The following is a 72,089-nucleotide window of genomic DNA, read 5'->3' as shown; positions in this document are numbered from 1 at the left end:
ATAGTCAGACATTTTCCTCTGAATGGTTAAGCATTATGCTGGCTCTTAATGGTTCAAACCTCTTACCGGTTCAACACTTAATGGTTTAGACCTCTTACTGGTTTAGCACTTAACCATTCAGATGTTGCTAAACAACCCCTAACTCACACATTCTCTAAACTTACTTTTAAATCTATATATTTTGTTCATTAAAGACGGAACACACACCATTTGAGGAGAGACACAATTTTCCAACACTTTGGTACCACTAGGACAAAAGCCTTTAGGTTTTTATTTTTATGTTGAAGAAAAGGTGTCCCTCGGAATTAGAGGGGGTGTGTAAGCCATTTAAAAAATAGACAAGATTGCTCAAAACAACCTTTATGTATCCTCAAAACTGCATAATATGTCTTTTAGTTTAAAATTCCCGAAAAAACCTTTAACTTGATATTTTGCTACAGGGATCAACCTTTTACACTAACATTGTTTTTATTTTTATTTTTTGTTAACCCCCCTCACGCGCAACGAAAATGAGGGTTTTTGGCCATATTATTATCCTTTTAATGGTCATCTTCATCCCCTTCTTTCCCATTTGGTCATATTAGTTATCCTTTTAATGGTCATCTTCATCCCCTTTTTTCCCTTTCTTCTCTGTTCACCATCTTCAACAAGCTTTCATCTATGGCGACTCACTACTTCAACCCCTTCGACAATATCCTTATCAAACACACCAATACCTCCCTTAGAGCTAACCGCTTTATCCACCCAAACACTTCATCCCCCCCCCCCAAATTCAGGTAGCCTAATCCCCTATTTTTCTCCGGTCGCCGCCCCAGTTTCTCATCTTCTACAATGTCTTCGACATCCTTATCTAATTGCAGAACCATTATCCTTAACGCCAATGTCACCAACAAACCCAAACCCTCCTCCAATGAGGAGCAACCCATCTCCGGCGTCACTCAAGAAAACATGCCTCTTGAAGGCATCATTCAATTCGAAAAACCAAATACCGCTTCCCGTTTCAGTAAATGGGGGTAATACTTGTCTTTTTTATATTTCTACGTATTTGTTGCATATCCCCCAAATCATTTTTATACCCTTCTCATTATTCTCACTTAACAAGTCCAAAATCACCCATCAATTATCCTCTGTTTTAAACACGCACGCCTGTTCAAATGCCTAAACCATTAAACCCACCACCAAATCGATCCAGGGTAAGAAACTACAAGTGGGTAAGCGTTCTGACATTAAAAAGATTATGATTCTTGGTGTTAGGCTCGATTGTTATTGGGCAAACTTTTGAATTTGATTATTTTGGTATTCAAGCTTGTAAGACTTTGATTTGTAGTTTATTAAGAAAACTAATATTAAAAGGATAACTAAAATAACTAAAATCCCTCACATGCAAAGCATGTGATTTGACTTAACCAAGAAACTTAACGGTGTTAATCTAAAAGGTTGATCCCCGTAACAAAATATCAAGTTAAAGGTTGATTTTAACGATTTTTAAACTGAAAGGTATAACATGCTATTTAGAAATACATAAAGGTTGTTTTTTACAATTTTTTCTAAAAATATATATATATATATAAACCAAATTTAATACAACAAATTGTCATTTACTATAAGGAAATAAGCAACTAGATTATTAAAAAACTATTTTACTTAATTTTAATAGTTCTTAATTACGTAGTGTGATCTTACAAGGGTTCATCCAATAGATTCTTTGTTTAATTGCCAATAAATGCTATAAAAAATGTTTTTTGTGGTCATATATTTGTCAAGTGGTTTAACTTTTAATTTAACATGTTATTCATATTTTGGTTGAAAGAAAGAGATCGATGGCAACAGCTGAGTTATTATGAAAAGTTAAACTTAGATCTTTTGGGCTTAATATAAGTTATTGGAATGTATTAAATGCAATATATATATAGAGAAGCCTACAATGGCCTTTATCATACAATATGTACATGATTTCCACAACCGTATGATCTTCCATCATTTAAACGCGGGTGAAACTAATTTATAATTAAATAATCAAATTAGTATATGTAAATCATAGCGCGAAGGTTGAAATCGTCATTGCGAAATCATAATCCCTGTAAATCAGCGAAGATACTTCAAAATCATACCCTAAATCAAAATAAAAAACCTTACATTCTTCTTCTCCAACCTCCGTTGGACTCTTCCGGTGCGATTTCATCGAACGTTAATGAGGACTACTGATTTGGGAGTTGTAAAGGAGAAACGAAGCAAGACTAACAACGATCGACCACAATCGAAGAAGATGAATCCAAGTTAATGATTATACATTTGATTTGATAATGTGTTTTGATAAGGGTTTTGTACGATACATGCGATTTTGTATTATTAGTTGTGTTTGGTAAGGGTTTTGTCTGATACATGCGATTTTATATGATTAGGGGGTTTTGATGATGGTATAGTGTGATACATGTGATTTGGTATGATTAGGGGGTTTTGAGTAGGTTGTCTTGGTTATAATTTTTATAATCTGCGAAATACATGTAAAAATTATGTTTGGATTATTGTAATATGCGAATTCTGATTTTACGTTTGTGTTCTGAAAACATGGTTTTACACTATATGCGAAATATATGTGAAACTATTAGGTTATGTCTTGGTTATGATTCTTATAATATGCGAAATAGATGTAAGAATTATGTTTGGATTATTCTAATATGCGAATTCTGACTATACATTGCATATATTTGTGTTCTGAAAACAAGGTTTTACACTATATGCGAAATACATGTGAAACTATTTGGTTATATCTTGGTTATGATTCTTATAATATGCGAAATAGATGTAAGAATTATGTTTGGATTATTCTAATATGCGAATTCTGATTATACATATCATATATATGTGCTTTCAAAAGATGGTTTTACAAAACATGCGAAATACAGGTGAAACTATTAGTGTGGTTTCTTATAACATGCGAAATACATGTGTAAATATTAGTGTGCTTCTTATAATATGCGAAGTCTTTTTAGAGTAACATGTGATTTTGTAGAAATTGATAATGATGACTTTGAGATGCCTATATCCACATTGAGGAAAGTGAACAACAACAAGAAAAAAAAAAGGTTGTAGAAGAAAATAGTGAAGATGATGACTTCGTTGAGCCTATACCAAAAAAGAAGAAACTGAAAGAGGGTGAGAAAAGGAAAAAAATAAAAACGTTTTACTTCACAGAATGATGATGGTGATGATTATCAACAACAGGCTAAGTAATCTAAAATACAAAAAAATAATCCTTCCAAAAAAAGTTGAAAAGGAAAAAAAAAACGACCCAGCCTGAACCACCTAGAACACAACCTAGGCCTTTCTTTGAATATCACAACGAAGCGTTCCTGTTGAGATGGCAACCTACACCGTACATGGAAACTGTAAGAAATTTTTCAAAGCATAAGTTGCTGACGTGAAAAGTATGGGCGTTGGGTATATTCTAGATATGAATCTTAACCATATTTCGACACATTTAGGATTTGGGCTAGTTAGAAACTTTGATGAGGAGTTCGATGAGCTTAACATAGGTAATCATCAAATCAAAATTACTTCGGATTCAGTTTATGAGGTCTTTAGAATACCGAAAGGATCTAAGCCAGTTATTACAGTTGTTGATAAAAGAAGAGTTAACAAAGTTGAAAAAAATTGAAAAGAGTAAGGAACCCAAAGGTGGAGATAGTATTATAGATAAGTTCATCAGTCAATGGGCAGACAACGAGAGTTACTCATGGCTTGGTTGCATCAACAATTAACAATCAAAGAGAGGGAGGAAGCTTATTTAAAATCAATTTCCTAGTATACTAGATGACATTTTTTATGGAGATTACAAAAGCTACATGTTGGTGCACTACATCTGTCGACTTCGTCTTGGATCGAGTCATACATTGTATTGTATAGATTAGGGCGCGTTTTACGAGAAAACATGAGATTGTATGTGTTTATAGTGTTAGTTTCGCTTATATGGACATAGGGTGAAGGTTCCGCTTATTTGTACTCATGTAGTTTCGCTTATATGGACATGTCCATATAAGCGAACCCCTATGGCCTATAAATAGAGTCATTTGAGCGAAACCACATAGAGAAGGGAATGTCTTGTATTCCACGCCGAGGTGCTGCCGGTGTGAAGAACTACGTGTAATCGAGTGATAATCAATACAATTAGCAGTTTTATTGAAGATTCAGCTGTTTCTACCTACATTTCTTGTAATTCCGCACCTGAAACGTAGTTGAACGCCTCTGAACGACTCAATCGGGTCAGAAGACGATCCTACAAGTGGTATCAGAGCTTGGGAGGAGGAGTTCTGCAGAGATTAGCTGGATTTTATCATCAATTCTTGCTTCTATACCTTCTTTATTCAATTCAGAAAATTTTCACGGTCGAAATCTACTCAAAATTTCACAGACTGTGCGCAACTGAACATAGACAAACCCTGGAAAGTTTTGGATCAAAATACGGACTAAAAATGGATAAAATCACCTTCGGACTAGGTTTCGCTTATTCGGACAGTGTGTAGTTTCGCTCTTGTGACACATAATTGAGTGGTTTCGCTCCAAAGTTCCTGATAGTTTTGCTCATTTGAACATATACTTTCGCTTGTGTGACCAAAGATCAGAGGTTTTGCTCCAAATTGTATATTGTAGTTCCGCTCTTGTGTACATCATCAAGGTTTCGTTCCAAATTGTTTGACAGGTTTTGCTCCTAGTGCACATTTGAGGTTCTACTTCTAAGGACATCAGTAGTTTCGCTTGTGTAAACATCAGAAGTTTCGCTCTTGTGTCACCAGTTACTGAGGTTTCGCTCATTAGGACATCTGAGTTTCGCTTTTAGTGCACAACTCTTAGTTTCGCTTATTTGTCACTGTTCTTGGAAAACGTGCTAAGTCGTCATGGATACCGAGTTCTATAACGCGTTCGCAACACCGTCTGGTCCAGCCGATGTTGTTCAAGCCATAAATATAGAAAACGAAACGGGAACCACCCAAAAGCCCCCGAAATTGATGAATATCGAAGAATATTACGGGTGGAAAGATAGATTCGAGAACTGGGTTCAGGCTAACCATCTTAGGTCTTGGGAATGCATATTAAAGAAATACGTGTTGCCTCGAACAGACTTACAGGTTCTTAAAGAGTTATCAGAGTTCACGGATCAGGAACGGACTATGTACAAAGCTGAGAAAATGATGATAAGTTTGTTGCAATAAGCTATCAAAGAGGACATACTCATTTTGTTTCAGCATGACAAAACTGCAAAGTCGATCTGGGATGCACTTAAAGTCAAATTTGAGGGTAGCGAGAACATGATAAAAAGCAAAAAGGCACTGCTTAAGAAAGAGTTTGATTTGTTCAGCAGCTTACCGGGTGAAGACACAAAGAAGTTGATTGAGAGATACTGCCACCTAGTGCGATCAATGTCAATGTTGAGTATTACAAAAGATCGTGAAGAGTGGGTGGACAAGCTAGCCGATGCACTACCACAGAAAGAATGGGGAACGTATTTGATGATTCTGAAAACACGGGTGTTTATGAAGACTTAACTATCTCTCAGTTTATCAAAAAGATTGAAAGTCAGGATCTGGAACAGCAGAAGATTGCTAGGATGAACAGTCCGAGTGGTCAACAGGATGTAAAGATGTATTACAAAGCCAGTGTTCCGGTTCCAGAATCTGAGAGAAGTCCGAAAATCCAAACTGCATTCAGTGCTGGAGATTCATAAGAAAAAGCTGATCAGGGTTCTAGCAAAATCAGCAGTGGATTCTCAACATTTCCAAGTGTCAATCCTAAAGAGTCAAATTCAAGTTTTCAGTCTCAAAGCACTAAAACAGGAAATGGTTACGTGATTCAGTGCAACATCGCTCTAAATCTTCCAGTAGGTCAAAGTTTTTCTGAGGATACTGCGAAAGACCACATGGCTCTACTTGGTTCTGTGTTGCTTCATATGAAGGTCTTGTTGCTGGTCGGATCGGAAATCCTATGCTTACAAAGGAGGATTACGATCAAATAGACGCCGAAGAGATGGAATTAATGGATATCAAATGGTGTCTTGCAAGTGTACTCAGACGTGCTGAAAAGTTCAAAACAATTACCGGGAGAAATGACTTTCTTGATGCTCATGTATCTACTTTAGGTTTTGATAAATCTAAAGTTTCTTGTTTTCGATGCTGGGAGAAAGGTCATTTCAAACGGGAGTGCAAGGGTAGAGAAGCTAATGGTGCTCAGAATCCGTTTGGAAAAGACGATTATTATCGGAAAGCCATTTATCAGCAGGTTGGTCAATCACAAGACTCACAGACGGCTCATGGTAGGAAGATTGAGGATTCTAAGAGAGCATGTTTGGTGGACTTCAATTGGAGCAACTACATATCTCCTGATAGCAAAGTCTGTTTAGTTGATCAACATGATGAACAACTACCTGAAGGCTTCAGCTGGGATATGTTTGTTGATGAAAAGGGAGAGTTCAAAGCTTTCATTGCCAAGATTGTCAGAGAACCAGACATGTTTACCACCTGGATGAGATCTATTGGTGTGACTGTAGAAAGTATGGAGGAACAGTCTGTTACGTCTGATGAAAGCTCAGAAAGTGTTGATGAAAGTTCTCAGAATGCTGATGAGAGTGTACAAAATGATGTTAGTTCAGAAAAGGAAGTTGTATTTGATCAAACACCGTCTGATTCTGGTGTATCAGATGCTGATTCTGAAAAATCTGTACAGTTTGATCAATCACCAGTTGATAGTAGCAGTGATGATGAGGAAGAAAAACATATCAATATTGCTAAAACTCATCTTTCTCCTGAAAGTTTTCATTTCTATTTTGCAGATTGCATGGAGAAACTGAAGGAAAAACGAGCTGCTAAAGAACAACAACAAATGAAATCTGAAGATGTTGTTCAGAATGTGAATGTTGAAAGTGTTGCTGAGAAGAATGTTGAGAGTGAACAAGTGAAAGAAGAAGAAAAGATATCTGAAGCTGAGAAGGTGATAGAGACAGAAAAGGTGGTTGAAGTAGTGAAAACAATCGAAGTTGAAAAGATTGTTGAAGTTGTAAAGCCTTGTGAGAAGTGTTTGGAAGCTTGCAAGGGATGTGCAGCAAAAGATGAGATAATTGCTGAGTATGAGAAGAAGAAGGAGCAGTTACTGTTCAACCTCAACTATGTGAAAGAATCTTATGATGTCTTGAACAAAACAGTAACTGGTCTACAAAAGACAAACTCAGAAAGAGAACAAGCACTAACAATGATGAATGTTGTGATAACGACAAAGCAAAAAGCCATCAATTTTTACATTGAAGAGAGTGCTAAATGGAAGCAAGAGTTGGAAACAGAAAAGATCGAGAATGAGAGAATTAGACGTTTATTGCAAAGTTATTCTAGTTCTGATTATCTCATTGATCGTATTTATCCAACTGTTGCAGGAATGGAAGCTTTTCAAGATGAGAAGCCGAAGAAAAAGAAAGACAGTGGTAAGAAATCGACTGTTAGCTATAACAAGTGTCCGCCTCCGATTTGGGAAGGATACTCTCCTAGAAAACCAAACGAGGAGCAACTTGAAAAAGCAGTCAATATAAAGCTAAAAACTGACACAACTGATGAATTACCAGAAAACATTGATATCACGTTTTCCTCGTCTGACACTGATCATGAGTCCGAGTTAATAAAAAAGGTGGTCGATCAGGTGTTGGATACTGATGAGGATGAGTCAAAGTCAGAGTCTGGAGGGTCAAATTCGTCAGTCAACAGTTCAAAATCGTCGGTCAAACGGTCTTATAGTAAAGAATTTTTGTTATCAAAGGCAAATTTGGATGATGAAACATTTGAAGTTGCATACACTTTAAATGATTCGGACAAATTATATTATGACAAAGAATTTCCAATAAGAAGTGTTCGTTTTGACATGATCAAAAAGGTTTTCAAAATGACAGAAATTAATATTTCTGAAATAAAAGATTTAAATCTTAATGAAAAACCTAAAAAGTACACTTCAAGAGTTCAACAACGTCTAAACAAGAAAAAAGGTTACAATTCTGGTTCTGGTTTTCAAAAGAAATCAAACCAAAATCGTAGCTACAAAAAGAAAGGTCTTGGATTTATTCCACCAGAAAATCATAAAAATATGAAAAATTCTAAAACAAAAACTGAATTTGTGTCAGGTGGAAGTTCAGAAGATGAACAGAAGAAACCATTCTGGAGACAGTCAAATCAAGAGTTTCTTGCTGATAAAAGAAAGAATGGGACTGAAGTGTGGCAACCAAAAGAAACTCGTACTTGTTACAAATGCAATGAAGTTGGTCATATTGCATGGAACTGTCAGAAAAATGTCAAAACAAAACAGGGAGTTTCTCAGAAGTTGAAAGCAAAGGTTGTTGATGTTGAACCACCAACCGAAAAACTTAAAGTTTTTGAAAACTCAACTTATGAGGTTAGTGAGTGTTCTAAAAAGAATGTTATCAAACAAAAAGCTGGGAACAACCAAGTGTGGGTTGTTAAAAAGGTTAGTGAGAAGGTCAGCGATGAATCTGGTTCCACAAAGCCAGAAGAGCCACAAGGTGAGGTGAATATTTTCGTGAATGATGAAGAATTTCCATCACTGAAGTTTGAAGAAGTTAAAAAGAAAGTTGGTAAAATTGAAATCTCGAACCAGTTTTACAAAGAAAAAAATGAATTTGATGTCGAGAAAACATTCAACGGGAGTGTTAAAAAGATTTTTGGAAAAATGCTGAATGGGAGAGCAAAGGGGGTTAAAGATTTTTACGCTACTAAAAAGGCAACATACAACCCTACTGCTCAAGAATTGAAAGCCATCAAGTCGGAGAAGACTTGGATGGAAGTTTGTTTTCCTTAATAGTCTTAGGACTATGCCGGAGATCCCAAGTTTATATCGTGGATCAGGAATCGGCATCATTCTAGTGATTGTAAAGTTTGCATGAAAGATTTTGAAAGTGTTTAAATTTTACAGGTGAAAGGATTACGCCGGAGCTTCCAGGTTGGTAATTGAGAAGCCGGAATCAGCATCTTTGTGGATAACATTACAAGTGGTAAAGAGGTTAATGTAGATAACTCATTCCTACAAGTGGTATTTGTTGGTCATACCTACAAGTAGTATTGATTGATGATCTTTCAAGTGGTTATTCTTTACAAGTGGTACAAAGATTGCTCGAATGCAACTCGGTAAATCAGGGACATTAAGTTGTACTTGATTTACTAACATAAAAACTGACAAGATGATGAACCATAACCCTGATTTTAACCCATGTGTAATCTACAAGTGGTAAAAACAAACTCATTTTCCAGAAAAATCATTTTGATTAAAACAAACTTAAGTGTTTTGAGATGTAAATGAGAAAATGGTTTGTGAAAGGGGGAGTTCTGATTGTTTAAGCATAGTGGATGGCGAATTGATGCAATTCGATGTTAGTTGTCAAGTTTTCGTACAGTTTGTTTTGTGTTCAAGTGGGTCTAGAGCATAGTTGTTTTTCAAATTTTTTATTTCAGAAAAAATTCAGAAAATCCAAAAACATTAGAAAATTTGAAAAAGCCAAAAACATGATAAAATCAAAATGAGTTTTGTTAAAAAAGAGGAAATGATAGTACATCAGTGGACTGTCACAACATGCTAAAGAAATGTAATGTCAAAATGTGATAAATAATCTTACTGTGGATGTGTCAGTAGATTTTCGCACATTTAGTAAATTGTAACGAGATATAAACCTAAATTTCAAACTTGCTTGTTCTGTGGGTTAACAACGACTTGAATATATAGGTAACCCTTGAAATCTTGTTTGAAAGGTCCCTTATTCTGAGATACTAGGTCTTTATGCTCAGTGATATCTGGGGTATTATCCCGGGACTTCTGCTGTATGGAAGTACTTACCTAGTCCCCGGATAATGCTTTCCGCAAATGCTTGAAACATAGCATCGCCCTCAGCAAGCTAATGAAACAATAAAATTGATAGTCGTTGCTGTTGTAATCAAAAGATCCTCTAAAGGGGACATACCAAAAGTCGAAGCCGTCATCTCTTTGCGTATACGGAAGTATCGACCTGAGCTCTCACGGCCCTCGCATCTAAACCCTAAACAGATATCAGCTGTGGTATACTCACCTGTAAGACTGAATATTGGGATCTGGATACAGGAGTATATTCAAGAAGTAGGACACACGAATAAGTTAGTATCTAAGACATTAGTATCGTATCTCGAAGCAGTTGAAGTTTGTGTGAAAATTTAAGTGGACAAACATACTGACAATCTAGGTGAACTGTTTAGAACTGAAAATGTAATCAAGCTTAACGGTGTTAGTGACATGTCTCATAAACTGATATGATCCTCTTACACGAACTCACAAAAATATTGTCTATAAATATTTTAGATTTTGCTTTATTCTGATTCAACAAATAGTGTTTACTTTCTTTCAGAAAAATCCAAAAAAATTATGTGTGTGTTTTAGCATAAACTTTTGAAAAAATCAAAAAGATTTTCGACAAACTGATATTGGAAAGCTGATTTTCAAAGTTCTGAGTGCTAAACATGATGGCATTGTTGTGAGGGGGGGTGTGTTTTGAGTGTCAAAATATGTTTTTAAAATCAACAAGTGGTTCATCATGTATGTGTGAATTGAGAGAGAATAGTTGTTGGAGAATATGTTATGAGAGGAAGTTATCTGACTATGTCAGGAGTTGGTGCTCTACAAATTGTTAAATTTAGAAGATTTACTTCTGGGTTAAGTATGTGCAGGTTTATCCAAGTTTCGATCCTGGAAATTGAAGTTTTTGTAGTTTGAGCCAGGTTTCGATCTTGGAACATGAAGAGCCAGACAATGATCCTGAAGCAGAAGTTGCTGAAGAACAAAGGAATGCCAGCAATTCGAGAGGGAGAGTCTGAAGATAAAGAGAGAAAAGCCCAGAGACTGATCAAGATTGAAGATGTGAAGACACTACATTGTCGTGACTCGATGGACGACTCCGTCAACATCTGAGGGGGAGTCTGTTGGTGCACTACATCTGTCGACTTCGTCTTGGATCGAGTCATACATTGTATTGTATAGATTAGGGCGCGTTTTACGAGAAATCATGAGATTGTATGTGTTTATAGTGTTAGTTTCGCTTATATGGACATAGGGTGAAGGTTCCGCTTATTTGTACTCATGTAGTTTCGCTTATATGGACATGTCCATATAAGCGAAACCATCTGGCCTATAAATAGAGTCATTTGAGCGAAACCACATAGAGAAGGGAATGTCTTGTATTCCACGCCGAGGTGCTGCCGGTGTGAAGAACTGCGTGTAATCGAGTGATAATCAATACAATTAGCAGATTTATTGAAGATTCAGCTGTTTCTACCTACATTTCTTGTAATTCCGCACCTGAAACGTAGTTGAACGCCTCTGAACGACTCAATCGGGTCAGAACACGATCCTACACTACAATTGCAAATGATAGATGTTTGCTGGGAGTAGACGTTATTGAAGATATACCGCATCTAGATTGGTGCTCATATATACTAGAGACGTTACGTCGGACTAGAAAGGGGTGGAAAAACACAAAAATACAGTACGTGGGACTTGTCGCCTTTCTTACGGTATGTTTTACTATATTTGTTAAGAATACAGGAAAAAATAAATAAATACGTATTCTAAGTAAATATTACCTCTTTTTTATATTTAAACAACTTTTATACACATATGAGTACAACAAGAGGCAACGACTATTCGAGCAAGTTGTCGAGATGCCGGTTATTCATTATATCACATCTGAGCTGATTGATAAAGTTGAAGAACATATTTCCAATAATGGACCTCTGACGGATAATGAAAATAAAAATGATTCTGAACCAGAGCAAGAGCAGGGTCGTTCAACGGAGGAGTATACAATAACACCCGTTGACGCCACAAAAAGCTACAGAAAAAAAATCGTGCCTTCAATAGAAGACGAAGAGGATCCTTGTAGGCACACATATGATATGCTTGATTTCAGCTATGACATGCCGGAAACTTCGCAATTGAACCTTGTGATGGGAGTTGGAAAACAGACACAGAAAATGATGGACTATTGCAACACTCCTGTTTAACTTTCTCCTCCTGTAATCTACAGTTCCAAGCAGCAACAACAATGAGAGGCTTCGAACATCAATAAACGGGTATGCCCATCAATATTAATTTCATTTATTTTTACATACAAACATTGATGATATTCTTAGCAGATTATTGTACCAAAAATATTACAGAATCTGTTGAAACAAATGACAGGCAATATCAAAAAATACAATGCACTTGTTCAAATTGTTCAAGAAATGAGCAACTTGGTTTCGGATGCAAAAACAAAGTGTTTTTGGGATCCGAAAATTATGAAAGTGTGTAAGTAGTGGGAAGACACGCTTCGAAATACACCAGTTTGTGTGCCGCCTGATTCGGTTCGAGAGCCTAAATCTGCAGCTTGTGATGTTAATCAAGAAGATAACGCAAATGAAGAATGTAGAGAGAATGTAGAAGTTCAAGAAGTCATAGCCAATGTTGTGGACAGTGTGAGACACATGGAATCCGAAGGTAAACATGCGATTTCATATACACATGCGATTTCATATTTACATTTGATTTCATATTCACATGCGATGTCATCTATAACATGCGATTTTGATTCTGGCTTATTAAAATTCAAAAATTTGTGTGTAGGACTACTGTAGCCAGCTGATGGAGGAGTAACAGAGACAGATGATGGGGGAGTAACAGACACCTGTATTGTAAAATTGCAAACTGTGGAACCGAGTGTATATGTTTACGCCTCAATAGTGCAGGGTAAACACTTTTATTACAAAATAAAAAAAAAGAACAAAAGCTTATACTATTTAACTTAAACTCGCATGTAGAAAGAGGGGAAACTGTGATGGAAGCAGTGAATTTAGCCGAATCTACACAACACCTTCCAGAAAAACATACTTCCACAGGTACAAACATTTATTACAATAAAAAGGTAAACTTTTAACATTTTTACTAAAACAATTCGAAACACGCTTGCAGATTCTGGGCCCAACAATGAGCATAAATCTGAAACCGAAGTGGAAGCAGTTAATTTAGCAGAGACTACACAGAAGGAACCACAAGAAAAGGATTCGGGTATCGAAAGTGAAAAAGAAAGAGACGTGGTACACCCTCCGGTGACAACTGAAGAATTGCAATCGGTTGAATCACTTTTGAACCTGGTACCACCTTCGTCTACAGAATAACCCAACCTGTTACTACACAAGGGAAGGAACCCAGCTAAGGGGGAACAGATCTCAAATCCAGCTGAAAAACAACCACATGCAAAACAAAAAAGCGGGGAAAAGGGATGTGGAGAACAATCATCTCCTTTATAAAACAATAGAACTCGCAAAAATGAGAAATTAGAAAAAGGTATGCAGACCTTGGAGATGCGTTTTGTTCCCCTTTCTGCAACAGAGTGGTTAATATGTATGAAGCACTCCTAGATCGTGAGTTGAGTGTGATTAGATACACATTTGCTACACTTAGGGGAACAAAGTAAGTAAACAATTACATCAATTCAAAACATGTATATATATATATGCTCAAAAAAGTTAATTGTATAATGTTTGCCTGGCAGCTCATTGTTTTACCAATAAAAAACTGGGGTTCAAACATACAAAGCTGTCTTCGAAAGCTTCTATAGAAATCAATATGTAGCATCAAACGGAATATATGCATTTGTAGATGTGCTCAACCAAGAAGAGAAGAAGAGGGATCGAAAATCATCACCATACAGGATCTTCCTATATAGTACAATGCTGGTATGATTTAGCATTTGCATGCTTATGTAAACATTTTTGAATGGTATATCCAACAAAAATTCGCATATTCAACAATTTCACATGCACGTGTAAGCATTTCGCATGTTCAATAATTTCGTATGCACATGTAAGCATTTCGCATGTTCAATGTTTTGGCATGATCAATACTTGTTGCATGTAATAATTTCGCATGTATACTCACACGGTAATACATTAATTGACCTTACATGTATTTACTTAAAATACAGCCGGATATCATGTACAAGGATAACTACACCGACAACCAACGGCTAAATGTATTTACCTCAAATCTTGAAGACATCTTATAGAAATATGAGGTAAAAAACTTTGATTGGTTGACCTTTTGTTTATTCCAGTACTTCAAGGTAACCATTTCTATTGCATGTGCTTCCACATGAAAACCGGCCAAGTTGAATTGATTGACAACTCAGCAATTGAACAAGAGTTTAAAGATAGATACAAAGGGCTTCCAGACACCCTGGTAATACCAAATTTGTTCATATCCATGTTATAATGATGTAAAACTACTGACCCATGTTGCTTTGTTAGAGAGAAGGGTACTAGTTTTGTACCTAAAAAAGGTGTTAAAATTTACAACAGCTATCAAACAACTTGAAGAATCACCTATAGAAAGAAAAGAGATGGAGTGGAGAACTGTTACTAACGGTGTATATTGTGGAGTCCTTATAATGCGACATATGGAAACATATAAGGGGAAAACATTGTGGATATCTGGGTTTGTGAAATAAGATGAGGTAAACAATAGACAAAATTCACAACTCCATCTCCTGAGACACAGATATCTTAGTAAGATTATTCTATCTGAGTACAACCTGGAGCTTCAAAGAATAATTAAAGAGACAAATGCATTCGATAAAAGGTCGGACAGAGACACGTTTATGAAAGATTTGGATTAAAAAATCCCATAGAGGTTGAAATGTTGAATGAATACTTTCGAAGGCCAGTATAAACTTGTCTATGTTTGATGTTGGATTATTGTATACATTACTTTTTTATTTTGAAATCGCATGTTTGAAGTATTAGAAACATGACATGGGAAAATATATAATGTGCGAAATATGGGAAACATAACATGCGAAATTAATTTCTAAAACCATAACATAACATGCGAAATAGGGGAAAGATACAAAGATACAAGTACAAATTTAGATGTTTTATTAGATAACCACTTAAAAAGAAAAAAAAGTACAAAGATACACACCATTTTATTAGATGTTTAATAAATCAACAAAGTCATTCGAAAGATGAAAGAAACTTCATTTTCATGTCCACCGAGTGTCACACCCCAACCAATGGCGGAAACATCGGGGTGCGAGCACTAAGCATTCAGATTGTTCATGAGATTTCCATAACACTAAATATTTCGATAGACATTAAATAAATTTCATAGTAATTGTCTAAAACAACCATCACAAATAACAAGTTTCAAACTTAACAACATTGTTTCAAATATTCCAAAATGTCTAATTTATCTAGGCGACGTATCTAAGCATCTCCTAGCTTGATTTCCATGCATTCCAAAGCAACCTATTAGCCTGCAACATGTATTAAAATATCAATACAAAAGTATTGACGAGTATACAAGTTTGATAATAGAATAATAGATTAAAATAACTCATATCCACAATGTAAGTAATAAAAATAGTTTCAGCTGTGCTAGTGTCGCAGTCCACGCAGTGATAGCCCAAGTATCCCGATGCTTTAGTGTTTACCCAAGACTCAAGGTAAACTAGAATCCTCCTAACAATACCCCCTGAGAATAATGGGAGAGGTGCACCCCCTATAGCCTTACTATTGTTAAGGCGGAACTACACACCCTGGATTAAATGTCACATAGCACAAATAGAATACGAGTATGCACAAGTTTTCACAAACACATAGGATAGAGTTTAGATTTAAAAAGATTCAAGTTTATATAGAATACATGTTACACCCCAAAGTTTAAAAGTAAAAAGGGGATCGAGTATACTTACAGTGATTGCTTAACAGTCGCAACTGTTATTGGATCAAAGGGAGCTCTTTTAGAATTAGCTTGATTAGATTATAATAGGATAAGAGTCGGGATTGCATAAAGTGTTGGAAACTGTCACTGGATCGGATGGCTGTCCGATCGGATGGCTATCCAATCGGATTGCCAGTCGATTCAGGTGACTTAGTGTGAATGAAGGGTTGTCCGATCGAGTGGTCTAGTATGAAAGTGGAACGAGTGACCGTCTGATCGGACGGCTGTCCGATCGGGTGGTCATCCGATTCAAGTGTCTAGTGCTTAGTGTACTAGTTCCTCTGATCGGGTGGTTGCTCGATTGGGCGGCTGTCCGATCGAGTTGCCACTCAATCAGAGTTTCCAAGGTTTCCAAGTTCCAAAAGATTCTAAGTGTTGAAAAGTTTCAAAGTTTCAAGGCTAAAGGGCAAGTGTCACCTGATAGGGTGGCAGTCCGATCGGACTGCTGTCCGATCGGGTTGCCGCTCAATCGGGCGACCCTTGTTCTTGTTTACCATTTTGTAAAATTTCTAAGTTTCTAGCTTAATGGTGATGGCACGACACGTATTGAGACAACGGTAAACTTTTCAGCACACAGGCACTCTTATCAGGTGGGAATCACCCCCGTCCGATCAGTCGTCTGTCTCCAACGAGTTTATGTCGGAATCCGTTGCCATGCTCGTCTTCACTGGTAATAACTCAGATCCAAGCCGACTTTAGACTACTTATCAAGTCTACAGTCCATTTAGACTCGGTTTCCACTGATTAAAGTAAAAGTTTTGAAGGAAAGAGTAAGATAATTCAAGTTTTATATGAAAAGGTCTAGATTTAGCTTGGATTTAGTGTGAAAAATGCATGAAATACCTTAGATCCGAGATGGATCTTGCCGGAGATGACATCACTTAGTAGTCCGTACAAACCACCATGATGACATCACCCTCAAGAACTCATATCTGAGAGATTTCATGGTGAAAAGTATGATTTCAAAGGTGAATCACGTAGAGGATGAAGCGTAGAACAAGAAAGTACAAAGATCTAGCCTATAACGTACCGAAATCCCAAGAAAATGAAGGAGAAAGGTGCTTGTGCGTCTGAGTCGAGCAGTGCTGTCACATCAGTGAAGGACTGATGTGACAGCTCATATTTATAGTGTGGGAGTGTGAGAAAGAGATAAGGTGCGCACGGATCGGGTGGTAGTCCGATCGGGTGGTCATCCGGTCGGGTGGTAATCCGATCGAACCTTTCTGTGTTCCCGTTTCTGATTCGCTTAGCGAGTTAGATTAAGCGTTGCGTATTATAGAATAACTAGATTACATCCTGAACATCAAAAGTTCCAAAGATTAATAGATTCCGCCAGTGACAAGGCTCTAGTCTCTCGTTCAACCAAGAATCAAGTTTCACGAGCCTAAGGAGTCAAGCACCAAAGTATATAGATTTAGGCATTACAACATAGATTTAGGCCTTCCATCATAGATTTAGTCATTCCATCATAGATTTAGACATTCCGACATAGATTTAGACATTCCAAATATAGAATTAGGCATTCCAAACACATAGATATAGACATTCCAAAGATATAGACATTCCACACGTAGATTTAGGCATTTTAAGTATATAACATAGACTTCCACATAGATTAGGGGCTTATAATGACAAATAGACAAACTTCAGGGACTAATCTTGACAAAATCCTAAAGTTTAGGGACGCTGGGCGTTACAGTCTCCCCTCCTTTAGGAGATTTTGTCCCCGAAATCTTAGATGAAGACTGCTTGAAGAGCTGCGGATACTTGGCCTTCATATCACTTTTCAACTCCCAAGTGAATTCGGCACCATGCTTTCCTTCCCATCGAACCTTCACAATGGGAATTTTGCTGCGCCTTAGACGCTTGACAGCTTGATCCATGATTTTTGTAACACCCCGAAATTTAAAGAGGCTTTATATTAGTATTATATAAAGTATAAAATAAACGAGAACGAGCTAACTAGGAATAAATAACCTAGTTAGTTAATTGTCCCGTTTTAAAACATGAATGAATTGAAAATACCAAAGATATAAACTAAATGAAAGTGGAGGGGCCTATGTTGTTAAAATCTAAACTTATATTATTAAGTCTAGTAAAAATAAAAAACAAATACACCATTTAGGTGCCTGGTTCAATCAAAGCAGGAGAAGGACGACCCCCACTCTCAAAACCCTAACAACTCACTAATCTCTCAAATTGAAGGATCAAATCTAATCCAAAACGAAATCTGAGCTGAGATTAGTGATCCTCATTGCAAGGGGATTACAAGGTATGTAAAATTTGATGAAAATTCTCTGTTTGAAATTCTCATGAATTTGGGAAATCTGAAATTAGTTGTTGCATGATTGCTAATTAGATAGAATAGGGATGATATAGTGTCTAGGGGTAAAACCTAGACAACGACATGCGAAATTTTGTCTAAATTCATGGAATTTCATGAACACATTGAAGGTGGTTCGTGGGTTTTGTGAAATAAATGACGAACACTAGGGTTTAGAAGGCTATCCTAGTAAAAATTGATTGATAGAAACTGATTTATGAAAAATATGATGTTTAATACTATATATGATAGCTCAATTGATGTTAATCTAGGCTAAGTAGCAAGCCATGAATTAGAAACTAAAAGATGTATAATTTCGCCCTTAAAGTGTTCGTTAAAATGCCTCAAAGAAGGCTCGAAACTGAAATTTAGAGTTAAAACGCATAATTGTGATGTTTTGGCAAATTATGCGACATATGAGCAAAAAAGGGTTCTAATTGTATCGTGATTGAACTCTATAGGAAAAGATACCGGAGCGTCGAGTTGACAAGCCGGTGGCGACTTACGTTTGAAGGGCGCGCTTTGAAGGTATGTAACTTGAACCGTTACATTAATTGAGTTGTTGATAAATTATGTATAGTTGAATTGTCGGATAGAAATTTGCGTTGATTATAGTGACCATGATTGTTACTTGTATTAATAGACTTAGAGTTGTCAAGGAACCAATTGGTAGTCATCATAATGGAGAATTCCACAAGATGAGCCAACGGGTCGATTAGTTGTGTAAATTGTAGTTTTAGCGTTCTAATAGTTGACAATGGCGATAACAATCACACGAGCATTAAACCATGAGATTGGTAAGGAAATGCGGGTGATGATAAGCCCCGGATGTTGGGTATAAGGTGCCATAGGCCTACTAGTTAAATGGTAGTAAAATGGTTAAAGTTAGAGTGGGTCGAATAAATGAATAACGACATATAGTCTTTCGGTCCGTAAATCAATTTTTCGGTAAGATAATTGTAATAGGCACGTCGGTAATGAATTTACAGACGTATAGGAAAAAGAATCACCTAAAACGGACTTACGAGTCAAAAGTTATGGCCAAACGAAGTTAGAAACTTGAATTTCCGGAGCTGGTAGCAAGTGCAGGATTCAGCAATGAACCTGCTAGAAAACGTACTCCCTCGAGCCACGCGGGGGAGACACAAGAAGCTAGCGCGACACGCGGGGGCACCCGCGCCACGCGAAAGATTGAAAGGGTCCTGGCGCGACACGCGACAGGATCATTTTTGAAATTTTTCTTTATTTTTCATGCTTTGATGCTGGAACTTGTTTATATGTATTATGTAAATGTCAAAACTAATATTTTTAGTGGTTTTGACCTTAGGTGGCTACGGTGAACTTACGGATGGCGGTCAAGCAAATGACGAAGAACCGAACACAACTTTTGAAGCTTTCGCGATATCTTAACTTTTAACAGACTATGTTTATGGGATGTAAACGAATTGCTAAACAACTTATGAATGTTTTGAATTAGTCGTTAGTTGACTATAGTTTTGCTACTTATGAACTTCACCTTTGGAACTTAAGTTATAATTTAGACATCTTTTATATAAAATGGTATGAATTATTATTAAATTCACATAGTAATTAGGCGGGTGTTACAAGTTGGTAATCAGAGCTTAAGGTTGTCAACAAAGTGTTCGGTTCAAGCTTGATCGATCGTCCGGTAAGAATTAACTTATTATGTTAGTAGGTTATACCTTGTGTGAGAAACGAGATGTGAAAGGATGTGCATGGGAAGAGTGTGTTAATTCACTCAAACCCGGAAAGTGCACTAAAAGTGAACGGTTAAAGCAAGTTAGGAACTTGGCTAAACCGAAACAAATAAAGTTATGTTACAAATGAAATGTTTAAAGTTTAATGTAAACATTTCAGTTTTAAGATGTCGGAAAGAAATGATGATGATCCGGTGCAGACAAGCACCGAACAAATGAAAGAGATTATTGCCGAAGAAGTGGGAAAGGCAATTGAAGGTAGTCTATCCGGGTTCATAGACAAAATTCAAAGCACGTTGTTGTCACTTGTCGAAGAACGAGTCAAAAGGTTGGAGGATAGTGTCAACCTTATGAAAGAGAAATCGGGAGAACGTAAAGGGTGTTCATACAAGGAATTTATGGCGTGTAAACCACCAATCTACAACGGGGAGGTTGACACAATAATTTGCCAAAGATGGATAAGTGACGTCCAAGGGGTGTTTGAACGGACCCATTGTGACGTAGGTGACTTCGTTGCTTACGGAACGGGTCAATTGAGGGGTCAAGCCAAGGATTGGTGGGACAATAAAAGGAAGGAAATAGGAGCCGAAGCGGCGAGGGTTATGACTTGGGACGAGTTTAAGGTGCCATTCCTTAAACACCATAGTCCCAAAGCGGTTATTAACAGGATTAAGGAAGAATTCATCCAGCTAAGGCAAAAGGGTGAAACAATTGATAAGATCACGGGCATCTTCATGGATAAGCTGAGATTCTGTGACGAGTTAGTCACCACTGAAGAGCAGAAGATATAATACTATTATAACATGCTGAGTGCTGAATACCGGGAGTTTATGACTCCCTCAAAGTATGAAACTCTCACAGAAATCATCAACACCGCTCGGGAGCGGGAAATCGAGTTAAAGAAACAAGTTGAAAGGGGTGAGCGAAGGGCATAGGATGTGAATCCAAGCCCTACAAAGAAAGCTAGAACTGCTGAATCAGGGAAGAAAGTGGATGCTAAAGGCGGGTCGCCAATTTGCAAGGTATGTGGAAAGGGGCACAAAGGTGAGTGCCGCTTCAAAGACAAGCCGTGTCCGGTATGTGGGAAGACGGGGCACACTGCATCGCTATATCCCGAAAAAGTTTCCGTTTGTTACAAATGTTATCAACCCGGCCACAAAAAGTCTGAATGCCCCGAATTGGTTAGGAAGATAGACACAAAAGAGTCTCCAACGGAAGCTCCAAAGGCAAAGGCTAGGTCCTTCTAACTTACCGCGGCTGAAGCAAAGACAGAACCCGATGTGGTCTCAGGTATATTCACGATTAACTCAATTCCTGTGCGTATATTGTTTGATACGGGTGCGAATAAATCCTTCATTTCGCATGGATTTATTCGACATCCTTCATTTGTATTGACGAAATTATCTGTGCCCTTAGAAGTTGAAATAGGGGACAACAAAAGCTTTATAGTTTGTGATATTTGTCGAGGTTGCAAATTTAGCATTGATAATGAAGAATACTTAATAGACCTAATCCCGATGTCAATGGGGGAATTTCAAGTAGTTGTTGGGATGGATTGGCTATCTCAGCACCACGCGAAGGTCGTATGTTTTCGTAAGGAGATAAAGTTAACATCTCCTAGCGAAAAGCACGTTACAATTTATGGCAAAAAGGGAGGCAATCCTATAGTATGCTCAATGATGAAAGCTCACAAGCTCATGAGGCATGGATGTAAAGCGTTTATGATATACGCAAATGAGCCCGAGAAAGAACTACCGAAGATTGGAGACGTACCCGTGGTATGTGATTTTGAAAACGTATTTCCGGACGATTTACCGGGAATGCCGCCCGAGCGGGAGGTAGAGTTCGAAATCGAATTGATTCCGGGCGCAAAACCTGTAGCTAAAGCGCCATACCGACTCGCACCGTCGGAATTACAAGAGTTGATGTCACAGATCCAAGACCTGCTTGACAAAGGATTCATAAGGCCGAGTGTGTCTCCTTGGGGCTCACCAGTACTGTTCGTGAAAAAGAAAGACGGAAGCATGCGCATGTGTATCGATTACCGAGAGTTAAATAAACTCACGGTAAAGAACCGATACTCGCTTCCGAGAATAGGATCTATTCGATCAATTACAGGGTGCGAATTGGTTTTCAAAGATTGACCTTAGATCGGGGTATCACCAATTAAAGGTCAAGGAGGAAGATGTGCCGAAGACGGCTTTTCGCACGCGATACGGACATTACGAGTTCCTCGTGATGTCATTTGGGCTGACAAATGCACCCGCGGCTTTCATGGATCTCATGAACCGGGTTTGCAAGCCAAGTAGACAAATCAGTCATCGTGTTCATAGATGATATTTGGTGTATTCGAAAAGTGAAGCCGAGCATGCACACCATTTACAAGAAGTGTTAGAGACACTTAGACGAGAAAGGTTGTATGCAAAATTTTCTAAGTGCGCCTTTTAGTTACGAGAGGTGCAATTTCTCGGCCACATCATAAGTGCCGATGGAGTGTTGGTGGATCCGTCAAAGATCGAGGACGTGTCAAAATGGAATCCCCCGAAGAACCCCTCGGAAGTTAGAAGCCTTTTAGGGCTTGCGGGGTACTATAGAAGATTCATTCAAGATTTCTCCAAGATTGCGTCGCCACTAATGAAGTTAACCCGGAAGGAGGAAAAATTCATTTGGGGTGTTGAACAAGAAAAGGCGTTTCAGACGCTAAAAGAGAAGTTAACCCAGGCTCCGGTATTAACATTGCCGGACGGAGTCGAGGACTTGGTGGTTTACTCAGATGCCTCATTATCGGGGCTTGGATGTGTTTTGATGCAATGGGGCAAAGTTATAGCTTATGCCTCGAGACAATTGAAAATACATGAAAGGAAATATCCCACGCATGATCTTGAATTGGCTGCGGTGGTATTTGCATTAAAAATATGGAGGCACTATTTATATGGGGTAAAGTGCACCATATTCACCGATCACAAAAGCCTAAAATACTTCTTCGATCAGAAGGAGTTAAATATGCGCCAGAGACGATGGTTAGAAACGGTGAAGGATTTTGACTGCGAAATACATTACCACCCCGGGAAGGCAAATGTGGTGGCAGATGCACTCCGCAGAAAAGCGGACTATGTCCCGATACGAGTGAGGTCGATGCAGCTTGTGGTGACCTCGGGTATACTTGAACGTATCCGGGAAGCGCAAGTAGAAGCAGTGAAAGAGGAAAATTGGAAGAAGGAACGAATAATCGGCCAATTGAAAGACTTGTCAGATGGAAAGAACGGGTTGAAGACTCGATCCGGAAGAATATGGGTTCCAAATACTTGTGGGGTGAAGGTGCTATTACTTGATGAAGCCCATAAATCCCGATATTCCATTCATCCGGGTGCAACCAAGATGTATAACGATCTGAAACAAAATTATTGGTGGCCCGGAATGAAGAGGGATGTGGTGAAATATGTGGAGAAATGCCTGACTTGCTTACAAGTCAAGGCGGAGCTCCAAAAACCATACGGTAAACTCCAACCGTTAGAAATCCCGGTTTGGAAATGGGAACATATTACGATGGACCTATTAACCAAACTACCAAAGACTAACCGCGGTTTCGATGCTATATGGGTAGTGGTGGATAGATTGACGAAAATTGCTCACTTCATTCCGATTCGTGAGACTTATACATCAGAAAATATGTCAGAAGTTTACACTAATGAAATAATAGCACGCCATGGAGTACAAGTATCCATCGTGTCCGATAGGGATACCCGGTTCACTTCAAATTTCTGGCGAGATTTCCAAGAGCAAATGGGAACCAAATTGTTCATCAGCACCGCCTACCATCCTCAGACGGATGGACAGAGTGAAAGAACGATACAGACACTAGAGGATATGCTGCGGGCATGTATCATCGACTTCGGTGGAAGTTGGGATGTTTATCTACCTTTAGCCGAATTTTCCTATAACAATAGTTACCATTCGAGTATCGGCATGGCACCTTACGAGATGCTATATGGTAGAAAATGTAGAACCCCGGTGTGTTGGGGTGAGGTGGGACCACGCGAATTAGCCCATACGGATGTAATTCAGGCACTAATGAGAAAATTGAAGTGGTACGAGCTCATTTGAAAACAGCCCAAGATAGGCAGAAGTCATATGCCGATAAAAGAAGAAGACCGATTGAATTTCAGATAGGCGACATGGTTATGTTGAAGGTTTCCCCATGGAAGGGCGTTATTAGATTCAGAAAAAGAGGAAAACTAAGCCCGAGGTTTATCGGGCCATTTAAAATCATCGAACGGGTTGGCAAGGTGGCTTATCGCCTCGAACTACCGGAAGAGTTTAGTGGAATACATGGCACGTTCCACGTGTCGCAACTGCGGAAATGTCTGGCGGAGGAGACAGCCTATGTCCATTACGACGATATCGAGGTGGATAATAGCCTGAATTATGCGTTAAGACCAATGGAGATTCTAGATCGAAAGGTCAAGCACTTGCGAAGCAAACAAATCGAGCAAGTCAAGATCAAGTGGGGGCATAGGAAAGGTTCGGACACTACGTGGGAATCCGAAGAGGAAATGCGACGTCTCTACCCTACATTATTTGGTACGTACTTTGGTTTCGGGAACGAAACCCTTTTAAGGGGGGTGGACTTGTAACACCCCGAAATTTAAAAAGGCTTTATATTAGCATTATATAAAGTATAAAATAAACGAGAACGAGCTAACTAGAAATAAATAACCTAGTTAGTTAATTGTCCCGTTTTAAAACATGAATGAATTGAAAATACCAAAGATATAAACTAAATGAAAGTGGAGGGGCCTATTTTGTTAAAATCTAAACTTATATTATTAACTTTAGTAAAAATAAAAACCAAATACACCATTTAGGTGCCTGGTTAGATCAAAGCAGGAGATGTGACAACCGGTACTTAACGGCTTCTAATTACGCGATTTAACGCAACCGACGATCAAACACGACAAACGACGACTACGGACCATACTTTATGCGTTTTGATGCGAAAATATTATTTTACGCATTACATGGAGTTCAGGAGCGAAAACGGGCCTTGAAAACGTGATCGTGCAACACAAACGAATAGAAGCAAGCTAACGGGCCTTAACCCACATAACCCTTCACCCAACTCACCAAACCGATTTTTTTTAGATTCAAAACGTGATGTATGGTTTTTTTCTTCTTTCAATATTATAATAATGTTTCTTGTGTTGGAACCTTAAAAAGACACCCACAAAATAATTGTTTATACAAAATACCATACCCACTTTTCCTCTTGTCCTTTCCATCGAGATAAAGAACAAGGAAAAAGAGTCAAGCAATTCAATGTTGTCCATTCATGCACTCAACTTCAGTGCATGCTCACATTTGTTTAATATAAAAACCATGCTTCTTGATTCATGCAAGACAAGAAATGAGTTTTTATTTTTATAAACTAATCATGTAGTACAACAACCCACCTCCATTTTCTCAGTTGTTTAAACTCCACACCATACTCCACTCATTGCATGCACTTCAAGAGTTTAGGACTTATCCACATTGTTAGTATATCACAACAACCATACTCCTTTTCTTTTTCCCTCTCTACGAGAAAACCATCCTCAACAAATGCACTTTTTAGATTAACTCTCAAAAGCAAGGCCTAAAAGTCTCAAAATCCAAGTATCTTATGGCGTTTTCAAGTTTTGGTTTAAGGATTTAGGCTCAAGACTCTGATTCTTCTATCTAATCCTTCTCCTTGCTTGTTTGGGGTATGAACACACTCTTCTAAACCCCATTATTTTTTTTTTTACACTAATTATAAGTCTATATGCAAGTTAATTCACCCTCTTATTGGAATGCTTTCTTAAATGTTTCTAAAACAAGTAAAATAACACTTAAGATGGACTTGTTTAATTGTTAGTTCATGTTAATCTTACTATGTTAGATCTTGTCTATAAAAAAAAAGGAAAAAAAAACCTTTATAGTTACCAGATCTTAACGTGTTGAGATATAATAATATATGAAGGTCATGTAACTTATATGCAACTTATATGCTGTAAGTTTTTTTTTCTACACACAAAGATATGTGTATTTATGATTTCGAACCATATAAATGTATATGTTATATGAAATTCTGGATGGTAAAAGTTTAGTGTTTTTGCTTAAAAAAATGGGTATTTATGTGTTGTTGGGAGTTTTGGTGGTGGAAAAATTTGTTAATCTTATAAAGTAACTTGCAAGGTTAATATGGTTAGTAAAATTTACGACTCTTGGTATTTTGTATGAAAAGACGGTTCCACAAAAATTTAAGATTCATGTCTTTAGACATATACTTGGTGAAATCTAAAGGTTATGATTTACGTAAAACCAAGAACTATGTATATATATTTGAGTGAAAAATACATGTTTAAACTTTTAAAGGCGTATTTCGGTAAAATATAGTCTAAAAAAAACAGCTTAAAACAAATATAGAGATAATTAATTACAAAATAGTTGTTTGTGAATTTTGGTGTACTAAATATCCAAGTATATGTATTTTCAACTAAATATGTATATTTTGAGAAAAACAAATAATGGATGCTGGGCTGGGCCAGTAACTCATTTTGATACTTGATAATTATATTGTGTATTTATGAGGTTACAAAGGGGTAAAACCTCTAAAATGATCCTAAGGCTTTTTGGTATATATTATGAGTATTGAATACTTTTATATGTATTTTACTGAAGTAAGTAAAATTATGAGTTTTAACTCAAGACTTTTTTTTAGGAATCTATACATAAATATATATTTTGTAAGAATATATAAGTCTATATGTGTTCAATGAATTTCGATAAAGAATATATGGATAAGTTTGTATATATTTTCTAGCTTCACTAATATAATGAGAAATGGATTACTTCCTCTGAAAAAAAAAAAAGAAAGAATCAAATATAAACATCCAGTAAATATTTGTATTTATTTGCGAATCGAAACAAGTTACGACACGGGTTAAAATATTAGTTTATTTTATAAACCCAAACATGGTTTTAGTACAAGATTTTGGGATGTATCCCAACACTTTGTAAATTCCATGTTTGCTTATATATTTTAGATATAAATATATGTTTTGAAAGTAAACACAAATCATCAACTGGTCGTCGAGTTCAACACTTTTCCAAATCGAGAACATTCCAAACAAGTCTAGTAAGTGGGGTGAATAACTTGCATGAGAGACATATTCATAGACTTTAAGGTGTTCTTTACGGTTTAGGACACTCATAGCCCGGGTTTCATTATCGAAGGATTTGCTTCATTGCTAACATTTACATGGAGTTCCAGGTGAGTTCATAACCCCCACTTTTTACTGTTTTACATTTTTTTTATAAATGTTTTCGGGGGTGGAAAGACATGCAAGTTTTTGCAAAAGCAAACACTATTTCGATAAACGAAAACACATATTTATAAACCATGTTGCAAATGAATCTCAACGAACTCGAATGGTTTACGAAAGGTTTATACTAAACATACCGGTTTTACAAAACAAACGCGTATTTTCACAAACGTGCATGATTTTCATGACTAGTGACAGGAATGTCCTAGTTACTACAACGGGACTGGGTTGTTCTGCGTACGAACAACGAGACAACCCAATGGGTTTATGTCCCCCTTTTTCTTTTGAAATACATATTAACTATGGTATGATTAAGCTATGGAATGAACTCTTGGATCACGTGCGAATAGGCGCTAACTTAGGCACCATTAATCCTTTTAAGGACCACGGAACAGGGGGTAGATCTATCGGGTACGGGCGAGCCCCACTCACGGTCCTTGTGCGGCCACTTAGAGTGCTTTTGTGTCCCTGTCGAAGTGAATCGACACTTAAATCGTCTACCGGGTTGAGTGCTTCCTATGTCGACACACATATTAATGTCTTAGCTACACATTAATGATCAACATGTTCATAGACGCATTACATACCTACTTATAAACTGAACTTTCAAATGTTTTTAAGATTCATTTGATGTAAACTCACAAATACATGGATTTACAAACTTTGGTAACGTTTTTCAAATTATACCTAAGTAAGAGGACGCGCTGATCCTGCTTATAAAGGTTCGTTTGGGCTCGGCCCACTCTCTCTCGTGCAATGCACAAAGACTATTGTGGGCTAGACTCACAGTTTTTCATATATCATGCCAAGAAAATAATTTTACTATATTTTCTCAAAAACTTTAAAACCGGTTATCAAAAAGATTTATTTTAAATCTTTTCAAGACAAACTATGAACTCGCTCAACTTTTTGTTGACTTTTTCGCATGTTCTTTCTCAGGTTACATTTTTTCAAAACTACGGAACGGTTGGAATAGGAGAACCCACGGGATTTCGAGTACTTAGCGGCGTTCATTTTCTAGAAGTCTTAGCTTATTTGCTTCCGCTGTGCAATGAAGATACCGGTTCAGTCACGCCAGCTCTGATAATTTCGGGGTGTGACAGATTGGTATCAGAGCTATAGGTTACAGCGAATTAGGTTTCTGTAGAGATACCTAGGCTCTAACCTCGTTTTCCTCTAGGGACTTAGATTATTAAGACTTGAATACATACAAAACGCCTAAGACTCGAATATGGGTTCCAACCGTTGCCGAAAACAATGAGTCAACATTTTGGTTTTTAAACATACACGAGTGTTGTGTTTAATACACGATACACAAACGAATACATACAGAAAGCAAAATTTGAGAGTTTTGATAACATGCATTTAGGACCTTTGGAAACTTATGTCGAAACTCATTAAAGGTCCTCCCTTAGAAACCGTGACTAACAACTCGGGAAAACGCCATTATCTATGTTGTCTATACTATTCTAATTACCCGAGCAGGTAATCTACGCGGAACGAAACGCTAGTGCGCGAATATACACAAAACATAAACTATACGTCAGCGGATGTCGAAGTATATCACACACGACTTTCGAGGAAAGGCTTTTGGAAAACTCGATTGGACACGGCAACAACGATACTAATTCCCGTCAGTTGGAGAACTACTAAGCGAAATGCAGTACCTTGCCACATGATCTTGCAAATGACACTAGTCACACTGAGGTACGTTAAAACGAGATTTCATAACAATCGATTCTTAGTCTGAAGGGACTCACAATGGTTGGCGCTACAAAGGAAGTCACACGTCTTCGCATTCCCCCTATTTCATTTATGGCGGATATGCTATGTTCGACATTCCATGGTAATGTCACCTAACAACTGACCATCACACGAAGTTCCGGTAAAGTCCTTAAACTTCTTTTGTTGAAATTCTGACTTTTGCATATAGCGAGTAGACTTTCATATTTCTACTCCCCCTAATGATCCTTGCATCACGAAAATTTTCTTTCATAATAGCGAATACTCATTTGCTTCATTCTTGACGAATTCATATGTTACACATGCGTTATTTGTTAAGCATGTGGCTTCACTTGAAATTGTTGCTTTATCAAGTTCAAATATTATTTCGCTATCTTCACTCCTTGCATTGTGATCTAGCTAAACCACATTATTGCATAATGTTGACTCTTTGATATCGAGTCAACGAAACTCGTTGAAACTCCTTTCTTTTCAAGCTACATACATGGTTTTTCGTTGTAACCATGGCAAAACTTTCTTGTTGATACATGTAATCATTGTTGAATTGCGCTTAACCCAAGTTCAATTGATTAAACTTGCTCGTTATTTATATTCGATTCAAGATTCCATATGATGGATTGAAGCCATCATATTCGTAATAATCTCAACAAGCACTTCATTTGCTTTGAACCATAACAGGCTTGTTTGGTCTTTGACTTCATTGAATCGTTTCCTTGATCACGATCACCTTGTGGTGACGTTCTCACAAATTTGAAGCTTGCGCTAATCTCGTTTGCACACATCATGTACGGATTTAATTAATTATTTATTTGTTTATTTATATTAAATCCGTTTTGTTAATTGTCATATTAAAGCAGTCTTAATACAATCGTGTATTAAGATAATGGTACACAAGTTCATGTCATATTTCGGTGTACCTCTTAACGGTTCTTTCACCATTGAGCGAACATTTTGTGATATTTATTGCTTTTCATCTTCGCTCGAAAACATTATTTATTTGTTTCATTTTCAATTGAAAATCCTATGTAATTTGTTTGGAGCAACTATTCGTAATTACTTCGTTAAACCTTTCATTCGATTTCAAACACGGTGATACTTGTTTGATCACCGCTATTATTGAATTGTTTCATTCACTACGACACCTTGTGGTGTCGGTATAAACTTGTAGCTTGTGCTAATCACGATCAGCCGTTTCATGCGTAACTATTTATGCTTTTCGTTTGACACATCATTTAAATAGTCTTAATGCAATTATGTATTAAGACGATGATACACCAGGTTCGATTGTATTTCATTTCGGTGTATCCTTGCAACTCAACAATGTCAACACGTTGATTTTATCTTATTCATTTATTGGTTCAACAGTTGACAAATCATTTCATGATACTATCCATCTGAGCTTGTTGATTCAAGTTTCAATTATACGACAACCAACACTAGTTTCCGTTGGTAGTAAATTCTACTGTTTCAAAAAAATCGATTTGTATATTGTGAACATTCATTTGGAATTCTATTGGTTGAATTTCCTCTTTTGTTGAACCCAGTAAACCTAGTCACATTGGTGATAGTATCACAACATCTCATTCACTTGACATCGATTTCTAGAACAAAATCAGTTAAACCATTGGGTTCCTATTGATGTAAAATGTTCTTGCAATCACGTAATCTGAACAAGATTTGGTTCGATTACACGGTCATTCACTTCGGTATTATCCGGACTTACCTAGAAACGTCACAACTCTGAGGAGATAACATAGACTAAATTTCGAGGACGAAATTTCTGCAATAGGGGGAGAATGTGACAACCGGTACTTAACGGCTTCTAATTACGCGATTTAACGCAACCGACGATCAAACACGACAAACGACGACTACGGACCATACTTTATGCGTTTTGATGCGAAAATATTATTTTACGCATTACATGGAGTTCAGGAGCGAAAACGGGCCTTGAAAACGTGATCGTGCAACACAAACGAATAGAAGCAAGCTAACGGGCCTTAACCCACATAACCCTTCACCCAACTCACCAAACCGATTTTTTTTAGATTCAAAACGTGATGTATGGTTTTTTTCTTCTTTCAATATTATAATAATGTTTCTTGTGTTGGAACCTTAAAAAGACACCCACAAAATAATTGTTTATACAAAATACCATACCCACTTTTCCTCTTGTCCTTTCCATCGAGATAAAGAACAAGGAAAAAGAGTCAAGCAATTCAATGTTGTCCATTCATGCACTCACTTCAGTGCATGCTCACATTTGTTTAATATAAAAACCATGCTTCTTGATTCATGCAAGACAAGAAATGAGTTTTTATTTTTATAAACTAATCATGTAGTACAACAACCCACCTCCATTTTCTCAGTTGTTTAAACTCCACACCATACTCCACTCATTGCATGCACTTCAAGAGTTTAGGACTTATCCACATTGTTAGTATATCACAACAACCATACTCCTTTTCTTTTTCCCTCTCTACGAGAAAACCATCCTCAACAAATGCACTTTTTAGATTAACTCTCAAAAGCAAGGCCTAAAAGTCTCAAAATCCAAGTATCTTATGGCGTTTTCAAGTTTTGGTTTAAGGATTTAGGCTCAAGACTCTGATTCTTCTATCTAATCCTTCTCCTTGCTTGTTTGGGGTATGAACACACTCTTCTAAACCCCATTATTTTTTTACACTAATTATAAGTCTATATGCAAGTTAATTCACCCTGTTATTGGAATGCTTTCTTAAATGTTTCTAAAACAAGTAAAATAACACTTAAGATGGACTTGTTTAATTGTTAGTTCATGTTAATCTTACTATGTTAGATCTTGTCTATAAAAAAAAAGGAAAAAAAAAAACCTTTATAGTTACCAGATCTTAACGTGTTGAGATATAATAATATATGAAGGTCATGTAACTTATATGCAACTTATATGCTGTAAGTTTTTTTTTCTACACACAAAGATATGTGTATTTATGATTTCGAACCATATAAATGTATATGTTATATGAAATTCCGGATGGTAAAAGTTTAGTGTTTTTGCTTAAAAAAATGGGTATTTATGTGTTGTTGGGAGTTTTGGTGGTGGAAAAATTTGTTAATCTTATAAAGTAACTTGCAAGGTTAATATGGTTAGTAAAATTTACGACTCTTGGTATTTTGTATGAAAAGACGGTTCCACAAAAATTTAAGATTCATGTCTTTAGACATATACTTGGTGAAATCTAAAGGTTATGATTTACGTAAAACCAAGAACTATGTATATATACTTGAGTGAAAAATACATGTTTAAACTTTTAAAGGCGTATTTCGGTAAAATATAGTCTAAAAAAAACAGCTTAAAACAAATATAGAGATAATTAATTACAAAATAGTTGTTTGTGAATTTTGGTGTACTAAATATCCAAGTATATGTATTTTCAACTAAATATGTATATTTTGAGAAAAACAAATAATGGATGCTGGGCTGGGCCAGTAACTCATTTTGATACTTGATAATTATATTGTGTATTTATGAGGTTACAAAGGGGTAAAACCTCTAAAATGATCCTAAGGCTTTTTGGTATATATTATGAGTATTGAATACTTTTATATGTATTTTACTAAGTAAGTAAAATTATGAGTTTTAACTCAAGACTTTTTTTTAGGAATCTATACATAAATATATATTTTGTAAGAATATATAAGTCTATATGTGTTCAATGAATTTCGATAAAGAATATATGGATAAGTTTGTATATATTTTCTAGCTTCACTAATATAATGAGAAATGGATTACTTCCTCTGGAAAAAAAAGAAAGAATCAAATATAAACATCCAGTAAATATTTGTATTTATTTGCGAATCGAAACAAGTTACGACACGGGTTAAAATATTAGTTTATTTTATAAACCCAAACATGGTTTTAGTACAAGATTTTGGGATGTATCCCAACACTTTGTAAATTCCATGTTTGCTTATATATTTTAGATATAAATATATGTTTTGAAAGTAAACACAAATCATCAACTGGTCGTCGAGTTCGACACTTTTCCAAATCGAGAACATTCCAAACAAGTGAGAGACATATTCATAGACTTTAAGGTGTTCTTTACGGTTTAGGACACTCATAGCCCGGGTTTCATTATCGAAGGATTTGCTTCATTGCTAACATTTACATGGAGTTCCAGGTGAGTTCATAACCCCCACTTTTTACTGTTTTACATTTTTTTTATAAATGTTTTCGGGGGTGGAAAGACATGCAAGTTTTTGTAAAAGCAAACACTATTTCGATAAACGAAAACACATATTTATAAACCATGTTGCAAATGAATCTCAACGAACTCGAATGGTTTACGAAAGGTTTATACTAAACATACCGGTTTTACAAAACAAACGCGTATTTTCACAAACGTGCATGATTTTCATGACTAGTGACAGGAATGTCCTAGTTACTACAACGGGACTGGGTTGTTCTGCGTACGAACAACGAGACAACCCAATGGGTTTATGTCCCCCTTTTTCTTTTGAAATACATATTAACTATGGTATGATTAAGCTATGGAATGAACTCTTGGATCACGTGCGAATAGGCGCTAACTTAGGCACCATTAATCCTTTTAAGGACCACGGAACAGGGGGTAGATCTATCGGGTACGGGCGAGCCCCACTCACGGTCCTTGTGCGGCCACTTAGAGTGCTTTTGTGTCCCTGTCGAAGTGAATCGACACTTAAATCGTCTACCGGGTTGAGTGCTTCCTATGTCGACACACATATTAATGTCTTAGCTACACATTAATGATCAACATGTTCATAGACGCATTACATACCTACTTATAAACTGAACTTTCAAATGTTTTTAAGATTCATTTGATGTAAACTCACAAATACATGGATTTACAAACTTTGGTAACGTTTTTCAAATTATACCTAAGTAAGAGGACGCGCTGATCCTGCTTATAAAGGTTCGTTTGGGCTCGGCCCACTCTCTCTCGTGCAATGCACAAAGACTATTGTGGGCTAGACTCACAGTTTTTCATATATCATGCCAAGAAAATAATTTTACTATATTTTCTCAAAAACTTTAAAACCGGTTATCAAAAAGATTTATTTTAAATCTTTTCAAGACAAACTATGAACTCGCTCAACTTTTTGTTGACTTTTTCGCATGTTCTTTCTCAGGTTACATTTTTTCAAAACTACGGAACGGTTGGAATAGGAGAACCCACGGGATTTCGAGTACTTAGCGGCGTTCATTTTCTAGAAGTCTTAGCTTATTTGCTTCCGCTGTGCAATGAAGATACCGGTCCAGTCACGCCAGCTCTGATAATTTCGGGGTGTGAAAGGAGAAGGGCGGCCCCCACTCTCAAAACCCTAACAACTCACTAATCTCTCAAATTGAAGGATCAAATCTAATCCAAAACGAAATCTGAGCTGAGATTAGTGATCCTCATTGCAAGGGGATTACAAGGTATGTAAAAGTTGATGAAAATTCTCTGTTTGAAATTCTCATGAATTTGGGAAATCTGAAATTAGTTGTTGCATGATTGCTAATTAGATAGAATAGGGATGATATAGTGTCTAGGGGTAAAACCTAGACAACGACATGCGAAATTTTGTCTAAATTCAGGGAATTTCATGAACACATTGAAGGTGGTTCATGGGTTTTGTGAAATAAATGACGAACACTAGGGTTTAGAAGGCTATCCAAGTAAAAATTGATTGATAGAAACTGATTTCTGAAAAATATGATGTTTAATACTATATATGATAGCTCAATTGATGTTAATCTAGGCTAAGTAGCAAGCCATGAATTAGAAACTAAAAGATGTGTTAGGATCGGAGGCTGTCATGGTTGTGTTTGTTTGTATAATTTGAACATTCAGAGAATATGAAACAGTGTAAAGTGCAGCGGAAATGAATACAAACTTTAAACACAAATCAAAGAAGAGAATAGTTTGATAAACAATTGCTTTCTCAATAAGTTGAATGATTACAATGAAAATCAAAAGATTACAAGCATGCTTACATAACTAAACTCCCTCTCAGCCTGATACCCCAAGGTTGGTTGTACAAGATGAAAGGACTGAATTGAGGAGAAGAACTCACTCAAAACGATCAAATGTAACAGTACAGAGTACTGTTACATTTATAGACAATCCAAACCACTGAAGCATCTCAGCTGACGTCACCATGAAAGTGACATCTAACAACCTAACAGACTCTATCTACTTATCTATACAACTACTGCTTTGCTAACTACTGATATTGCATAATATTACAGAAGATGAATAAAACTGCTGCTGCTTCATTCCACTGCTGTGAACCCAGCAGTACTTGTCATGATCAGCAGTGCTTGACTCAGGGCAGCAGATTGAACAGCAGGGCTTTTAGTCTTCATCAGTCCTTGAATAGGACAGTAGTTGTAGGTCAGCAGATTTTGATAAAATCAGTACTTTGGAGTATATCAGCTGTTGGAGCCACAGTCAAGGGGAAAGCTTATAGTAAACAGCTGCTTATTGTGAGTCCACTGTTGTGATCCGGTTTTGGCTTTCATTATCTGTTCCTCTGGTAGGGTTCAATCCCAACAATCTTCCCCTGGAACAGATAATGCCAAAACCATTCATTATTCTGGACCTTTATTTCTCATCAAGAGTTCCTTAGCTTGTCTTTTAAATTCAACTTCAAATTCCTTGGAACTCAGGTCATCTTCATCCCTACACAGTGTAAGTTCAAGGAGATCCTGCAAATCTTCAACACTAAGGCCTAGTGCTTCTTTCCTTGATATGTACTTCACTTCACCATTGGTTCTGACCAGAGTCAATACGTGGATCTTTTGATCAGATATCCACTGTAGTATTTTTAAACCAAATGGGTTCTTGGGAGAGATTTATTCTTAGATGAGTCTGGAGATGTTGGCCTTGTGAAAACTTGCAGACTTTCAGACATTCTTTTGAAGGCCATCTCAATGACTTTGTTAGCTGCAGCTATGTCTTCTGCAGTCTCTTTTTCGATCAGCTCTTGCCTATCAAAGTCTATCATGCCTGTCGAAGTTTTTGGTGATGCAGGTTTGGTTAATACCTTCTTAAAAAGGTTCTGAAGCTTTGTTGAATATTCTTCTTTTAGACCCATTTTCATGATAGTATCATTGAAGTATTCAGCTTCCTTTTCTTTGACCTCTTCTTCAGATAGTTGTTTACCTTCTTCTTGGTTTGACACAAGAATAGGATTGTCTGCTGATTTGAACAGTGTTCTGAGGTTTTCTATCTGGTGTTCAAGCTTCATCATTTGTTCACGTTTCTTTGAAGCGCCTGAAACATTTATCTTTCTTTTCTTTAGCCTTTCATAGGCTTCATCAGTCTGCTGCTTTGACCATTTTGATATGGCTTCAGCAGTATCCATTTTTGCATCCACCAGCTCCTTTTTCTTTCCTTTATACTCAGCAGTTAGGTCAGTAATGAGCCTTTTGTATTTGCTCCAGTTTGGAGCATTCTTCTTCTTTGTAGGATCATTCTTGATTTTTTCAATCCTTTCTGCCTCATGCCTTAAAGCAACTATTGGCCATTCTTCGAACAGGTTTTCTTCAGCAGGATAGAATTTCTCTTTCATGATGTAGGCTAGGTATTGTTTTCTTAACTTTTTTCGTTGATCAGCCTTTTCTTTGTTTAGTTCTTGTGCAAACTCTTCTATCTGCTTTACTTTTGTGAGGAAGAACTCCAGTCTTTTAGCAATGCCTTCGTCACTTAAACCTTCACTTTAACTTTCAACTTTAGCTCTTATTTTAGCTTCCCTTGCCTTGATCTTGAGGTAATCATCCATATCCTCTGGTGCCATGTAGCCTATGAGTGAGGAGAATCTTCTTTTTGAAGGATCTTCTTCTGTATAGAATTGCCTCATCTCATTTTTGATAGCTTCAAGTTCCAGTGGATATTTTGCAGCATTAGGATCATGTATGCCCTCATCGGCAGAGATTGGCTTTCTTTTTCTGTTGAAGAGCTTTGGTTGTGATGTAGGAAAGGTGAGAGCAGTGGTGGATGGTTGGCAAACAGCTGTTGAAACAACTGGTGTCTCAACTGCTGTTGTCATTACAACTACTGATGTATCAGCAGATGTCTTCTGCTTTTGAGCAGGGGTTGTGATGGCAGTAGTTTGAGTGGTGATGAGTGGCTGACTAACAACTGTTGAAACAACTGGTGTTTCAACCACTGTTGCCATTACAACAGATGTTATAACATCTGCCGTCTTCTGCTTTTTGGCAGGACGTGATGATGGGTTGGCTGTTTTTGATGGTGATGGTGGTTTTAATGCTGTAGACACAGATGGTGGTGGAGCCGTAGTTGTGGTGGTGTGTGGTGATGTGGTGTGTGTTGATACTGCAGTTTTGGCTTGACTATTTTCTGGCTCAACATACATACCATCATCAATTCCCTTTTTCTTCCACTTGATCTTCTCCCCCTTTTTGGCATTATCTAGGAAGGGTTCATTCATGAATAGAATAGAACAGTGGAGGGGACCTTTCCAGAGGCACTTTGAATGTGAGCCTTTATAGCTTTAATATCCGCCTGGGTATCTTTGAATCTTGATTCCACCATATTTGTCAGCTTTTGAACATGTATAGCATGCTGCTGATCTGCCATCTGTTTTTGTCTTTCCAGCAGTGGTTGGAATAGGTTCCATAACTCATTTGCAGCGGGCGCTTGTTGAGCAGATGCTTGAGCAGGAGGAGCAGTGGATTGGGCTTTCTGAGCTATTAACAGCTGCTGCACCATATCTTTTATTTCAGCAACAGAGGTTTCCAGGTTTTCAACCCTGCCCGTCAATTCCTGATATTTTGAATCATCACCTGAATTAACAGGATCATCTGAATCCCCACCAGCAGTGGTTTTACCAATGTATGACTTAGGAACAGAGTCCCAAAAATCAGCCATTGATGCCCCTTGTTCTTGGTACTGGGGACTTCTTTCTTCAGCACTTGATAACCTTTTGATGTTGCCAGTAGTTAGAACAAACTCACTGGTGCTATTGAAGAAATTGCCTTCAAGGGAGTCTTATGAATGTAACCACTGTCCAAATGTAAACCAATGGGTTCAACATTTGTAGTGGCTGCTCCACTTGAACTACTGACAGGAATTACTTGTAATTCCTGCAGTGTAACCTCCTCAGTTGTTGCTGGGATAACAGAGATATCAACATCAGACCTAGTCACTCGTGGGAGTATACTCTCAGTGATAGGTGTTTGAGAGGAACTGGTTTGTGTCTGAGTAATACCAACTGTATGCAACAAAGGTATCATGGATTGTGGTAATATGGAGGGTGAGGGTGAAGGTGTAGAAAGAGACATGTCCTTGGGATTAGGACTGTGGAAGATGGATCCGAGTGGGTCCAGAGCTTCATATTCTGGGGTCCCTGTGCTTACAACCTGATCCTTTTGTGAGGATGCAGGAGGAGTTTGAGGCAAGGGTTGAGATCTTTCTTCCATCTGCTGTGAGGAAGTAGCAGCAGTGGTTATTGGTGACTTTTGTGCTGTCACTGGCATTGACTCTGGGATCTCATCTTCCAGAGGTGCCTTTGGTTTGGGTTTGGTGGGCTTTCTGGATGTTTTCTTTTTGGTCTTTTTAGTGGTGGCAGGTGTGGGTTTCAAAACAGTGGGTGTGCTGCTTTGATCACCTGGAGCAGTGGGCTCAGCAGCAGATACCTGAGGAGCAGTTTCATCTGCTAAATTCTGCTCAGGCACCTCTGCTTTTGTTTTTATTGGTGCCAACATTCTAGAGAATGTTTCAGGTGTTAAACAGTTTATTTTAAAAGAAGCACCTTGTTTGGGCAAATCTGCATCTTTCTCTACAAATTTTTGTTCAAAATAGTAGCTTAAAAATCTTGGAAAGAGCAGAAATGCCTTATTATCAACGTTTTTTACCAAATCATCAAATATTTCCTGGGAGTAATTAAAGTTTTCATTGTTTAAAATTGCATAACCCAGGCATTGAATCTTTGTTGGTATTTCATTAAAAGACGTTGTTTTATTAGAAACACACATTAACAGTGTGTGAAATAAAAATCTGGGTGCAGAAGGAAAGTAACCCTTTTGTAAGGTATCCCTTTTTGGTTGCTCTACATAGCCCCTATTTAGAAATCCTTTTTCAACTCGGTTTTAGAAAATGAGGTTTTATCTTTCAAGTCATCGAGTTTGAAGATTTCAGAAATAGATTGTGGAGCGATTTGAATCTTCTTACCCTGTATCGAGGAGTTGATGGCTGTGACGATGTCTCCTTGTTTTTCAAGGGTGGCATTTTTCCAGAACTCTCTCTGGGTTTGAAGATAAATGGGAGCGTCTGCAATTAACAAAGTTTTATACTTTGATGCAGATAAGGTATCAATGATGGAGTCGAAGGTGTTATCGGTTGTGGGTTTTGTGAGTATACCCACATAATTGTGAGGGGCTTTGTAACGGATTTCTGTGGTTTCAGCGGCCATTTGAGTGGCGTCTGTTGGGGTGGAGGAAGAAGATGGTTTTGATTTTGACTTCGATTTTGGTTTCGTCATTTTTGATGAAGAAGATCGAGGAAAGTTTTTGTGAAGAAGAGTGCGAAACTGCTTTGAGAAGAGAATTTTGGAATTCAATTCGACAGTGTGAGCCCCTGTTTGGGTTTAATCAGGGTTTTATTTAGGGAAAAAATGAATACTGACGTGGCAGCGGTTATAATGATCTGATGACTAAAAACTGACCACGTGCCAACCCCTGATGAAAGAGTAAATAATAGAGGACAGTTGTTTTGGGGGGGCCACTGATGAAACAAATATCAGTGGTTACAACGGTAATAAATCAAGCAATGGGTGATTTTTACCATCAGTGGATGTTTTTACTACATCAGTGGATAGCATATCAGTGGATACAACACTGATTTTGAACATCAGTGCTTATCAAAGGAAAATGAGAACAGGGGTTGACTTTTAGCAGTGGACAGATATTAAGGAGCAGATGTTGAGGCACGACAGCAGTTAAGGGAGAACAGTGGTAGAAAAATGAAGACCATTAGTACAACAACTGTTAGTGCAGCAATGTTTTAACTTTTGACAAATAATTTTAGCATCTGCTTGATCAGATGTAAGTATTGATTTTGTCTTGTGTAAACACAATATCATGTCCAACATCTGTTTAGTTCCAGAAATGCTATACTCAACAGTTTACATTTTGAATGTAAATTCTCAAGTTTAAATTGCCAGTAGTTATCTCAGAAATCTTTGTTCAAGGCTTTGCCACATGTTCATTATTCCTGATAGTGGTTTAGCATCCCAGAGATGAAGACTTTTCTACTATGGCTACTCATTTTATGTCTAATTATTTCAATTAGAATATGAGTATCTTAGTATTTCAAAATCATTTTACAATCAATTTTTTATTAATGATAAACTAACTTGAGCTTGACATGACCTTGACATGTGTACCATTTCCTTTTGATTAGTTTAAGGAATAGTAATTTCACACAAAAATAAGGAAATTACATCCTGACCAGAGATGAACATTTTACTATCCAAAATGAGTAAAAGTACACAATATATTATATGTAAAAAAAATTATATATCTGGTTTTATTCTGAGAAGAACTTTTTGTAAAAATTTTGAAGATAACATCAAACGGATCTGGTAACTTTCTAAATAAGCTCATGATCATATCACACTCAAGTTATTTTGACCACTGTTTAATTCTCTTGTCAAATGATTGTAAATTCTTCTTTTAAGAACAATCACTGGAGATGCCATAGTTACCTGAACAATTCCTGTATTTGATGAATGCACACAGTTGCATGATGACCACTGTTTACCCAACTTTGACCTCATATGTGTTTTATGCTTATACTCTTTTTTCTTTTGGCTTCAAAAATTTTGAGATAAGCACACTTTTGAGTTTTGTTCATTTTCTTCTTCCCTTTTTACCCTTCCCATTCATAAGTAATAAATTACTTACTGGGAGGTTTTTATGAAAGAATCCTCAATCCAAAAACATTTTCAGCAATGTTTTGAGAGATCTGGCCACATTTGTACATGTTTTATTACCAATTCTCACATTACATATGATTTGGACTGTTTTGACCCCAGATTTTCTTCTTGTGTTTTGACAGAGTTGATTTGGTCCTTATGAGGATTCTCAACCTGCTTTTTAACACATAAGATTTCATGACTAAAGCTTTCTTTCCCTCTTTCTATGTTAGCAAAACACTAATGTTTATTATGAACATAGGTTTTGTTAATCTGAGGTTCATATTTTAGTATAAAACATGATGAAATCATCACAAATTTCATAACAACAGTTGAAATCAATTTTGAATGAAGATAATCATATCATAGTTACCAGATAAGTTTCCAGATCTGGACACTGTGAGTGATTTGTGCATGACATCACTTGTTATTTGAGATTTGTGAATCTTATGACATCTTGGTTGTTTTACAGAGAATCAGATTCATCATTTTGAACATGATTTCACTTACTCTGTTTTTCAACTAAATACAATCAACCTTAGTATCAATGAATTTTGAGCTGAACTATTATGTCAAATTGATTGTTAGATCGAATTTGACTGTCCAGGCTCTGATACCAATTGTTAGGACTGGAGGCTGTCATGGTTGTGTTTGTTTGTATAATTTGAACATTCAGAGAATATGAAACAGTGTAAAGTGCAGCGGAAATGAATACAAACTTTGTTAAACACAAATCAAAGAAGAGAATAGTTTGATAAACAATTGCTTTCTCAATAAGTTGAATGATTACAATGAAAATCAAAAGATTACAAGCATGCTTACATAACTAAACTCCCGCCTCAGCCTGATACCCCAAGGTTGGTTGTACAAGATGAAAGGACTGAATTGAGGAGAAGAACTCACTCAAAACGATCAAATGTAACAGTACAGAGTACTGTTACATTTATAGACAATCCAAACCACTGAAGCATCTCAGTTGACGTCACCATGAAAGTGACATCTAACAACCTAACAAACTCTATCTATTGATCTATACAACTACTGCTTTGCTAACTACTGATATTGCATAATATTACAGAAGATGAATAAAACTGTTGCTGCTTCATTCCACTGCTGTGAACCCATCAGTACTTGTCATGATCAGCAGTGCTTGACTCACGGCAGCAGATTGAACAGCAGGGCTTTTAGTCTTCATCAGTCCTTGAATAGAACAGCAGTTGTAGGTCAGCAGATGTTGATAAAATCAGTACTTTGGAGTATATCAGCTGTTGGAGCCACAGTCAAGGGGAAAGCTTATAGTAAACAGCTGCTTATTGTGTGTCCACTGTTGTGATCCGGTTTTGGCTTTCATTGTTTGTTCCTCTGGTAGGGTTCAATCCCAACAAGATGTATAATTTCGCCCTTAAAGTGTTCGTTAAAATGCCTCAAAGAAGGCTCGAAACTGAAATTTAGAGTTAAAACGCATAATTGTGATGTTTTGGCAAATTATGCGACATATGAGCAAAAAGGGGTTCTAAACGTATCGTGATTGAACTCTATAGGAAAAGATACCGGAGCGTCGAGTGGACAAGCCGGTGGCAACTTACGTTTGAAGGGCGCGTTTTGAAGGTATGTAACTTGAACCGTTACATTAAGTGAGTTGTTGATAAATTATGTATAGTTGAATTGTCGGATAGAAATTTGCGTTGATTATAGTGACCATGATCGTTACTTGAATTAATAGACTTAGAGTTGTCAAGGAACCAATTGGTAGTCATCATAATGGAGGATTCCACAAGATGAGCCAACGGGTCGATTAGTTGTGTAAATTGTAGTTTTAGCATTCTAATAGTTGACAATGGCGATAACAATCACAGAGCATTAAACCATGAGATTGGTAAGGAAATGCGGGTGATGATAAGCCCCGGATGTTGGGTATAAGGTGCCATAGGCCTACTAGTTAAATGGTAGTAAAATGGTTAGAGTTAGAGTGGGTCGAATAAACGAATAATGACATAGTTTTTCGGTCCGTAAATCAAATTTTCGGTATGATAATTGTAATAGGCACGTCGTTAATGAATTTACAGACGTATAGGAAAAAGAATCACCTAAAACGGACTTACGAGTCAAAAGTTATGGCCAAACGAAGTTAGAAACTTGAATTTCCGGAGCTGGTAGCAAGTGCAGGATTCAGCAATGAACCTGCTGGAAAACGTACTCCCCCGCGCCACGCGGGGGAGACACAAGAAGCTGGCGCGACACGCGGGGGCACCCGCGCCACGCGAAAGATTGAAAGGGTCCTGGCGCGACACGCAACAGGATCATTTTTGAAATTTTTCTTTATTTTTCATGCTTTGATGCTGGAACTTGTTTATATGTATTATGTAAATGTCAAAACTAATATTTTTAGTGGTTTTGACCTTAGGTGGCTACGGTGAACTTACGGATGGCGGTCAAGCAAATGACGAAGAACCGAACACAACTTTTGAAGCTTCCGCGATATCTTAACTTTTAACAGACTATGTTTATGGGATGTAAACGAATTGCTAAACAAACCCTTTTCGCTCCGCTTGGCCTTATCTCTCTCTAGGGGTATTTTAGTGATAGGTTCTATAGGAACTGGACGATCTTATTTGGTCAAATACCTAGCGAAAAACTCCTATCTTCCTTTCATTATGGTATTTCTGAACAAGTTCCTGGATAACAAGTCTCAAGGTTTTGATGATATCGATATTGACGATCTTGACGCTAGTGACGATCTTGATGCTAGTGACGACCCTTCTTTGGTAGAAGTAATTCTTTCTTGTAAAGAACCCATTTCGGTACTAAGGGTAGGTTGATAACCCACAGCGGAAGGCATTCTACCCAACAAGGCGGATACTTCAGATCCTGCTTGGACTTGTTAATAGAGGCTTCTTGATCAAATCAATAATAAGGAATATAGAAAATGGAATATAGAAAAGGGGGCGGATTTTCGATTGAATGTTTTGAATTAGTCGTTAGTTGACTATAGTTTTGCTACTTATGAACTTCACCTTTGGAACTTAAGTTATAATTTAGACATCTTTTATATAAAATGGTATGAATTATTATTAAATTCACATAGTAATTAGGTGGGTGTTACAATTTTGAACCGGTTTCTCCACAAATTGGACAACTTCATTTATTTGTAAGTCTTCAAGGGGAACCTGCAGTTCCTCGTCGGCTAGGCATTTACGAAGATTAGACACGTGGAACACTGGGTGCACATTGTTTAGTTCCTGTGGCAAGTCGAGTCTGTACGCCACCTTGCCAATCCTTTCAAGTATCACGAAAGGACCTACATAGCGAGGAGTGAGCTTTCCCTTCTTACCAAAACGAACTACTCCCTTACAGGGAGATACCTTGAGTAGAACTCGGTCACCAACGGCGAATTCCAAAGGCTTGCGCCTTTTATCAGCATAGCTCTTTTGTCTACTCCTAGCCTTGATCAAGTTATCACGGATCTGAAGAATCTTATCCGTTGTCTCTTGAATAATTTCAGGGCCAGTGAACTGCTTTTCCCCAACCTCATGCCAGCTGAGAGGAGATCGGCATTTTCGTCCGTACAAAGCTTCGAAAGAAGCCATCTGAATACTGGAATAATAGCTATTGTTGTACGAGAATTCTATCAATGGTAAATGTACATCCCAGTTACCACCAAATTCGATGGTACAAGAACGGAGCATGTCCTCTAGGGTTTGAATAGTAAGCTCGGTTTGTCCATCCGTCTGAGGATGAAAGGCCGTGCTAAGATTCAAGTGTGAACCCATGGCGAACTAAAATGTTTGCCAAATACGTGAAGTAAAACGACCATCACGGTCAGAGATTATGTCAAGAGGAATGCCATGACGGCTTATAATCTCATCGGTATAGATCCTAGCAAGTTTCTCCACTTTATAATCTTCGCGAATAGGAAGAAAGTGGGCTGATTTAGTTAGATAGTCAATAATCACCCAAATACTATCATGACCGGCAGGTGTACGGGGTAACTTAGTAATAAAGTCCATAGCAAGACTATCCCACTTCCACATGGGGATTTTAGGCTGCTCTAAAGGTCCAGAGGGACGCTGATGTTCAGCTTTCACCTTCAGACAGGTGAGGCATTTTGAAACATACACTGCAATGTCCCTCTTCATGCCAGGCCACCAATAGGTCATACGCAGATCCTGGTACATCTTATCGGCGCCTAGATGAATAGAGTAACGAGATTTATGAGCCTCGTTCATAATGAGCTCATGTAGATTATCGCGATCTGGCATCCAAATGCGATTCAGATAGTACTTAGTACTGAAGACCATCAGATTTAGTTTCGAGCTGATTAACATTAGCGCCAAGAACTTCAACAGATAGACTTCCTTCATTAGCAGACGAATACTGAGCTTTACGAATACAAGCATGCAAATCACTAGAGATACGAATAGCCTTGACATGAGTCTTACGACTAAGAGCGTCGGCCACTACATTCGCCTTGCCAGGATGATAGCGAATTTCGCAGTCCTAGTCGTTATGTAGTTCCACCCAACGCCTCTATCGCATGTTCAGCTCTTTTTGGTCAAAGATATGTTGAAGGCTCCTATGGTCGGTGAAGACCACACATTTGGTACCGTAAAGGTAGTGCCGCCAGATCTTTAACGCAAAATCAACCACACCAGGCTCCAGATCGTGAGTAGTATAGTTTTCTCATGCACTTTGAGTTGGCGAGATGCGTAAGCAATAACCTTGTCCCATTGCATGAGCACACAGCCCAAGACACAGTTCGAGGCATCACAATACACCACGAAATCGTCATTCCCATCAGGTAGAGTTAAAACAGGAGCGTTACACAAAAGGTTCTTAAGGGTTTGAAAGGACTCCTCTTGTTCGGGACCCCAAACAAAAGGTTTCTCCTTTTGGGGTAGAGTAGTAAGAGGAACCGCGATTTTAGAAAAATTTGCAATGAATCGGCGGTAATAACCTGCCAGTCCCAAAAAGGAACGTATTTCAGATACAGACTTAGGCGTACTCCAATTCTTCACCGCCTCGATCTTAGAAGGGTCAACATGAATACCCTGACTACTAACAATATGACCAAGAAATTGCACTTCATCAATCCAAAACTCACACTTAGAAAATTTAGCATACAGACGTTAACCACGTAAAAGTTCGAGCATAAGACGTAGATGGCGAGCATGATCAGCTTTAGACTTAGAATAAATAAGGATATCATCAATAAAGACTATAACAAAACGATCCAAATAGGGTTTACAAACACGATTCATAAGGTCCATGAACACTGCAGGTGCGTTGGTCAAGTCAAAAGGCATGACTACGAATTCGTAGTGCCCATATCCAGTATGAAACGCAGTTTTTGGAATATCATCTTCGAGAACACGCAACTGATGATATCCAGATCGAAGATCAATCTCAGAGAAACAGGACGCGCCTTGTAGTTGGTCAAACAAATCATCAATGCGAGGTAGAGGGTAACGTTTCTTCATGGTCAGCTTATTAAGTTCACGGTAGTCGATACACATACGGAATGATCCATCTTTCTTCTTGAAAAATAGCACGGGAGCACCCCACGGGGAGGTACTCGGACGAATAAAACCCTTATCGAGTAATTCCTGTAGTTGGCTAGATAACTCTTGCATCTCGAAAGGTGCAAGACAATAGGGAGCCCTGGCGACAGGAGTCGCACCAGGTACGAGATCAATACGAAAGTCGACGGGTCTAGGAGGAGGAAGACCGGGTAGATCCTTAGGAAAGACATCAGGAAAATCACACACAACCGGAACATCGTTTATGTTCCTCCCCTTGCTCTTTTGTTCCACCACGTTGGCCAAAAAGGCAGGGTTCTGTTTACGTAAACTTCTGTTTGCTTGTGTGTGCATGACATCTGCCTTAGCCCTTTCGAGGGTCGGTCTCTATAGACGTTTAGAATATCACCAGAAGGAAGAGGAAGACGAACAAGTTTATCATGATACACGATCTCGGCATGGTTCTTACGCAACCAATCCATACTGATAATGACATCAAAGCTACCCAAACTCATGGGTATGAGATCAATAGAAAAGACGTGATCATTAAGAGTCAAGGAACAATCACGTACGATAGAATTAACAAGGATAGACTTACCATTGGCGACCTCAATAGAGAACGACTCAGGTAACTTAGAGCGTGTACAATTTATCAAAGACTCGAAATCCACGGACACAAAGCTCTTATCGGCACCAATATCAAATAGGATCGAAGCATAAATATTATTAACGAGAAACATACTATTCACCACATCATTGTTGTCGCGAGCTTGATTGGCATTGAGATTGAACGCTTGTCCACGAGCGGCTGCTTGTTGTTCTTGGTTCAGCTGGGGGCAACAATTACGAAGATGCGTAGTATCTCCACACTGGAAGCATGCACGAACAACATTGACCGGCTTAGGGTTCTGCAGTGGAGCTGGAGGAGCTGGTAAAGTTGCCTGAGCTGGGGCTTGCTGAGCTTGCTGGACCTGGTAAGCTTGACGACAATAGGGTGTCGTGTGACCATAACGATTACAGTTGGTGCATAGACGACATGCAGAAGTAGTAGGATGATGAATGTTGCAAGTTGTACACTTGGGGTTAGACCCAGTGTATTGCTTCTTCACTTTGGGAGCAGCAGGGTTAGCAGCAGCAGCGGTAGCAGGAGCAGTTTTGGCAGCAGGAGTAATAGCGTTACATCCAGAACCCTGAGATTTCCTTTTCTTGTTCTTGCTACCGCTTGGCTGCTGGGTAACTTGGTTAGCAGACTTTGAAGTAGCAGGAGTAGCAAACTGCTTATCACGCACACGATTGTTGTTGAGACTGGCTGCGAGACGGTAGACTTCCTCAATAGTGTCAAGCTAAGCTGCTTCAATAGAATCACGCATGGCAGGAGGCAGACCATTGATATACTTGGTTATCATCCGCTTAGGCGTCAAAACCAAGTGAGGGACGATAAGACTTAGCTGCTTAAACCGGGTAGTATAAGCCAAGTTGTCATCACCAACTTGCTTCAGATGCCAAAACTCTTCTTCAAACTTCAGTTGTTCACGAAGAGGGCAGAACTCGAGCATCATGAGTTCTCGCACCTCAGCCCATGGAAGCGCATAGGCTTCTTCATTAGATCGGATGTTTCTCTCGTTCGACCACCATTCCAACGCTCTGCCTTGAAACATTCCAGTCGCACTCCTAGTTTTCAAATGATCTGGGCATTCGCTGTTAATGAAGGTAACTTCGATGCTGTCGAACCACTCGAGCATAGCAGTCACCCCATCACTGCCCGTGAAAGGCTTAGGGTTGCAAGAGATGAAATGTTTGTAGCTGAACTTTGTAGGCTTTTGCTTTTCAGCCTTCGAATCCACAGAGGATGGAGGAGTGTTTGATCCTTGGAGCTCAGAGACGATCTTTGGCACGACTCGAGCAATCTGGTCGGCCATGAAAGACATCATCTTCTTCTAAGACTTCTCCCTGGATTTCCTGAGAGTGTCGGATAGCTTTCAAGAAGACGTCCTAAAGATCTAATAAGAGGATCGTATAAGTCTAGATTAACATAGATAATCATAGATTACGCACAGTAGACTAAGACTCAAGATTCACATAGATTTACATAGATACGCAAACCAACGACCTTCTCATGGCGCGTTGTACGGAGCTTGGCAATAGGTCAGAAACGCTTATATATAGGAATTACCACTGGCGTATCCACCACGCTTCAGGCACATCGCTTCTACCCCGTACTCGGCATCATGTTACGTGTCGCCATTGCCAAACAATACTCTCATCATACGCATAGACTAACTCGATTGATCTCAATAGACTTAACACCACAACCCACGACCTTTACATGGCACGTTGCACGAAGCTTAGCAGTATGTTAGAAGCGCTTATATATAGGAAGTACCAGCGGCGTATCCACCACGCTTCGGACACAATACTTCCACCTCGTACTCGATGTCAAGCTACATGTCGTAATCCACACTCATCATAGATTAACATAGCCTTCCATAGAATTCAATAGATTACGATAGGCTTCAAATAGTCTTATAGTAAACTCAATAGATTCGTTAGACATTCAATAGATTGCCATAGATTTCAATAGACTTTCCATAGACTTAATAAATCAACATAGATTTAGTATTAACAACTCACAACCAACAAAATCCCGCATGGCACGTATTACGAAAGTTCGGCGACATGACAGAAGCACTTATATATAGGAAGTACCAGCGGCGTATCCACCATGCTTCCATCACGCCACTTCCCCCTCGTCATCGGTGTCATACTTCGCCAGCCACAACATTAGGCTACTCAAAATAGATTAGATAACATAGATTGACCCAACTAATCCACATAGATTAACCAATAGTTTAACTTAGATTAGAGTTGAGAATCTCATCATAGTTCACAACGACAAATTCCCACATGGCACGTTCTACGAAAGTTTGGCAACATGATGGAAGTACTTATATATAGGAAGTACCAGCGGCGTATCCACCATGTTTCCATCACGCCACCTCCGTCTCGTTTTCATCAAACAAAATCTCCACATAGATTGACCGATTAGATTTACGTTATAGATTAACCCGAATAGATTTCACAACTTCAACCCGAGCCTACAAAACTACGAATTTCACTTAGCGCGTGGTACGAAGGTTCGGTAGCATGCCAGAAACACTTATATATAGGAAGTACCAGCGGCGTATCCCTATGCTTCGGACATGCCACTTTCTCCCTCGTCTTCGAGGCTAGGCTATGTTTCGTATTTTGTTTCTCAATCCACACATACGTAGTTTACACATAGATTTCACTAGAATACATGATAGACTTCACATAGATTTCACATAGAGTACACAAATAGGCCTTCCATAGCTTTAGAATTCAACATCAGTCACTAAGTTTCGCATGGCACTTGGTACGAAAGTTGGTAACATGCCAGAAACACTTATATATAGGAAGTACCAGCGGCGTATCCACCATGTTTTGGACACGTCACTTTTCCCTCGTATCCCATGCCATGTTACGTCTAGTGCCTTACAAACACATTATCACATAGATTGATCAGATAGAGTAAAGCTTCATAAATTTAGTTCGATCTGAGATTAGAATTATCGTTTTAGGTTGCGGACGCACGCGTGAGTAGTGTAAAAGCATACCAAAATGAATGAAGAATCAAGCTTAAAACCACATGCATAAAAATCGAGATAGCATAAAAGATAGGCTCATAAAACATAGGATTGTTCCGAGTAGAGGAACGGTGACTAACCAAAGTGTTTCGAACCCCTTTCGAATTGAGGTAACGTGTCTTGATTTACTTGAACAAATACGTCATCGATGTTAGGCCTACGGTATTCGTCTTTTTAGCCATTCCACGTTCCTAATTGATTGGAAGTCACGAGAATTTGGCGAGACATAAAATCAAGGAGTGGGACTAGTTATCAAGATCTGAGTTTCACCTCTAACTTGACAACGTCGTACCCTAAATAGCGTTGGTACTTATTCGCAGACAAGACCTACTAGAATAGTATGGAGATTTTACCATCGAGGTTCGGATGTCACTCCTGAATCGAGAGCAAATCTCGTGCAAAATACAAACATTGAGTAACAGCGTTTTCAAGATGTAAAGGGTACATTATGTTAGCCTTAGGAAAGGCATGTAAGTTTAGCAGGAATATATATGCTGCTAGGAAGCAGATACGGTAGAATGCATAAGTCTTAAACAACAAATAAGAGTCAAAGTTCCTAGAACGATAGACTAGGGCAAGTATTCCTACTTATCCTAATTCCCTATAGTTATGGCTCTGATACCAATCTGTCACACCCCAACCGATGGTGGAAACATCGGGGTGCCAGCACTAAGCGTTCAGATTGCTCATGAGATTTCCATAACACTAAATATTTCGATAGACATTAAATAAATTTCATAGTAATTGTCTAAAACAACCATCACAAATAAATAGTTTCAAACATAACAACATTGTTTCAAATATTCCAAAATGTCTAATTTAACTAGGCGACGTTTCTAAGCGTCTCCTAGCTTGATTTCCATGCATTCCAAAGCAACCTATTAGCCTGCAATATGTATTAAAATATCAATACAAAAGTATTGGCGAGTATACAAGTTTGATAATAGAATAATAGATTAAAATAACTCATATCCACAATGTAAGTAATAAAAATAGTTTCAGTCGTGCTAGTGTCGCAGTCCACGCAGTGATAGCCCAAGTATCCCGATGCTTTAGTGTTTACCCAAGACTCAAGGTAAACTAGAATCCTCCTACAAATACCCCCTGAGAATAATGGGAGAGGTGCACCCCCTATAGCGCTACTATTGTTAAGGCGGAACTACACACCCTGGATTAAACGTCACATAGCACAAATAGAATACTAGTATGCACAAGTTTTCACAAACACATAGGATAGAGTTTAGATTTAAAAAGATTTAAGTTTATATAGAATACATGTTACACCCCAAAGTTTAAAATTAAAAAGGGGATCGAGTATACTCACAGTGATTGCTTAACAGTCGCAACTGTTATTGGATCAAAGGGAGCTCTTTTAGAATTAGCCTGATTAGATTATAATAGGATAAGAGTCGAGATTGCATAAAGTTTTGGAAACTGTCATTGGATCGGATGGTTATACGATCGAATAGCTATCCGATCGGATTGCCAGTCGATTCAGGTGACTTAGTGTGAACGAAGGGTTGTCCGATCGAGTGGTCTAGTATGAAGGTGGAACGAGTGAGTGTCTGATCGGACGGCTATCCGATCGGGTGGTCATCCGATTCAAGTGTCTAGTGCTTAGTGTACTGGTTCCTTTGATCAGCCGGAGATGACATCACTTAGTAGTCCGTACAAACCACCATGATGACATCACCCTCAAGAACTCAGATCTGAGAGATTTCATGGTGAAAAGTATGATTTCAAAGGTGAATCACGTAGAGGATGAAGCGTAGAACAAGAAAGTATAAAGATCTAGCCTAATACGTACCGAAATCGCCAAGAAAATGAAGGAGAAAGGTGCTTGTGCGTCTGAGTCGAGCAGGGCTGTCACATCAGTGAAGGACTGATGTGATAGCTCCTATTTATAGTGTGGGAGTGTGAGAAAGAGATAAGGTGCGCACAGATCGGGTGGTAGTCCGTCGGGTGGTAATCCGATCGGGTGGCACTCCGATCGGGTGGCAATCCGATCGGATTGCCACTCTGGCCAATCCAACCTTTCCGTGTTCCCGTTTCTGATTCATTTTGCGAGTTAGATTAAGCGTTGCGTATTATAGAATAACTAGATTACATCCTAAACATCAAAAGTTTCAAAGATTAATAGATTCCGCCAGTGACAAGGCTCTAGTCTCTCGTTCAACCAAGAATCAAGTTTCACGAGTCTAAAGAGTCAAGCACCAAAGTATATAGATTTAGGCATTCCAACATAGATTTAGGCATTCCATCATAGATTTAGGCATTCCATCATAGATTTAGACATTCCGACATAGATTTAGACATTCCAAATATAGAATTAGGCATTCCAAACACATAGATATAGACATTCCACACGTAGATTTAGGCATTTCAAGTATATAACATAGACTTCCACATAGATTATGGGCTTATAATGACAAATAGACAAACTTCAGGGACTAATCTTGAAAAAATCCTAAACTTTAGGGACGCTGGGCGTTACACCGAGCATCTTAAGATAGTTATTGCATCTGCCATCTCTTTGAACTGCTTCTCATCCCTCTCCCCAGATCAACCATGAACATCACAGCGATTTCTCGAAGACTACTCACTTGCATCTGAGAAAGCAAGTTCACGATTTCTTGTCTTCTCTTCATGTTTTCTGTTACACGAGAAAGATTGGTTTCCAACATCTCTTGACATGAGTGATCCTCTTGAATTTGTTACTGAATCCTTTTTCTCAAAGCCTGTTTTATACTTGAATCAGAACATGAGGCAGAAGAGGATGTTGGGAAGTCTGTCATTTTTTTAGAAGATAAGAAATAAGTGGTTTGAGATTGGGATATAAAGAGAAAACTCTATATGAAAACAAAAAACATTGTGAACTAAATTATTGAACTGAATTATTCATATGAATTATTTGAATTATTGATGTAAAGTCCTTTCATCTACACAAATCTATATAAAGCTACATGCGATTTAGTAATTTCAGCATGTTTTATATATAATGAAAACTACATGGATTTATGGTACATTTTATGCGAACCAGCATGTTATAACTTTTATCACGTGCGAACTATTGGACTCAAAACATGCAAAATTAACATTTTGATTCCATGTTTTATACATGCGATTAATGATATATAACTTGCGAAACCAGCATGTTATGCCTTTTAGCACATGCGATTTGTTAGACTCATCACATGTGAAGTTAAACATTTTGATTCAATATCAATTACCCTCTAATAACATTAAAAACCTTCCAATCAATTACTATCAAACACCAAATCATTAAACCGAGTATAAACAATAAGAACATTTACCACATCTGAATTACGAACTTACTATTGACCCTCAATTACAATATTTGCATTTGCAGAATTAGGGTTCCTAACTTCCTCAACCGTAACTCTTTGCTCACCACCCAATTGAACATGCTCAATGACGAACTCAACATCTTCGAAATCGGCATCTGTGTTTTGTCCAGTGATGGATCCATTGAAAACAACAATCAATCAAACCCTAATATCGAACTGATATGATTCATAATTACAGAGATAGTTGTGTAACGAATTCGTGATCTGCTTGTTGAAGGAATTGTCTAATTTTCTCTGTGCTGATTGAATGGATTGTCTTATATACCCTCATGTAGGAAAATGAGTCAGGGACACGTGTAAGGCTATTATCGTTGCGTACGTAATGTATGATTAGGGGATTTGTATTCTACACTTCCTCTCTCTCTCTCTCTCTCTCTCTCTATATATATATATATATATATATATATATAGGGTCGGGATTTAGAGAAAACGATGGAAAGTGTGAGAACGGTGAGAACGCTTATGGATCGTCCGATCAAAACAATCTATGGACTAGATTGGCGTGGTGGCGTTTTCGTAAATAACATCAATTTTATTACGTGGACACCTTTCATTAAGGGTAAAAGCGTCTTTTGACTACTCCAAACAAAACGCCATCTCATGAAAATAAAACGCCAAACAAAAATCACACACCATTCTAAGTAAAAACGCCATTAGATATAAAATGCCAAACTTAATTATAGTAAAATACCGCCTAAAAAACCGCCAAAAAAATCCTATATATACAACAACTCAGACCTTCAATTATAAACACACGCAAAAACCCCAAACGCCATATTTAATATATACTATTCGTCTGATAAAACGCCAGAAAACCCAAACATCAAATATATTGTTGTCAATAAAGTGTAGCTGTATGGGGTGGACAACATTGTCAATTATCTTTCATAACTGAGGATTAACAATGTTATCCATCGCCATACAGCAACACTTTATTGATTTTAGCATGATCAAATAGACAGTTTTAAGATGGTTTATTTTGTGGCGTTCTTTTTCTCGGTAAAACGTCAAAAAAGATAACATTTTGGCTGAAAGGGTGTAAACTCAATAACATTTTACTGCATGAGATGGACAAAAATTATAGAAAAAGAGGCTGATTTCAGACTTTGGGTTTCCTAACGGCGACAAAAAAACTACTTCAAAAAACAAAAATAAAAAAAATCATACAAAAGTCGAAACAGCCAGTGAAGATGCTTCAAAAGAAGAAAGAGACTGGTGACAGTGAAGATTTAGAAAGATCAATATTTATTTTGTTTTATTTTCTTTTTCAGTTGATTGTTATATAGAAACAACGTCATATCTAATAAAAACGCCAAAAAGCCAAATGTCTTACGCCTTTAGCGTTTATCAGACCATCATAAATTTACTTTGGAGGAGTATTATAAAAAACCAAAAAAAATAAAATAATAAAATAAATAAAAAACAAACTTGAAATTGTAACTAGAAACAGTAACTACAAATCAGTAATACTGAAGATAGGGAAAATTTATTAAATCAGTAATACAAATCAGTGTTACAGACTTCAGAGATAAAGCTTCTCAAAAACAATAATTACAAACAGTTACTGAAAAGACTAATACTTTATTATAATAACGCACCGCCTAACTTAGGCGCCAAAAAGAGATCCTATAAAATGATACGTCTCAGCAACTTCCATTTGATCAAACCAAAAAAACAAACGCCAATACTACTAAATACCACTCACTGTAAAACACCAAGAAAAAAATCAAAGATGGCTAATATGCTTTCTTGGATATTCAGAATTGTTATTCGTGAAGTTTCACTAAATGAATTGTTAGCGGAGGCGAGCAACTCAGAAAGATTTTGCTGCATGAGATGGACAAAAATTCAAGAAAAAGATACTGATTCCAGTCATATGGCATTTTGTATTTTTTGTTCTTGAAGAAGGCTTGGATGAGGAGAAGAGATCAGTGACACTGAAGAGTGGGATGATTATAAAGATGAAGATCAACATGAAGAAAAAGCGAAAAACTCACCCACACGTCATAGATCTATATCCCCAAACATCCACAAAAAAGCTACTTCAACAGACGAGCAGGCAAAATAATCAAACCGATGGGTTTGTTAAGTTTTACATAAAACGCCATATTTTTGTGACAGTTCTTGTACTATTAAAGAACAGAGACACTGATGACAGTGAAGATTGTGAAGAGAGAATCGATTTGGATTTTTAATTTATTTTCTTCGAGTGTATTTTTTTTTATTGTGGCTGAAATATAATCTAACAATTGTAAAATGCCAAGATACCACAAATGCCAAAATGTTTATAAAAAATAATAGAACAATGGGCCATCTTTTTAAAACGCCTTGAAAAACGTCATTCAAATAGATTTCCTGACCACCCTGGGTTCCAATGGCATACGATTTGAATAAACGCCATAAATGCCAAAATGTTAATACGATGAAACCATTAAACGCCATTAATTATTGAATTTGGTGAACGCCAAAAATCTTAAACCCCAAAAATTAAAACAACATTCGGAAAAGCGGAACTGGAAAAGCAGAAGATGAAAGGACAAAAAAGCCCCTCCGCCCTTCTCTATGCCGCATGACACGTGTTGGGCCAGGATGCGTTCTCACCGTTCTCACACTTTTGAGCGTTTTCTCCTGATCCGTTTCTATATAGATATATATATATATATATATATATTATATATATATATATATATTATGAATGAAATACATTGCAGAGGATTGTATCAAAATGAGCCATTGATCTGACACATGGCGAAGGATCAACCAAGCAAAATAAATAAAAGTGTCAAACTTCCTACCCTACGACAGTCCCGTGCATAGGTAACCATCTCCCATGCATATCTTGAGTGTGGATCCCTTTTCCACCATCAGAGCAAGGATGGTGCCAACATACTCATGCACACCAAGGGCATGGAATGTTCTCCACCCATAGGAGCATGACATGTGGCGCCAAAACCATTAGAGCCCAGGGGACCACCTCACCTAAAGGATAGCGACGTCTAACCAAATCTACTATAAATAGGAGGAAGATTTACACCTCACAGGTACACACACTCTCTCATTTTTTTACCTCACAAAACCCTAATTCATCAACAGGTACTTACTCTCACGCCCAAGGGTGGTCACAGGGAGGAATCCCGTCCTATGGCGAGCCTGGCAGTGTTGTTGTTTTATACGTTAAGCCGGTAAATGAATCTCGGAGCCCATCTTAGAAGTATTCTACTGGTGGAACTGATCTGAGTCATTCCTAGCAAAAATTTGATTCTTCATATATAGTTAAAACTTTTTAATATCGCTTGCTTGTCCAGTTGTTATAAGAGCATTTTATGAAGATCGTTATGCTACAGAGGCGGTTTTATATATATATATATATATATGTGTGTGTGTGTGTGTGTGTGTGTGTGTATGTGACAATCTGCTTATTTAACTCTAAAAATGTTTTTGTTCAAAGTGCTTATTAACTTATAACTTTGCCTATGAGGTAGTTGTGGAGTGTTTGGGGAAAAACTTGGTTGTCATTGTGACCCAGGTTCGACTCCCACTCTCTTATTATTTTTTGCGGCATCCAAGTGAAGGACGAATCAGGTGGTGCCGGTTCGTCTTGGATGGGAGGCGAGGTTTTGCCGATTATTCCACTGTCGTGCCTTCAGGCGGGTGGAGGTCGGGTTTCCACACATCTGGGAGAGCCAAGGGGCTAGCAACTGTCGAGTAGTCGACCTTGGCCACAGCGCCCGGTGTCACGATGGTTGGCAAGTCTGTTAGTGCATTACGTCTCTTGACTTCGTCTTGTATCATGTAATAGGATAGGTTAGGATAATCAGTGCACGAGGTTCGAGAATAAAAGTTTAGGTGTTAAGATGCTGATTTCGCTCATAGTGGTTCAAGGTCATTTGGAGCGAAATCAGAAGGTTCTGATTTCGCCCGAAGGGCACTTGGTCATTGGAGCGAAATTAGCTCAAATATATATAGTGCATTGCTTGTTTCATTTGGCACGGAATCAGGATTGTGTAACGAAGTGCTGCCAAATTGTTCTCAAGTTGTAATCAGTGTTAAATCAACACAAGAGGCATTATAATTAGTTTGAGCGTCCGTTTCATTGATTCCGCCTTTGATTCGGATAAAAGACTCTTCTGATTGACTCATTCGGGTTCAACAACGATCCTACAAAGTCGTTCCTTGCCGTTCAAAAAAAACTTATAACTTTTCCAGGATGAGTTTTTAAAAAAAATGTTTGAATTAGCTTTTGTGATGGAAAAACTAATATGACCAAAAAGGATACGGTAAGTTTCCATGTTTGGTTGTCATTTTAAAGGATGAGGTAAGATTGGTAACTTTAGGTTAAAAAAGTCAAAAATCATTTAAAAAATCATTGTGTCTTTTGAAAAACAATTTTTACTCTGCTTAAAAAGCTAAAAACAAAAGGGACCTTTATCATTAACAAACACTCTTTTTAACTTATTGACTTTAAAAAAAAAACTAATAAGTTAATAAGTCATTTTCAAACTTAATCTGAAATACTCTATAACGGTAACATTGTCTAATTAACCTTTAAAAAAACATTGTCTAATTGACCTATTTTCCAACAACACCAGTTTAGGTTAAATTTTCACAAAACTTAAATCCTTTGAAATATTGCTTCAAACATGAAATTATTTGGAAATCAATTTTTTAACATGTTTTATCCAACTTCATTTGGTTATTTCAACTTATACTTATGCACCAAATTATACATGTTTGTGGTAGGAGAGATTATTGGCTTATAAGGAATGCTCTGCCTCTTAATTGCTAACGCATATTGGGGCTAATACTAGTGGATAAGAGAAAAACTTCACAGTTAAGTATGTCCATGTGGGAATAGTATCAAGATGTGTGACCTCGTAAGAAGTCTTCACTTGGACAACAAAAAAACAAATCACTGAGCTCTTCTTCGTAGGCAAAACGAGCAATACTGATGGTACAAGAGGCCTTGTGTTACAAAAGATGATCCATACCTTCATAATGAGGAGTTGAAATAGTGATCACTATCCTATTAGTGAGAAGTTAAAGGGGTGACCACTACTAGTAGACTAGTGAGCAAATGTGTAGGAAATTAGTCTTACATTTGCTATAAAAAAATTGTGCAAAATAAACTTGTCGATAATCAGGTTAGCTACAGAATTATGACAAAATTTCCCACAAATTTTCGAAAAAAATGTATCGTCACAAGTGTTGCCAAAAAATACCTACAAACCAGTTTTTTATGTTTTTCCTACAATTCTTCCACAATTATGCCAATTTTTTATTTTATTTTATGATATTTTACTTTTAAAATTAATAACATTAATAAGAAAAATTATCCATAATAACGAATAATTATTTTTATTTTGCGACAAAATTTCTACAAAATTATAAAACTTTCTCTGGACAGTTTGCTACAAATTTCCTACAAATAAAAAATATGTTTTTTAATTTGCGACAAATTTTCTACAACTTAAAAATGTTTTTTTTTTTAAGTTTTGTGACAAAACTCCTATAAACCAAAAGTAAGGTTATGACAAAATTCCTACAAACAAAAAAAAAAACAAAATTTAAAGGTTACGACAAAATTGCTATAAACCAAAAAAAAAAATTTGAAGGTTGCCACTAATTTCCTACAACTCATAAAAAAATCCTGTAGCTGTTTGCTACAGATTTATGACAAACTGTAAAAATTAAAGATATTAAAAAGCCATTTTTTATGAAAAAAAATGCAGCAAAATTACTATTATATTCCAGAAAAATTGCAGCAAAATTCTAAAACATTCCGAAAATATTAAAGCATCATTCTGAGACATTCCAAACATTCGAAAAATGCTAAAACATTCCAAAACGCACAAAAAGTCCTTATTAAAAGCATTCAAAACTAATCCGATCTTGAACAGTTCAATACTTAACAAGACGAGAATTTTTACTTATTTCCGATATTTTTCAGCTTTTCTTCCATATATTTTGCCATGCCGCTTGGTCGGCCCGCTCTTTTTCGCGCTCTTGTTGAAATTGTTCGAAACGAGATTCTATGTTTTGCCAGGCCTCTCGTTCTCTTTCTAATTCTGCTTGAACTTTTTGAAGCTAAAACTTGTACAAAAAGATATAATTAATACGTATTAACAAAAACATATCATCAAAACTCACATATCATTTAACAATAATATGATATTCAAGTCGGGTGTTGGGTTTCGGGTAAAAAGGACAGGCCTAATTGGTATGGCCATCTTGAATTATACAAAACCGGTCAGTTAAAAAAACACAAACGACCATAAACCATAGCCAACTGTTAATATGCCAAGTCCAATTTTGATTTTTCTAGAGTTTTGTAAGCATTTTTCTTAACTATTTGACCCAGGAATTCGATATTACAAAGTACAAAGTATCATTCTTAAAACAAATAGTGAAGAAAATGGACATAAAACTCACATATTTGCAGCAAAATTTACCTTTTCCCACTCTCATACATGTCATCACCAACATGAAAGTTTGTACCTGGCAACGAAGTTTGATGACAACATGACCCTAAATGATCAGAAGACCATGAATAATCTCATTATTTTAATACCCTATATTATCAGAAGACCATTATCATGGTCGTTTTTTTTGCTGCTAAATAATTAGTGCAACCGCGCCAAACAGCCCTAAATCATTATCCTACATAATTGAAAACGTGGCAATCAACTCAATTTCAAGCAAAACTGAAACTGTATATATAGCGTCAACCAAATTTAAAGCTAAATTGAAGCAACGTAACTGAAACGTAGCAAACAACTTGTAACCTTGACCGGCTAAGCTCAACAAGTCTAATACTTCCTACATCATAGATCCCTAAAGGGATAGCAATTTCAAGCATAGAACTGAATTACCTTGAAACCGTCGACCGAACCCTAGATCGCCGAATCATCCTGTATACACCTTCAACACCAAAGTCGCCTGATCCGAGTACAAATTGAAAGTAAAATTAACCGATTGTGAGGGATTCCTGATAAGTGAATCTGAACAACATCAAGATACAACTACACAAAATACCCAAATCCATAAGAAGTAGGAAAAACAGAATAAAAACCGATCACGGTATTGGAATACTAAGTAAAGCAGGTTTAAAAATACAGCTCGTATGGAAATTTACAAATACCTTATAAACCATGCCTTAGAACATGAAATTGACAGGGGCGGCTCTTATGGTGTGCGGGGAGGACTTCCGCACAAGGCCCGCAATTTTGAGGGGCACGAGATTTAAAAAAAAAAAATCGATATATATATGTTATTTTTTTTAAAAAAATTGTAAATACATACCAAATCCAATATAGAGGCCCATTATCAAATACCTTTTTATGTTTTATAATTTAACCCAAATATATTAGGTTTATTGGGCCCAACCCAATACTAATAAGATTTTAAAACATAAAAAATAAAAACACACGGAAACTGAAACGGCAATTGGATTTGGAACATCGAACGACAGAAGGAATTGCAGGGCTGCCATTGATTCATTGAACGACAACACAGAAGTGAGAAGACAGAACGAACATCGTAGTTCAGAACTCAACAACACCCTACGTAATTCGGTAATTGTTTCACTGTTTGATTTGCTGGTTGTTTTCATCATGAAGTTAAAAGGTCCGATAATTGTTGTTATTGTTATTTGTCATCAGATTCTGATACTTGATCATATTGTTGTGATTGTTAATTGTTTGTTAACATCAGATTCTGATTGTTGATTGTTGTTAGTCGGTTAAATGTTGTTAATTTTTGTGATTGTTAATTGTTGATTGAACCCGTATCTTCTTAAGTGAACATCGATTATTATTTTTAGACGTTAATGGCTTCTAAACAAGCATCCGGACGGCAAAAACGTCAAAAAAGGAAACGAGCGGAAGAATTGGTGAAGTCTCAAGTATATGGGCACATTTTTCGAGCTTGAACAGGGTACGTAAATTCTTAAAGACGCCATTGAAAATTGATATAGACTTTAAAATTAGATCAATACCAACTGGTATACCTTCTCGTTTAAGCTTTCTGTTTTTACGATACCGCAATAGACCGAAGCAAAAGAGAACAAGAAAAATGCAAGAAACAACGGGTTATCACATAAAGATTTTAGCATTTCCTGTGTGCAATGCTATGTGTTAATCATTAACTATGTGTTAATCATTAACTAACCAGTGAGACGAGATAATGTGATCACTACCTTCGCAATGAGAGTTGTAACAGTAATCTCTACCATAACCTTTGTCTTGGTGTTGGTGGCAAATTAGTGAAAGGAGTAGGAAAGATCAAACTAGGGTTGAAAGGTGACAACATGGACACCAAAGCAACCGAGGAATGTGTAATTAGGTTGGTTTAACTTTTTTTTTCATTGCAATTTCATTTACATGTTCACAAACTAAACACAAGTTTTTATTTTAATGAATTCCGATTCGATTCCTTTGAACCAATTTAATTCTTTCACAAATATTTTGCGAACCAAAACAACCTCGAAAAATGACTAATTTAATATCTTACCTTAAAGAATTTAACACACTCATTTCATGTCATCCATCTATATATATTAATAAATGAGATGATTTGGGCTATGTGTCCTTGAATGGTGAAGCCATTTTGCTGATGTGGCATCCATTTGTTTAGTGGAGTTTGATTTTGGGAGGGAATTGGTGTAATTTCTTTGTAAACAAACCAATTTTGAGAAAACACAAACCAAAATCTAACATCCACGCGGGATCCGGATTGCTTGGGTGGGTATTTGGGTGACCTAATGATCCAAACGGATCCTTTATATCCTCTTTATTACTCATTCTTCTTTCTCACGCTTTTGAGATTCTCCACAAACCCTAAACACCAAAGTTGTTCATCATGTTCTTTCCTTCAAGAATCCTTCATCAAAATCCAAAATATGCTTCGTCTGTCCGTCTGTTCCTTCGATTGATCTCGATAATCACATGTATGTTGTTCAATCAATCAGTAAGACAAACCCTAGTTACACAATCAATAGCACCCTTCAATCTCTCCTTTATCTCTCTTCTTTCCAAATGTATGTTCTAAATTTCATTCATCTGTGATTTTTAGTGTTAATCTCTTCCCTTTTCAATCAAGTATTTATAGATTTTATAATCGAATCTTTGTTGATTTGAGAATTTTTGTTTGGTTTTGGATTCGTAGCAATGATTGACTTTGAAGAATGCTCGATCGCGGAATCCTTTTGAATCTGTTCAACAATGGTAAGTTTGTTTGTTATGATTCTTTTTTTTGGTATCTATAATCCTGTTGATTCATGTCTGGAACGATTAGGGTTTTGCTTTGTGTTGTGTTGCAAACGTGGTAAGTTAATCCTCTCTATTCCTTGCTTATTTTATCTTTATTTTGCCATATATAATTGTTTACATTCTTAAAAAATAAAGATCTGGGACACGGGTATATGAATACATGTGATACGAATTTAAACCTTTTTTTATCTTATCCATCTAACCTGTAATCAAATGGATTCAATTCGAATTGGCATGGTTTCATATATATCACTGCTTAAGAATGGCTGAGAGAATTTCTTGAAATTTTGGTATACAAAACATGATAGCAAATGAGATTAAAAAAGTGAAAGATAAAATAAATTTTATTAAAAAAGTGTAACTAACATATTTAGTTATCTTGGATTGTTATGTATTTTAAATCTTTAATCGCACTTATTTTTGATCATTTATATGTATGTTTTGTGTTGTTGATGATTATTTAAATTATCCGATTGTAATCTTTATGAATGGATCTATTCTTTAATGTCTTCAAAAGTGATGTTGTTACTGATTTCTACTATTTGGTTTTTTGTTTTTTAATGATAAACCCTAAATTTTTTGCTCTTGCAGGAGTCTGAATCTTCCTTGAAGAACAAGAGGTGAGTATAATTTTGTCGTTGTTTTTGTGTTTTTTGATTCGGTATAATTTTAAGTTTCATTGTTTATGCTGATGTATATAATTTTTTTCAATATTTTGTTTTTTTTTTCAAATCTAACTATGATATTTTTTTAAATTTGAATATTTTATACAATTAATATGTATTAATTATTATCAATCCATCAAAGATTTCGTTATTTCCTTAAATTTTAGTATTATATGGTTTTCCTAAATTAAGGTATCTATTTCTATAAATAAATGGTGTTACGTTTTTATGAATACCTTGCTATTTGTTTCGGTTTTTTTATGTTTTTCCCGCTGTTATGAGTTTGTTTCTATAAATAAGTTACCGTTTTTATGTGTTTAAAAACTTTCATATTTAATTTGCAGCTATTAGTTTGTTTCTATAAATAAGTTACCGTTTTTATGTGTTTAAAACCTTTCATAGTTATCTGACAACTGTGTTTTTACTCATGGATGTTTTGAGATGGTAAACGATCTTGCCTTAGATAGGCGGTCTACGTTTGTCTTTTCAATGGCTGGACATAAAACTTTCGAGGTTTCTGTCTTTAAGCATCAAACCAGTACTGAAATTCAATTTTAGAAGGTTGACTTAGTTGTTTTGGATGACTCGATTTATGGTGATGATGATTATGATTTGGTTATTGCGGTTAGTATTATACACTTACATTATTATTTATTTATTGACTCGAGCTTACAAGTAGAACATGAATTTAACACTGTTGGTATTTGTGATTTATTTTTTAGTCGGAACATAAGCAGAAGTTTAGTACTGCTGGAACTGATGTTGAGGAAGGTGTTGTTGTGGATTGTGAAGACGACAAATTTCAGCTTACAACTTTTGAGTCTGTCTTCAATGTAAATTCCTATATTTTAATCTAATTTAACAAAACTTATCATATATATATGTGTTGGGTACTTACATTTTATTTGTCAATCGTTATTTATGTAGGATATTGATGATTCCAAGTTTGATAAGTTTTTCTCATCTCTGCTTGAAATGGAATAACTTAAGAAGGTAAATTTATGTCAATGTTTATATTTTCTTATTTTATTAAATTTAATTATTATTCGTATTACCTTCTTATACATTTTTTTTCCTTATATGTAGTTCAAAGATGATTTGGATAAGAAAACTGAACCGAAAGGGAAAGCAAATGTTGTTGGTGATGAAAATGAAAGTTCTAAGGTTTCTGTTCAGTTAGTAAATTATAGGAGTTTGTAATTAACTGAATTGGTTTACCTTTTATTTATTTTTACATTAATCTGCTATCAGGTCAAGAGCAAGTTTGAGATGGATCTGAATAACTTTTTGATACCGAAGAATAAATTCCATGTATACATGCTGACTTAAGTATCTTCATCAAGCAATTTCAATAATTCCTTCTATATTAATATGTTTATTGTTGTATGTTTTTTAGGTTGATCCGAAGGGGAAAACAAATGTTGTTGTTGATGAAAATCAAACTTCAAATGTTTGTGTTGAGTTAGTAAAATATATTTTTATGAAATTAACTGGATAACTTTACCGTTTTTATTTTTACATTTATTTTTTTCAGGTCAAAAGCAAGTTTTGGATCTGGATAATTTTTTTATACCGAAGAGTAAATCCCATGTATACCTGCTGACTTAATTACGATATAATCCAATTGCATTAATTCATTCTATATTAATGTGTTTAATGTTTTATGTTTTTTAGGTTGATCCTAAAGGAAAAACAAATGTTTTTGCTGAAGATCGGAGTCTGTCCTCCATAGTTGTTTCTGATGTGAGTATTTCTGATAGAATTTGTTTTTCAATAATCATACTTAATAATGTATTCATTTACCTGTTTAGGCCATGCCGAAATGTAAAGTTGATGTTGGTCAATTTGTCGTACCGAAAAAGAAGAAGGTATTGTATCATATATAAATTTTTTTACTTTTTTTATTTGTTATACAAACAACTAATTATTATTTCATTGAACTTATTAGGCCACGTGGAAATCTAAAGTTGTTATGTTGGTGTCCCACGAGTCTCATATTGCTCATCGTACATGTTCAAAGTTTACAAAGAAAAATGAATCCGTGGTTGTTGATAGTATGACGCCTGCTGAAACCACGTCTGTTAGATCCATCACACACACTACTGATGTTGTTAGCCATTAACGTTTTACAAGCAAAAGGTCCAGAACATTTTCATTGATGGAGTTCACCAAAGTCGCTGAAAACAGAATAATATTTGTTTTCATATGATTGTATTTCATATATTTTATTCAAGTAATAAGCATATATTATAAATGAATTTGATAATTATTTTTTTTTACTTCTCATCGTTTACATTTTCAGGTCATGGCTGATGAATTTAGGAGGCAATTTTACGGCAAAAATTTCAAAGGTGGTGAATCAACTCTTTATGTAGGAGATAGATTTTGGAACGTTAAGATGGATCTATTCTTTGATGTATTCAAAAGTGATGTTGTTACTGATTTCTACTATTTGTTTTTTAATGATAAACCCTATTTTTTTGCTCTTGCAGGAGTCTGAATTTTTCTCGAAGAATAAGAGGTGAGTATAATTTTGTCGTTGTTTTTGTGTTTTTTGATTCAGTATAATTTTAGGTTTCATTGTTTATGCTGATGTGTATAATTTTGTTAAATATTTTGTTTTTTTTTTTCAAATCTAACTATGATATTTTTTAAAATTTGAGTATTTTATACAATTAATATGTATTAATTATTATCAACCCATCAAAGATTTAGGTATTTCCTTAAATTTTAGTATTATATGGTTTTCCTAAATTAAGGTATCTATTTCTATAAATAAATGGTGTTACGTTTTTATGAATCCCTTGCTGTTTGTTTCGGTTTTTTATGTTTTTCCCGCTGTTATGAGTTTGTTTCTATAAATAAGTTACCGTTTGTATGTGTTTGAAAACTTTCATGTTTAATTTGCAACTATTAGTTTGTTTCTATAAATAAGTTACCGTTTTTATGTGTTTAAAACCTTTCATATGATTTATTTTTTCGTCACATTTATACGTTATTAATTATAAGTATTGCTGGTTACATCTTTTTCGTTATATGTTAATGATCATTGATGAATCATATGGTTTAATCAATGTGTAGAAGCTTGATTAATTTTCCAACAAACTTTTTTTAGATATATATTATGGGTGTCCTGTTTTTATGATGCATATGAAACTACTTAATAAACTAAGGTAGAAGTGTTGTTTCCACATAAAATATAAAAAGACGGATTTTGGAGAAAGACCATTGCTTTTATCCATTTTGGTTTAAAGTTGCTAAAATTGATAATGATTTGTGTTTGGAAAAAGACGGATCTTATGAAGCTTTTTTTTTTTTTTTTGCATTTAATGGTTGCAATTTTCAAGACAAGAATAAGCTCAAAGAAGATATCATGGAACCTTCTCAATGTTTTAGGTTGGTAAGCATGCTTTCACTTATAACATGTTCATGTTTTTTACTAAGAGAAGATTCATGTTTTATATATATAAAAAAAAACAATGTGATTTATGGGTCCCTAAGGGTGTACATGAGGAGTCAAACTTTCCTCTAAAGTCTGTGTAATTTGACAATGGTAATAGACGTGTTAATGTTGAAATGAATATTGTTCTTATGTGAATGATAAATTGTTTTGTTTTTCATAGGGTAAATAAATTCTTTCATCATGTATATATATCTCTAACCACATATACATATACCAACATTGTTATATGATTTTCAATATAAACTAACCATGAAATTTTGTTGTATATAAAAGTAAGTGACTATAGAAACGTCACTGATGGTGTATTGTTTTAACAAGAGTGTAAGAAGATTCATTTGTTGGTTGTCATTTTGTTGGTTCTCAAATATGTGGAGACTCAAGCCATTCATGCCTAAGGAGAAATCTATACTTGAGCTAAAATCGTTAATTGAAGCAAGTTTGTCGAACAAGGTACTCTTACTTGAGTTTTGATATATATTTGGTTTCATATATTCTGTTTGTGATGTGCTACCTCTTATTTGTTTACCTTTGCTCACATTTTTTTGTAATTTTCCTTTTTCTTGCTTTCTCAAAATCCCATATAATCTTCCTCTTTCTTGCTTTCTCAAAATCCCAGCTTTGTTTGAAGTAGAGAATTCTATGGCGTGTTGTGTTGTGTTGTGTTGCAGATAGATTGAAGTAGAGCCTGTATGGAATAACTTTTCATGGAGTTGGACAAAGCAACTAAGCACGGTGGCTGAGATAGGAGAATTGGTTCAAATAACAAACATGGAGCAACAAGTTGTTTTGTGTTCGGAGAGGATAGGTGGTTGTGGTCGATAGATGAGACGAGTGGGGTTTTAGTTAAAAGTGTAAAAAGCTGGGAAGAAGTTGTAAAGGTTTATGACTGGAATAGGTGTGTTCCTAAGAAAGTTGTAGTTTTCGAATGCCGAGCAAATCTGGAACGTCTTACAACTCTAGCAATAAGAAGATTAACAAATCCCTCGACTGTGTTTTGTATTTTGTTTATTTATTTTATTTACTTGACATCTATTTATGTGACTTACTAAAAACAGGTTAGCCATAATATTTCAACCATATGTGATCATGCATAAACTACCATATGACTTTCATTATTGTATAAGTTATATCTAATGTGATAGCATAAACAAGACATGGTTTGTGGTTATCATTTACTTGAATTTTGTAGGAACACAAAAATTAGTTCCAGATTTGCTCCTATATATAATTTGTACAGTTCGATGAATAGTAACAAAAAAATTATGTTAATATTTTAGTATGTTAATATTTTTTTAAGTTTCATTTTCACTGTTTATACTATAAGTAATATACGCTTCTAACCCATTTAATTTTATTTAATTTGATTTTTCTTCGATAACTCGCATTCGTTATCTTTTTTTTAGTTGGATACGCAACTCGAAGAAATTTTTTTCTCCATGGTTCTGTCTGTATAAATTTTGTTAAAAATAGTTTTATTCAACATAATAGCGTGATGAACCAAGTTAAATCGATACTGACATCACTATCGGTATTGTTATAATCGGAACCTATATCGGTAACTGTTTCATGATTAGGATTGTTATTGTTATTTCATTTATACATTTATGATTAGTTTAAATTAAATTTTCCTACCCGGAAAGTTTCCGGGTTATAATCGGAACCTATATTTTTAGATCACAATTACCATTAAATACTTTCCTTATATTTTATTTTATCTCTATTACGGTTAGACTCATTTTGAATTTCAGAATGACTTATTTATTATTTTAGTAGTTAACTACCATTTAATACTTTCCGTATTTTAGATTTTATGTTTATTACGGTTTGACTCAATTCGAATTTCAAAAATGTAAATTACATTTTATTGTAGTAGTTAATTGGCATTGAATACTTTCCGAATTGACTATATTTTATGTTTATTACGGTTTGACTAAATTCAAATATCAAAATTATAATTTTATATTTTGTATTGGTTTAACATGTGATTATGAGATTCGATTGTTGTGAAGAATAAATATAATAATGTTTAATGTCTTATGGAATATTAATATTTTTTTTTATTTTTAGTTTAATCATATTACAATACTTTTTCCTAAACATATGTTAACATCTAATTCTTAACTGTTGCATACGTTTACAAAATATTTTTTCATTATAATTCGGATACATTAATACCTATAGTATAGATACAAAATACATGACAAGTTTGTGTATAACATTGTAAGACCCGTATTAAATAAACGACAATTGTTTTATAAAAGATGCATTACATATTACTAATACCAAAATGTATAAGTATAATTCAAAGTTATTTAAAGTTTCACGAGTTCTTAAACGAAAGTCACTACTTAATCGCCAATTTGCTCCCTAGCTCCAACTCCATCCATATTGTATGTTAACTGAAAAGGTATTTTTGTAATTTCAAGTTAACATACAATATCCAAGTACCCTTAAGTTATACTTGAAACCAAATGATTAAGTTATACTTATCTTGCTTTTGTATGTTTTATGGCTCTTTACAACTAGGAAAACTTTAAGAAACCGAATTAAAAATTTGTGGTAGAGATAAGGGAAAGAGGATACTTTAGAGGTTAAAAATATTATTTATATATTTTTATTTATTGTAAATTAAATTTTTCTACCCAAAAAGTTTCCGGGTTATAACCTAGTAGGAAAATATATAAAAACACACCCCATGTTACATTTTCAATCCATATCTAATCCACTCTTAGACATTTATTGCCCCACTTCCATATATTTAATGTACCAAATTCAAATTCAACCTAAAACTCTTAAAACCAATAAATGTATATACTTTTATTTCCATAATATTCCTAAGAATCAATGACACAATAATTTTACGACAACCACTATACATTTATTCTTTTAAAATAAACCATTAAATAAATACATCACATCCTCCTCATAACCCCATTAAATTATTAAATTATATAGTGTCATTTTAAGGGTGTGTTAAAAACTCACGAACCATTACGTCTGGGTTCGATTCTTACAAAGAGTTTTTTTTATATTTATTGAGTTTTCTTCTAAACTGGTGTATATACATTATAGCCTAGTGGAGATGAATATGATCGGGGTGATTTTGCTGGTGACACAATGATACTCCAGTATAGCCTAGGGGAGATGAATATGATCGGATGATTTTGCTGGTGACATGATAGTGGTCTATCAGTGATTCAAATACGTCACTAAAAAGTTTATTTAATATTAAACATTAAATTAATTAAATATATATAAATACACCTATTTTTTTTTTTTTTTTGAACGGCCAACAAACTCAATCCTGAACACTTTCGGGGCACCCACTGGACAAACGGCGAGAGTAACCCGAGTTCACCACCAATTCTGGGGAAAACCCGGTAACCCACCCGCCCGTAGGCACGACAGTGAAATTACCGGTAAAACCCATTTGGCTCAAGGATCCAACTCAGGTTTCCCTGGGTCTTCTATCATTGCCCACCAATGCCTCACTCTGCACCAAGTGAGAGTCAAACCTGCATCTCTCAAGAGAAATGTAAGCCCTCCACCACTTCATCCAGAAATAATTCTACATAGATACACCTATTACCATTTGAATAAAGGCAATACAATATTCGTAGACTTTTTTCATCTTGTTCCCCTGGTTAGTTGAGCTAGATTTAATGTAGATTTGAGTCCGAATGAGAGAGAATGTGTGGGTTTTAGATAGAGAGAAATGTATATCTGCTTCTGGGTCTGACCCAACTTTCTTTTCTTCTTCATCTTCTCCATGTCTTCCATGTGTTCGACGAAAGTCCTCAATGAAAAATTCATCTGATTCATCACAAGCAAGCACACCTGCTGCAGCTGTTGATCCTCATATCTAAAGGTTTTCACCATTTTTATTTCTCTAAAGCCGTAGATCTCTAATCTTGCATTATTTACTGTGATTTCTGTGCCCTAATTTGTTTCTTGATTTGGAATCTTTTAGTGTCAAGCTTGAACTTTTTGTTTGGATCTACTTGCTTGTTTTTCTTGAACCCCTAAAGAATGAAACAAAAACCCTAATTTTATTATTATTATTTTGTTAAAAAGTTTACATTTTTATGGAGTTTGTGGCTTTTAATTGATGGGTTGTTGTTTTACTTGTCATCATGCTTTAATTTTAACATGCTAAAATGCAGAATTGATGAATTTTGACCTGTCAACAGGTTGGTCAGTTATTTCCCCTAATAATTCTGATTGAATTTATTCCAGTTTATATACATATACATATATCTTTTATTATATAATTAAGTTGAAGCACAGGGAATCTAGTTAAGATATTACTTAGTAAAGTTAGGTGTATAGTGTATAGAGCCTGCCTACTTGCCTAGATATTTGATGCTTGTTTTTGCCTAAAAAAACTGTGATTACATCATAATTAAAAAGAAATTGATTCTTATATATTGCTGATTAGAAAGTCTTTGACTTTTTCATTTTCAGACATTATCTACAGGCTCTGTAAGGTCAATGTTTTGTGGGACAAACATTATTGAAACTCTTATTCCATTGTCCTATTTATCACTGATAATTTTTCAATTTTGTTGAAGAGTCTTGGTTGCTTTTGTTACAAGATTCCAACTTTAGATTGAATCTCGAAAGTCAGATTTCGAAATTCTTTCATGTGCTTTGTCCACTCGTCTGTTTTTCGGTTTTTCCAGTTTACCCTTTTGTATTTGATCATCTTTTACTTCAATCTGACTCAAACTTTCTTTGATTGCTTTGCAGCTGTAAAACTGTTTGTTCATTGATTTCTTTCGACAAAAATGTCGTTTCGTAGCATAGTTCGTGATGTAAGAGACGGGTTCGGGAGTTTATCGAGGCGTAGTTTTGACGTGAGGTTATCGGGCCTTCATAGTAGAGGGAAATCGCAGGGTTCAATCAATGATTTACATGATACTCATCCAGCACTTATTGTTCAAAACAGTCGGTGGGCTAATCTCCCTCCCGAGCTTCTTTTCGATGTGATTAAGAGGTTAGAAGAGAGTGAAAGCACGTGGCCCGCAAGAAAACATGTTGTTGCTTGTGCTGCGGTTTGTAGGTCTTGGAGAAGCATGTGTAAGGAAATTGTTGGAACTCCGGAGTCTTGTGGGAAGCTTACGTTTCCGGTTTCTTTAAAGCAGGTATTTCCCCTTTTTCTTGAGGTGTCAAAATGGGTGGGTCGGATCGTTTGGATAGCGGGTCATAATGGGCCAGGCTGGGTTAATCCAAAACACTTCTCGCTTAGGAA

General features: G+C 36.5%; 1 protein-coding gene and 3 long non-coding RNA genes across 4 annotated transcripts in view; all 4 read left to right on the top strand.

Moving 5' to 3' along the window:
- Nucleotides 1-25,273: 25,273 nt before the first annotated feature.
- Nucleotides 25,274-28,199, top strand: LOC118483740. The gene is made up of 3 exons (XR_004871299.1): nt 25,274-25,604; nt 27,087-27,154; nt 28,146-28,199. It is a non-coding gene; the product is annotated as an uncharacterized LOC118483740 (long non-coding RNA).
- Nucleotides 28,200-31,264: 3,065 nt separating this feature from the next.
- On the top strand, nt 31,265-34,157 carry LOC118483739. Its single transcript, XR_004871298.1, has 3 exons — nt 31,265-31,595; nt 33,045-33,112; nt 34,104-34,157. It is a non-coding gene; the product is annotated as an uncharacterized LOC118483739 (long non-coding RNA).
- A 31-nt stretch (nt 34,158-34,188) lies between these two features.
- On the top strand, nt 34,189-43,762 carry LOC110892031. The gene is made up of 2 exons (XR_004871297.1): nt 34,189-34,392; nt 43,300-43,762. It is a non-coding gene; the product is annotated as an uncharacterized LOC110892031 (long non-coding RNA).
- A 26,675-nt stretch (nt 43,763-70,437) lies between these two features.
- LOC110890307 (tubby-like F-box protein 10) overlaps nt 70,438-72,089 on the top strand; it is a 3,994-nt gene continuing 2,342 nt past the window's right edge. Inside the window, exons 1-2 of the mRNA XM_022137900.2 lie at nt 70,438-70,706; nt 71,588-71,982. Coding sequence (XP_021993592.1) covers nt 71,626-71,982 — 357 coding nt within the window. The 5' untranslated portion in view covers nt 70,438-70,706; nt 71,588-71,625. The remainder of the gene's footprint in view (nt 70,707-71,587; nt 71,983-72,089) is intronic.

Source organism: Helianthus annuus, chromosome 11, assembly GCF_002127325.2.
Source record: "Helianthus annuus cultivar XRQ/B chromosome 11, HanXRQr2.0-SUNRISE, whole genome shotgun sequence".
In the NCBI taxonomy this organism is placed as follows: Eukaryota; Viridiplantae; Streptophyta; class Magnoliopsida; order Asterales; family Asteraceae; genus Helianthus; species Helianthus annuus.
The sequence above is the reverse complement of the archived record's forward strand: the minus strand, read 5'-3'. Positions and strand labels throughout refer to the sequence as shown.